At 39.4% G+C, this 72,089-nt stretch overlaps 2 protein-coding genes across 4 annotated transcripts; both read right to left on the bottom strand.

The window, feature by feature from the left end:
* Positions 1-43,804: 43,804 nt before the first annotated feature.
* On the bottom strand, positions 43,805-64,396 carry cyld (cylindromatosis (turban tumor syndrome)). Of its 3 annotated transcripts, XM_068730158.1 has the most exons (17): positions 64,056-64,396; positions 62,697-63,232; positions 60,579-60,890; positions 58,313-58,418; positions 57,401-57,502; positions 56,725-56,841; positions 53,532-53,920; positions 52,343-52,508; positions 52,106-52,247; positions 51,456-51,578; positions 51,023-51,114; positions 50,648-50,714; positions 49,423-49,555; positions 48,236-48,344; positions 47,896-48,014; positions 47,288-47,504; positions 43,805-46,154 (listed from the first exon to the last, which is right to left on the bottom strand). In XM_068730158.1, exons 2-17 carry the CDS (start codon positions 63,186-63,188, stop codon positions 45,970-45,972), a joined length of 2,871 nt encoding a protein of 956 aa, XP_068586259.1. In that variant the 5' UTR covers positions 63,189-63,232; positions 64,056-64,396; the 3' UTR covers positions 43,805-45,969. The 3 variants fall into 3 exon arrangements, with proteins under 3 accessions (XP_068586259.1, XP_068586260.1, XP_068586261.1); XM_068730159.1 differs by lacking the exon at positions 56,725-56,841; XM_068730160.1 differs by lacking the exons at positions 56,725-56,841; positions 57,401-57,502.
* A 1,221-nt stretch (positions 64,397-65,617) lies between these two features.
* nod2 (nucleotide-binding oligomerization domain containing 2) lies at positions 65,618-70,973 on the bottom strand. Its single transcript, XM_068731108.1, has 11 exons — positions 70,900-70,973; positions 70,089-70,766; positions 69,573-69,699; positions 67,320-69,093; positions 67,117-67,200; positions 66,938-67,021; positions 66,729-66,812; positions 66,567-66,650; positions 66,221-66,304; positions 66,006-66,089; positions 65,618-65,785 (listed from the first exon to the last, which is right to left on the bottom strand). Exons 2-11 carry the CDS (start codon positions 70,575-70,577, stop codon positions 65,713-65,715), a joined length of 2,967 nt encoding a protein of 988 aa, XP_068587209.1. The 5' UTR covers positions 70,578-70,766; positions 70,900-70,973; the 3' UTR covers positions 65,618-65,712.
* Positions 70,974-72,089: the final 1,116 nt, after the last annotated feature.

Here is a 72,089-nt window from a genome sequence, read left to right as displayed (position 1 = left end):
CTGTAGCAAAGAGAAAAACACTCATCACACAGGCTGCCGTTAGTAAGCAGGGATGTGAGATAGACCAAACAGGAAGTCCCACAAAAAATTGGGAGTTTTTAATTAGTCAAGGATGGCTTACTCATCAGGGGTTGGATTGTAACGGAACCGTTTTGTTTCATAATGTTTTTTTCCCTTGGAAAGATTACAGACTGTGAGATCATCAAAGAAAATTTGCAACAAAGAAATTTGTCTGATAACATGATCTTTTGATTGGTATAATTGCAGTCCTACATAACCACAGCATTATCCCTGCCATGTGATGAGTCTGATTCCCAAGAAAGCACCTTTCATCTAATATTGTTCTAAAATGTACAAACTGGTGCTGCCAGTGAATACAGCCAGCTTTGTACCTTTATCAGACATTTTAAACTATTTTAACCTCCTCTGTAACTCTCTCCCAGCAAGCTCTTTTTTCATTAGCGTTCATTTCCTCCTTTCTTTTCAAGGTCATGTGTAATGTGGAATCTATAAAATTCTCAATGAAGAAAGTTATTTGAATTCTTAGATTTTAATGGCTGAGCTTAAAAATTCCCATTTGAGACCTGCAGTTTTAAAATGATCCTGCAATGTGTATGTCAGCAGATGGAATTACTGAGGGTAATGACTCTCACGCCATGCCTCTCTGTCTGTCTGTCTCTCTCTCGCACACACACTTACAGTACGCACACACACTTCACGCCACACATTTTCTGGAAAATATATTTATTGCCAATAATCTTCGAACTCTCTGCTTTGGTCTTCTTTGAAAGTGTGTTGTTTGATTCTTTTGAGCAGTTACATAGATTTTGTAGTTTCTCATTCAGTACCTCAAACATGCGGTAAAACGCATTAACTTTTTTCAATGACAGACTTACATTACTGATCAAAATGGTGGATATCATCATGAAAATATATTAAAGTCAAAAGGAAGTACAAGTAAATGCTGCAATTGGTTTATGTCGTGTGATCTTCTGCCAGGTGCTGAGAGTCTTGATCCTTGTGGTTACGCTGGATGAGGAAAACTCTCTCCCTCTCTCCCTCATTGTCCCCTCCTGACAGTGACGGTAATGTGTGAGTAGGTGAGCCGCCCTCAGGGCTCTGTACATCCATGTCCACCTCAATATAAATCAGCACTTGTCATCACAGGCTCATATCACACGCACTGATCCCACGTCCCCTCCACAAACGTGCAGATTCCTTCCTCCTTGTTGTTCGATACCATCCGAGACGCCAGTGGCCAGAGCATTAAACCTGTCCAGTCTCACCGGCAGTGTCTCCCTCTCTGTGTCGCTTTGTTTTTCTCCCTCCTAGACCTGTAGGTGCTCCCGCATGGTGAAGTTAAACAGATGTGACTGCATTAGATTCAGCCCGGACAGCAGCACACCTCTGCTGCCCTGAATGCATTCTATAATTATCCGCCACACCTTGTAACAGGAAGTCAGCTCATGTCAAAAGTGCAAGCGAAAGCTAGGGTCACTGTCAGGAAAATGAGCCTGATAGTGAAAAGAGCCAAAGCAGCTGCAGAGGAGTGAAATAAGATTTAAATAGTGCTGCTGGAAACATGCAGTCTGACTGCAACAGTGGCTTCATTCCAGCCACCGAATGATGCATTTTTACTGTAAATATATGTCTGGATTTCACTAGATCACATCATTGTAAGTGATTGTGATTTGTAGCTTTGCTATCATACACTGTTAATAGTTTCTAATCGCACTGATCAATCTATTTATTACCCGCATCGGAAACATGACATCACGGCAGAATGTGAAGATTTCGTAGGACGGAAATGTAACAGCCATGCTAGGGTCTCCAAGAGGCTGTACTTACGCGCAGCAATGCTAAATGAGCGAAATGCAAACATCATGCTCAGAATGATAATACTAACACGTTGATGTGAATCCATGTGTACACCAGCTTAGTTGAGCATGTTTCATGGCTATTCATGCAATAGTTGTTGAGATGTTTCACATCACATAAAAACCACAATGTTAACCTTATGGTGGCTCGAGAGGAGAAGTCAGAGGATCATCATTAGGATTCCTGTTCTGTGGATTATGAATGTTTGTACAAAATTTCATGACAATCCATCCAGTGATTGTTGAGATATTTCAGTCCAAAGAGCGGTGGACAACCATTGCTATCTCTAACTACATCATTACGGTTAAAACAGATTTGATAAAACTCTGTTCATCATGGTGCAATGCACAATGTATGTGAATACAGTTACACTATTGACATAAAGAGATCAGTCAGAGGCCCTGGGACTGTTAAAACCCAACGTCTTCCAGTGAGAAGCATCCATTTCGACATTTACTGCGCTGTATGGATTGAATTGATTTGAATAAAGTTAATTTCAAAATAAAGACCCAATACATTCAATAAATTCTAGTCCGTTATACAGAACATAAGTGCTGCATATATAAATATCATCAAAAATTAGAATTCATTTGTTGCCTCAGAGATTATTTGATGGAGAAGGAGCAGCTGCCTTGGCCTGGAGTCATCCAGCCACTCTGATTGTGGCCACTGATTGATTTTTAAGTTAGGAAGAGGCAATCAGTAAATACCATCCAATCAGGGGCCAAGAACATAGAAAAGATTAGACAATTTGAGGTAATCAATGAAAATATTCTCTGATTTGTAGGCGCTCAATTACAGCCATATATCAGGCATCATAGATCGCAAGTTACTCCGCAATAAAACAAAGGCCAGCGACAGGCAAACTATAAGAGATGAATTAAAGTCCAAGGGAGGAAGTGCCGACTGGCGTGGTAATGAGACAGAATTACAGGCCACAGATTCCGGCCTGCTTCCCTTGCAGAAGCTGTCAACAACTAATGGGCTGCAGCGAGAGCTGCTATCCGTCATCCTGCTTCCTGTCCACATATTTACTCACTTATTTATCGCCTTGATGCAATATCATCATTTTTAATGTTAAACACCCTCCACTCCCAACAAACACAGACTGCTTCTTCAGAGGACAGGATATGGGTAAAGACAGGATGTTGCCCTTGGTTAGTCAACATTAATTTGCATTAGAAAAGGCAATCTCAGACTCTGGAACAGCGTCTTGATGAACAAAGGTGATACTGTATCAAATTGGGTGACTTCTGATTTTGTTTCCAGCAAGATGAGAGGTTTTTTCATCACAAGTGTGTCTGGCATTGAGATATCAGAACTCAAGGACAGGCAGCCTTGTGGTTTGAAGCGTCAGAGACTGACTCCCAACCTGCTCTATGATTGTAAGGTGCACTGGTTAAGTCTCTGTTGCAGAACTGTAGATAGTCAACCCCTCATGTTTCTGTGACCGCTTGTCTTCATGGAGGATGTTCCCATTTAGAACGTTGGAGCTTCTTGCTCTCTTGGCAGGGAGTCGAAGCCCCCATGCTCAGCCTTAATGGACTGACTAGACAGATGATCATGACAGCGACCCATGCAAGTGCTTTTGATTCTATCATCCGCCATGAGGTCGGGCTGCTTTATCAGAGGAATTACCTAAAGTGCCTCTTATTTCATCATCCAGAATGTCAACAAGACGGCATTCTTTTAATTTATACACACCCCAAATAATCACAGCTTCATACATCACACAACTGCCTCTGAAAAATCATTGTTAGGAGCCCAGGCCAGGTGCAGAGTCATTAACCTACGCCGTGGTTTGAGAGCAAGGTCATTATAGAACGCTCCTGCAACGTTTGTGTAAGAGCGGCTTTTGTTACTTGACCCTCTTCTTTATAACGCTATCTACACAGACAGAAGCATGCATCAATAAACTCATTTCCTTCTCCCCTGGGCAGCTACGAAGAGTCAAGGAATGTATTTTTCAACTATAACCCACCTCTGTTCAGTAACCCACCTCTTAATAGTTAACTAAATTATAAAGACTCTTTTCTCAAGATGTATTTCCTGAAGTGCCGCTGCCTTTGATATCTCCATCCTTTATCATGCCAAAGCCATTTCCACACTGTCTTCAAGGGTTCCTTCCTTGAGAGGCAACGGTATGAGACAGGAAATATATCATCTGCAAATAAGTATTTGCTGTAGCACGCTTAGAGTAACACTTTTGGGTTTGCAATAGGTGTGATTATAAGTTTGTATTCATGTAAATGTATACAAAATGTGTCTCTTTTAAAAAAAAAACTTCAAACAACACTTAATTCCTTAAAATTTCTTCAAACACAAATTACATTGTGGCTGCCGTCGTACCGGATTCAAAGATTCAATTCAATTATTTCTATGAAGAACCAGGCGAGACTCTGACATTGACTCTGGCTTTACACAAGTATACATCTGATTGAAGTCTAACAAGCAACATTGCAAGATTTTCTAATGTCCAGCCAGATTGAGAGAGACACATGATATTAACAAAGGGTAATGGTAATAAAATATATATATAATATATATATTTAAAACTGAAAACTTGTGGAATGGTGTTAGCCCACTATAGAGTGCTAGAGGAGTAATATCACCTGAAATGAGTTTGCATTTTTGCACTTCCCGTTACCTCTTTTTTTTTTTAATGGGTTAGATGCCTGAAATATGGTCTGTGGTTAACACAAGCTTAAAAGATTTTAATGTTTTGTTTCACAATATAAAATACGTCAAATACCCCTCTTATGAATTTTTAAGCATTTATGTGTCTTAAAAACGGCAGCTGCTAACAAGTGCCTAAATGAAACTCCAAAACATCATCACTGACTTCTCTGCTTTCACAGCCTCGTTTGTGTATTCTTACACGCATGCAACCATGTTGTAGTTTGTTTATAGCCTAACGTTAGCTTTTTATGTCTAGCGATTACATTCATGCTTCATAAAAGTGATTTTCATTTTTAAAGTTTATCTTGCAGATCAAAACGTGTAAGAATAATAAACTTGTGTCAAAATCCAACGGAAGAATCCCATTGGCCTTTTGTCGAGGGAACCAGTGCGATGCTACCTTGACCTAAAAAAACATGTCATCCCTTCAGCACTCTTTAGCTCCTGTAGTTTATGACTACGACCCTCCCCACACTTTTTCCATGCTCCACCTGATTTTAGCCCCGGCATTTTTTTTTCCTAGTCATAATCCTGATCCTTTCATATGAGTGTATCTGCTGCTTCACTTGAGTGACAAGTTAACGTTATAAGTCAGTTGTGTTTTACAAAGTCAGCAATCAGATTTTGAGTTAGCTTTACCTCACCACAGTGCTGTGTAAGAGCGATATGAGAGAAGACTGTTTAGTTCTGGTCACTTGTGAAATTACATTTAAATCTGAAGTGGAGCATTGCTTCTCATCAAGTTGAATTACTTTGAAATGACATTGAAGAGGAAGAAGTATAAAAGACAGCCGGACCTCACATATAGTGCAGACGGATAGTGCAAAAAACCCTATGACATGTGAATTAATCATGTGGGGGGAGGCATGTGCTGGTACAGTACTGACTCCTCTGACTTTGCTTACCCTTGGAAAGCTTTCGGCGCCCTATGATCCAACATCTGAAGAGCTGATAAAAACCCTTCAGTTGCCTCAAAGCAGCTGCAAGGCTTAACATTGTCAAAAAGGGTTTTTTATTTCCCTACCGTTTCGACCTCCTGTGTATATTTTATTGAGCTGTTCTCATCCCACAGCGGTGCGCGGCAGCCATGAGCTGCCGCAAAATGTATTTTGAAGCTCATTAACACAGGATGTGCATGCTTGGAACATGTAGCATCTTTTTTTCAGAGACACTTGTGAACGAGTGCGAAGGCGATGGCGAGGAGCTCAGAAATCGTTGTTTTTGATATTCAGTGAGCTTTTCATCTTTTTTTCTGCTGCAACACCACATGAGAGGATTAGGGAAGTTAATGAATTATCCTCACAGGGGCCAAGACAGTATGTGCAAGCTGCACTATCCCACGTCTCATAACATGGGGCTGTTTGAATTTATTGAACTGAGGGCTGAATTTTCCCACACTGATCTGACCCAGTTCAAGTTTATACCCAGTCCCTTTGTAATCAAGATGACAATGTGAAAGTCTTTTTAATCTTTGTAAGTCAGAAATATCATTAAACTTAACTGAACGTAAAAGTCGACTGCATAGTGCAATGTCCACAGTGGCCTCACTTAGTCTACAAGTTTCTAGATATCTACAACAGTTTCTGTGATCAAATCAAGGCCTTAAAGTGTGTGTCCTTGTGTGTGTGTGTGTGTGTGTGTGTGTGTGTGTGTGTGTGTGTGTGTGTGTGTGTGTGTGTTAGTGGGGGCTGCGGACGGAGGATCCCCTGGGCAGCTAATGTTAGAGATGGTATGCTCCTGATCTTCTGTTAAGTGAAAACAGTCCGCAAAAGTGAAATATCACTTTAAGATGTCGCCTCTCGCCATTGGCGTCTGTTTGCTCAACCCCCAGAGGCGGCCCAGTATCAAATGCACCAGCACAAATGATAATAACACAGCAAGACCTTTCTATTTTTCCAAATTAGGTTGAGCCTCAGATCAGTGCCCTTGAGGCCGGCACAAAGCCTCTAATTCTTCCCTGAAGATTTTTCCCTTCAGTTTTCTATCATATAAAGCAAATATCAAAAATGTGATTTGACTCCTGGAAAAAATTAAAGCTGAAGGGCGCCAGAAGGAGGAACAGTGCAGCGCGGTGGGTGACAACACACCAGCTCACTCGCCTTTCTTTTACAGGCATCGATTGAGTCTGTTTAGCTCACTGTCAGATGGCTACACTGCGAGGCAAACCCTGGAGAGGCTGTGCCCAGAGTCACTGAGCAGCAGACCAAACTGCCCCAGGGGTTAATTGAAGTCCCTCAAGTGACTCAAGTGCCCTCTCTTTAATGGGTCAACCCATAAAATGTTGGATTTCTGAACAGCAATGGGGAAAAATGTATCCTCTTGTGGGCCTTTTTTTCTCATCGTTCCATGTCCTTGAGAGGAGGACTCGGATGTGGCCAGACTTAAAAACACTTCACTTCTGAACTTGAATAACAAAAGAAACATCTTGAACAGGGTTAGCCTGATAATAATATGGCTGTGTCGTGTTTCCTGTGATTTTTTTTTTGTTACCACAAGTATCTCTGTAATAAGGCCAAGTGGATGGTGCTTACTTAAAGTTTGGAGCAGAAGCTTGTGAGAACGGCTAAAATACCTGGGCAGCCTGGGAAAATAATGGTGAAACTTGAGCTGCACTCCTTTTGGCCCCAAAGAAATATTTGAACCATTTAGTTATATGTTTGTTCACTTTCTATTTGAGACTTAAATGAGTCAGAATGTGATTAGCCTAACTTGGATTGGAACCATTCTAAGGTTGCTAGGCTAGAAAAAACTCCCCTTTTTTTAAAAGTAGCCTACCAGCATCTCTAGAGCTCCCCAATTGTATCTCACTTGTTTTATTCATTCACAAACAGAAATGGAAAAACACCAGTTTGTGGTTTTAGGGATAATTTTGTGCTGTTACTATTTCTTCACAAACAACGGGTGCAGTGACTTCCTGTGTCTTGTCATCCCAGGTTGCCACACAATTACCAATATTGACTTCATGCAGCTCCTTCTTTTGTTTGTTCTATTTCCAGTTTGTGTGCTATTGTGCTGGCTGTAGTAAAATAAAGAAGCTGCAGTCCTGATGGGTTCACACATTTTTGCTTTTCTCAAATAAACCTTCCCATTGTTGAGGAGGTAGCCTTACAACACCACATAGGCTATAACACAGATATCAGATTTTAAAAAAAGATGATCTTTGCCTCAAAGTTACAGCTTTCACTAGCTTAACTAAGTTAGCTTTGTGTTGCAGCAGTAGCTTGATGTTTTTATGATGAAGTATTTCAGCACTGATGTTTAACTTATCATTACTCTGATGCAGGTTATCACGTTTCTAACATTATTTGTATTTGTCACAAACGAATACTGAACAAGCTGATTTTGAATTCTGCCTTGAAGTTCAATTTCTATAGATGAATGTCAATATAACTTATCATCCAAATATGTAATGTATATCTATTAAATAATTGTCATTTAATAACAATATAACTTTTAATAATCTACTTTTTTAGCCCATGTCAACACCAAGTGTTTGATCATATTACTGTCTGATGTTATTATAGCCTTCTGTTATATAAATACACATTACAAAGACATCAATGCACACTGACCAGTCACAACGACTATTACAGTACAACTTTAACATGACCGGCTGATCCCAGAGCTATGCGCAGAACCAATTTTGATGGCACTGCTACGTACTGTAAATAGCAGTGGATGTTTGTAAGACTGCTGTAGAAGAAAGTTTTGCAATTTCTTCCAGCTCTGGCAGTGCTTCATGCTGTACATTATGTTGTAAAACTGTAACTTCCGACAACCAGCTGTTTTTTCCCCTGCTTTGAGTTTTATTTTTATTTTTTATGGCAACCTAAGCTAATCACCTCTTCACTCTATATCTATGGTGAACACACAGACATGAAAGTGGTATCAGTCTTCTCATCTAACACTCAGAACGAAAGGGAAACATTTCTTTAAGATCTACAATCAAGGTGCTCAAGAGCGAGGAACTGATCCCTCAGCAGTTCCAGTGGAGCTCTTTGGAGAGAAAACTAGAAGATTATGTTTCTCCACAGCTACAAGACATAAAAGTACGCACATATATATTAAATGTGAAGAAAGTGTTACTGGAACACATCACGTATGCTTAGTTACAATGAATAAATAAGGTTAAAAACATACAAAAGGAAAAAATGTGAGGTAGACACTGTTCAATAATGAAGCCTAGCTTTGCAGTGTCGACACATTTTATAGAGCTCCACCATCTATCACTTTCAATCAACGGTGATTCCCCTTGCTACATTGAATCAGAGGTATCTGCAAATGAAATCTTTAAACATCTTAAATCTTTAAAAACTAATTTACTTAATGTCTTACCATTCCAGATTAAAAGCTCTGTCTGCAATTATATTAGGCCACTGATTACCAAGTTCCATGATTTACTCTGCAACTCTGTGGTGAGCGTGTGCGTCTGTTTGTATTTATGTGTATTTCTTATGTGCCTATTCATGCAAGTTATGCATTAAAGTTAAAGTGTGTGTGTGTGTGTGTGTGTGTGTGTGTGTGTGTGTGTGTGTGTGTGTGTGTGTGTGTGTGTGTGTGTGTGTGTGTGTGTGTTTGGTGGGGTGTTAGTGAAAAACAAGATGGTCAGAGATGATTTCATTGGCCTGCGTTCAGAATGCCTTCCTTGCATCCCTGTCATTTGTTGGAAGATAATGTTGCCATCGATTCGTAAAAATGCTTGAAAATGAAATGAGAGTCTCTCTTCCCACTTAATCAAGAGAGCATATTGATCAGGTTTCTAATGAAGGATCATTTAGATAGGGTGGAGAAGAATAGGTCGGCGTATCATATCATGTCAAGGAGTAATAGGATGTCTTTATCTGAAGATTCCCGGATATCAGTAAAAGCAAGCCTTCTACATCTTCACAATGGAAACCTGCTTCGCTGTCTCATTATCTAATGTTCTCTGCTTAAAGGGATATTCCAAATATAATACACAATGGGGATATTATCTGCATCATGCCCTTGATATTTCCCATCTTTTCTGATAAATTGCAGCAACGTTCCTTTGTTTTTCTGTGTTAAGGTTTCATTAGATCTCGATCAATAGCAGTGCTTTTTGTTTTACGTTTCTAAATGATCATGTTAAAACACTCTAAATCAGTATGATTGACAGTAAAAGTGACCTTTCTATTTTTCCTGATTATCTCCACATGCTCAAAAACATTGCTCACAGCCAGGATATATCTTGACGCGTTGATGGGATTTGCATATTTTAAAGACAGAAAGTCAATTCAACCAAAGTTATGGGCTCGTAGGCCTGGACTGAAGACTTCCTGCCAGTGTGGTTAGCATCTGGTTAGCAAGTGGATTTTTTAGCATTTTTTGATATCTTGGACAAACTGAGTAAATTTACATGTTCAGTGTTTTTTTTTATCATAAGACAGTTTTTTGAGCAAGTGCCGCAAAACGACAAAGCCTTGTAGCGGCAGTAGTATGACAAGAGAAAAAGGGGATTTCATGTGACATTAAAGAACATTAGGATGAGGTAGGGAAGGACGAATGGATGAACAAAACTTCTGACTCTAACATCATTTCAAACATCAATAGAGGCATCACATCAGAAAACACTTATATGTTGTAATAGAGGGTATGGCCAAGGAGGGCATGAAGTAAAGAGACCATTACGCTGAAGGAAGTGAGTGACGTCCGTCTAACAAAAGAGGGTTATGGACTCACCTCTTTTTCTGTTTGTTTCTAAGGGCCTCTCACATGTCCTTGTATCCCCACAGTTAGCACTCTCACGCAAAGTTTAAATCCGTAATGCACTTCCCATAAAGGCAGAAAGAGTCATTCACACCTAATGGCGGTGTGTTAAAGCGCAGCCTCCAGGGGTTCATATACTACACAGAGTGCATTGACCACTGTGACTGCATCCAGAAGGGCACAGTGTTGTGATCAAAAGACAGTGGTGGGGCTAGTGGGGATGGGAGACCAGTATCAGCTCTCATTATGGCTGCGAGACATCCATTTGAGCATTTTTAATATGTGTATCCTATTAGGCAGTTTAAGTGCTTTTTGATAATTGTGCTTTGTACTTTTACAGCACTTCAGTCTATTCCCAGTTCAATTTACTCTTTTATCGGACGTTTGAAATATTGATCTCTGACAGATAAAAGCAAACACCATAATCTCACTCGGGTGAGCTGGTGAGTGAGTGAGAGCGCAGTGCAAAGGGAATACACCGGGGACAGGTCGCCCCTCCAACCCCTCTCTCTGTTTTATTACCTTTATTCGTCAACAGAATTTGCTTACTGCTCTGGGATGTTTATGTAAAGCACCTGCACACTGATGGGTGGTTGATATGACCATTTCTCCCAGTAACTCCCCCAGCCCACCCGTCTCCTCCCCTTTCATCAACCCCCCCATGACATTTTGCAAAATGCAGCGCAGGGGCTCCCGAGGTGCTTCTGATGATTGCCGCTGCTTAAACTGCTGTCAGTGCTGTCAGGATAACAGTGATTTATCTCCATAGCACTTTATGGAAGTTAGTGTTTTCTGTTAACCTGAGCGCTGAAATGCTGCTTGGTGCTGGCTTGCAGTCACATTAACCTGAATCAATCATGTCTTGATTTTTCCATAAAAGAAAAACCCTCTGTAAATAACACTCGAGCGATTGGCGCATTGAATACACTAAGCCCAATAGCAGCCCTGCTGAGCTTTGTTTGATGCGCGGATATCATTGTTACCTGTTTCCAATATCCTTGTGCCAACGCAGGGATTTGATGCTTTTACTTGTGCGTATAATTTTTCCAAAATGAGGCAGCTCTTAATGCCAGTACTGTCAAGGGACACAAACTGAACCTATAGTGTGAGGTAGAGAACCATAAAAAAAAAAGTTTGAAATCACAATCTTGCTGAGGTGAAACAATAATGCACTTTGATTGTGTATGAAGCAGGTCTGAGCTGAATCTGTTCAGTTTTAGATGGCAGGTCCCTCTTGAGATAATAGAAAGGGCTGTTTTGATGTTTAAAGCATTGCTAATCTCCTAAAGCCTTAGGCTACTCATCCCACTGCATATTTGCAGGCCTGTCAGTTTGAGTGGGGATGCAAGAGGATGGTCCTCCGAGCAAATGAATTTTTTTACTTTTGCCTGTTTTTCGTTTTTAGCTTTGCAGACACTATTTGAGATTTACTGCAAACATTTGACCACCGGCCTGGTGTATTGACTGCGTTTGACAAGCGTAATCCTTTTCTTCTTTCCAGTCACTTCCATTCTGCGATCAATCAGAGCATCAATGCCCTGTAGACTGCTATGAAGTGCAGACGCAGTGTTCGATCATGAGCCAGGCACCTTGTGGACTTTCACTATAATATAGTGATTGATTCATCTTCAAAGATATCTTAAGTGGTTGGCTGGGCACGGTATATAATGCCTTTTGTTGACTGCAGCCTTTCCCTTTACCCAGCTTGCAATCCTTTAAAACAGCAACACAAGCACACACATCAAAACTTAACCCAAGACAAATACATTGCTTTTTGATGTGATCCATTGCCGCTCACCCCTTGAATTTTTCTTGTGGGACAGAACTTTGGTTTGAAAAATGATGAATTCTCAAGTAGTGTACACACAGAAGATGTTCTTTGAATCCCTTTGGATTTTACCATTACTTTCCTCTTGGAAAATTGAAAATTTGAACCTGAATCGCAGTTGAAAATTGTTCCAGATTAATCTGGCAGTAACCCTGTACTTTAAGGGAAAGTTTCAGTGGACCTATACTTTGAACAAACACAGAATAATGCCAAATAATAGACATTGAAGTTTCAGTGCACACCAGGCAAAACCCATAGGTCTGCAATAGCTTTTATGTCCATTTGAGCTAGTGTGTGTTCAGGTTGGTTTACCTATTTCAGCTGTGATACTCTTGATCAACACCGTGACCTGAAGTTTAATGCCACATTCATTTCACCAGAAACCAAAAAGGTGCTATCATTATGTATCTTTTTCACCTATAGTCAGCCGAGTGAGAAATGAGGACGGGGAATATTTTTTCTAGCATCATCTGGAGGGTAAAGGGTCACAAACCTGCTCTTTGTCATCTAATATCAACACGATCAGCACATTAAAAAGCTCAAGGAAATGAACACAGCATTGAGCGCACACAATACAGCTGTAACAGTGAACACTTGTTCTCTTACTGATATGTTCATGTTCGTCTGGAAGAGGTGGGTTGGGGGTGGGGATGTGGGTGGGAGAACAGTTGCATTGCAGAAGTATTAAAGGAAGTGTAGTAATTAAAGCAGAGGCAGTGTCAGTGACCTCTAGATTGCACTATCTTGTCTCCTTTGTGCCTGCCTTTGCAGCCCGCCTCATTGAGTGAAATTGTATCTTTTCACTTTGGCTCTCTTAAAAAATGTGCATGGTATTGGGAGCCAGTGAGGCGTGATGTTTTTTTTTTAATGCCTTTTCTCCACCTCCTCCCTCCAGCCTCCCCCAGCTGCCCTTCTCCTCCATCCCCACTGTCTTACTGGGAGGTATTTCATGAACAGCTGGGTCCCGGGAGAGGAGAGGTTAGTGAAAGAGGCGCGCTGTGTATAATTCAATGATTATCAGGTGTGTGTGTGTGTGTGTGTGTGTGTGTGTGTGTGTGTGTGTGTGTGTGTGTGGCCCTCCCCCTCTATTGGCAGGTGTCAGGTGACGGGCAGGCCATGTCACTGGCTGTCAGCTGGCTTTCTATTGGAGCAGTCACACTGTTCACAACATTACCATAAGCTGATGAAGAACGCTCAAGCCCGTCTCGGCACACACGCTCCGATCTGCAGCTCACAAGGGAGACTCAGACCATGTCACCTCCAAAGCAGATGAATCTGAACACCCATCTTTTTTTAACTCCCCTTTGGGCTGGATGAGTTTACTGGCATCATATTGTAGTATGAAAACCTGAAGTGCTGTCAGACAGCTGCAAATGGATACAATATTTGACCAATTCAGCTGCACTTACACTTGTTCAGCTTTGTTTAGCAATAAGTATTCTTGTTCAAATACCCATTTTTTTTACTTTCATGGTCGACTGAAAAAAGATACAAAAAGCTCAGTCCAAATAAATAACATGTCTTGTTTGGCTCTAAGAAAACATAAAGTAAGTAATCACAGAGAGAATCTGAGACAACAGAACAAACCCTCTGAGAGAACAATTAGTCGATTAATCGATTAGTTGATTGACAGAAAATTAGCATGCATCTATTTTGATGATCAATTAATAGATTTAGTCAATTTTAAAGCAAAAGCTGCCAATTAATTTTTCTTGTTTCCTAATTTCAAACTGGATATCTTTGTGTTTTGGACTGTTCGTTGGATAAAGCAAGATATTTAAACATGCTTGCACGAACATATTTTCAGTAGGGGAGGGGCGTGTGCATGCACGTGTTGACTTTTGTGTAGTAGCATGATTTTCTATTGCTTCTTAATTAAGTCAGAAACGTATGTCAAAATAATATTACAGGATGATCAATATTATCCGTACAATCAAGTATATTTTATACCTGCAACAACCTCAGCAGCTGCTTTGAAAACCGCAATACAGAAAAGAAAAAGAAAATCTTAGCTTAACATGCACAGGCTGATTACCACTTACGTTTGTTTACTGCAGCCCCAACAGCATCCCCCCTCCCCGTACTACTGCATTTACTGTACATCTTTCTCTATTTTCGATTAATCAATGAATCAATAGCAGATTAATCGATAAAGAAAATAATACTAATTTCTAACCCCAGCTGGGACCAAATATAGTATCCAGTCGTTTTTGTAAAAATGCTTCATCCTTTCAACCCGACTCCTCACTGAATGATGACAGTAATGCTTCTATTTGAAAATGTGAAAACAGTGTTTTGTTTGTCTGTTCTGGGCTACGGGAGAAACAAGGGGGCAGGTTCCATGAAAAGGACCTGCTCCGCATATAGATAGAAACGACTCATCTTAAGGTAACAAAAACACAGCCATTCAGTCCGGTGATTTTAAACTAAAGAAAACTACTTATTAATATGATATTCCATTTCTGCTAAAAGATCCCCCTAAATGCTACACATTGTTCCTTCAAACTCTTGTGTGAATGAATCTGTACATAGATACATACAGTAATTAATTAACTGCATTTTTAAATGTATTAAAATTTGCACCTCAGAAAATGCACCATTTCAAATGCATTTCAAATCAAAATGGGTTTAAAACGGAAGTCGAATGTTAAAGATCAAACTGTCTGCAATTCTGTATACTATAAATGTCCTTAATGTGGCTTCATGTGGTTCCATTTCAGATCTCTCCTTACTGACTCTTTGACCCTCAGTTTGACACAAGTTAGCCTCCAAAATTTGCTCACTAAACCCCACATGCTTGATTATCCTGTGTAAACACTGAGCCAATCCGCCTATTACCAAGGCTAGTAATAGGCAGATTAGTTCAGAAGGGGTTCAAAGATGGTCTCGCATTTGTGCTACCTTTAGCTGGCTAATTGCTATTCTTCTCCTCAGTGGGGATCCTGTTTGAGATGGAGGGGACATGTGAACTGCGTTCGATCCCTATCTGCTTTACTGTCAACATGCCCGGCCACGGGGAAGAGAGGAGAGCTGACACCAACACTAGTCAGGGATCTTAAAACACAACTCCTTCTCTTTCATTTTTCCTCTTCTCTTAGAAAGATGTTATCTTAGCAGCTACATTGGTCCGAGAGCTGTTTTTCCATTGCCAACAACAAGGTAATAACACAAACATGCAACATGATATTTTAAAAGAAATATAAATCTACTGACCTTATGCACTGATTTTATCTTTTATGGTTAGTGTTAAAATATACAAAATAGCCTTGCTTAGGAAATCTTATAGTTTAAAGCATCACAAAATGTTACATTTTCTAAATACACTAAAGCAGATGTAGCCCATCAAAGCTTTCTAAAAACATCCACCATGGCCGGCTTTTAACAGCAGCACAATCTCTCTACAAGGATGATTAATGCCTCTAAAAGGACATCAGACACTTTTGAGGCTAAATGGCACACACAAAAAAGAATTTGTTAAAGTTTTAAAGGGGGCATGGCCAGTGGCAGCTCTGATCGATTGCATTAGCTGTGACAAAATACATAAAAAAGGGAATCAATGCTAATAAAGTGAGCTCAGCCTTGCAAGAAAGCCTCTTCCTCCTCCATTCACCTCCAGATCCCTTGTCTTCCTTGTTCAGTCATATGCTAGACATGGTTGACTATCAGTGACACACAGTCCAGGTCAGGGATCACATCTATTAACAATTATTAATGGCCAGGTTCCAGCCAAACAGCAGCAATTGGAAGCAGAAAATTAAAGGGACACAAATATAAAACTAAAGTCAGTCTTCACTGTGAATATAAACTTTCCTTTTCGTATTCTATGATACCTTTAGAATGTGTTTACTACAAAAGTGTACTGCATGATTAGTATTTTTTCACCAACCTGATAATTCTTTACCATTTCTTACTTTAAAAGAGGCAAGGTAACAATATAATTGCACAGTGTTTGAAGTAAAGCATACTGTTAAATGTCATGCAAAGTGATGAACACGTTCCATCTGCTTGTCATGTTGTTTTTCCGACAATAACCACTGGTACTCCACAGTCCACAGTGTGGACATCCACACGGTCTCCCTCTCTTAAGTCTCAAGCACATGTTAAACTATGAGAACGCTTGACTGCATGACTGTGTTCTCAAAAAAATCTTGAAATAGCCAGTTTGCCAGGGAAAGCACACACTATACTGTAAATGCATCAAAATAGTGAAACTGAAATCCCAGAAATGGTAATGATGTTCAATCAAGAAATTAAAGCTTGTTCTGCGTTTGTACTAAATCAATGTGGATACACTTAATAGTATGTTAGTGTAAAAGTAACTGTAAAGTTATGGAAGATAATGACATTATCTGTATGAAGTGTAACATATTTGGTCATTTCATAATTCCTGAAGATATTCAGTTCCATCTTATTTATTTTTTATATTTATTGTCATTGTAGTTTTCACTGAAATATTAAAGTATTACGTAACCTCTTGTTGTTTTGTATCTAGTTTACATATGCATAGTGCAGGCCAACCAGGATCTGCACATAGAGGTCAAGTTACACGAGGTCTGTTTGATTTAATCTACATTCATGGAATAAATGTTCATGGAAATTGAATGAACTCTGCTGTTTTTCGCCGCACTGGAACTTGTGACTCTTGCTTAACCCGAGATCAAATTCATGTTATAAGACACAGACATGCATTAGCATGTGAACCTTAAACCTTGTTATACCTTCAGATTCATTGTGCATAAATATAGATTCATCTTTTCATGTAATCATGATATACTAATGTATAATCACATATGAAAAGCATTCACAATGCAATGTGGAGTTTAGCCGAGTCACTGAAAAATCAAAAACAAAGTTTTAAAAGTGTACTGAAATTGATCCAAAAAGTTCTGGCCTTAAATTATTACCCAATTAAAGTTCTTATTTTTGACTTGTTTTCTGATATACTAATAAATAAAGGAAAGAAAAAATAAAAATAAAACTGCAACTCCACTGTGTAGTATACCTTATGATAACAACAGAATGTATTCCAGCTCAGTCTGGAAGCACCATATTCAAAGAAAAACTGGTTCAGCTTATGAACATAGCTTTATATGTGTGAGTGCGTGAGTTTATGTCTTTACCACACAAAAACATATACATACTGGATGTGTTTGTGTATTCATGTGAGCTCCGTCTGATCACAGTTTGTGATCCGGAGCACAGCGCCCCACAGTGGACAAGCCTGGGACAGTGTTCCTCTCCGCCTGCTCCCCCAGCACTTCCATCCTCCTATAGCTGCATGTTCCTCTGCTCAGAGGTGGACAGCACATTTACATAAAGGTGCAACCCCTTTACGCCTGTGATCATCAACGCTGTTTATCGTTTGATCAGCTATGATTGATGCTCTGTTAATACAAATTTAACTTAGCGTATTTTCCATGCCAAGGGACCCATGAAGAGGTTCAATTACAGAGCAATCTCATTAATTCGAAAGCTTGTTACGGAGAGAGGACAGCAGGCTTTTTTTTCTAAATTCTGGAATGCAGATGTGTAAGGGACATAATTAGTAGATAAGAGTCCTAATTGGATCCTGCTGTGTGGCTGCAGAGGGTGTAGCCCTCGCTATGTTTTACAAGTTCCACGGTGTGGAAGAACACTTTTTTATAACCTGCTCGCACACACGCACCATCCGTCACCCACAATGTGGGAGGGGAGTCCTCGCTCCCTATTATTGTTTGCAAAAGGTCGTCGCTGCAGCCGTTTGATACTTGACCAACTTTGCCATTGGTTTTATATGGGGTGAAGTAGTTGTATGCATTTGCATTTAATGGAAGAATAATTTGCTTTTATCAGACGACTAGGTTTAGAGGTTGGTAAAGTTAAGTTAGATGAGCGAAGTAAAAAGAAAACGCAGTACAGAGTCACAAAGAATGCAGGGTGAAAACATCAAAAAGTCCTGTGCCCCTGCTTCAAGACACTGTTGTAACATTTTTATGACTCAGGTTCTTTTACCCGGCCATCTCTCCTTGGCCATGTAAAATGTCTGAGAGGTGGAGGGATTCCACAGAGGCATATCAACAGGCCGACCACCCCCTGGTCCAGCACAAATAGCCGGCTTCATTGCCCTTGTTAGATGGCCGTGTTATTAAAGCATGCCTGTCTCTTGGCCTCTGCAGAGAAACCTTGGCCAATGCAATGCAATCGCCCTTTTCTTAGGGCAGATATGAGTCTGACGGTACTCATCACGGTGGTCCACCCACTTCTGTAACTCCCACATTCACCTCCCCTCTGCAAGGAGTGTGCGCTGTGCAGCAGACTGACGGCTCAGGCCCAGTAGTGGCACAGCAGGACAGGGAGGCAGGAGCAGGGGGGAGGAGGCGGCAGCTGGGTGTGGAGTGGAGGCGGGGGTGTAACCCCAGCTCTGGGTGGCGGATCTCCCCCAGCTGTGCCCATCTGAGGGGAAAAGCGGCCCAGAGGAAGCTCCATTAGTTCCAGGGACGGCCCGGGCCCTGAGTGGCCGTTGGCAGCAGCAGAGCAGAAACATACTCTCCCTCTCTTCCAGCATCAGCGACCCTCCACACTCAATTACTTCTCTGGGAAAGAGGTCTGTGGACAATGAACACAGCCTCTGGAGCACTGATTTATACTTAACACAAGTTTCTTCTTGTTCTCAGTGAAATAAGGTTTTGGAAAAAAAAGTGCATTGGAATTGTACCTGAGTCTTGCTTATGCTATGGCCAAGGCCCTGAAAGCTATTTACTGCATGTTTCTCTTTGATGTAGGCCGCTGACTGTGAACTGTGTCACGCTTGTACTTTGTTCCAAGTACTGTATCACTGAAAAAGCAATCAGCCACGGAAGTCTTACCACATGTCATTTCTGCACAACAGAGAGTGGATGCTGAACCAAAAGTATCTGATGACTTTGTCCTGTCTTCTGCAGCGCAACACCTGTGTAATGAAGCTGATCCAGTATCAGTATAAATTAAGTGCGAAGCAGAATATTATTTTGTCTAAGCATTTGAACTGCTGGAGAACAAAAGTTCTTCGGCACACTTTTATAGAGAAGGATTGTGTTAACATCAAAGTCAGACATGCTCTCAGGAGCTCCTCCCCACCCTGAGTGCTTCACCAGAGGTTGATTCATTCACATCAGAGTGTTTCTTTAGCCAAAATGAATCAGAAATGTCTGTATTTTGGAACATGAGACATCTCATTTTATCCCCTTTAGAACAATGAGGGAGGAAAAAGAAAAACAGAAAGGGCAAATTGGCAAACGGGGCTTGGTTGACTACTGACCCATATCTCTGTTACAAATGTAGTTTATCTCTCACACCCCCGGTCTTTACAGTGAGGCCACTTCCCCATAAAAATGGACAAGGACACAGATTTGTGTCAGCTCTGTGGCCTGTCTTTGACTCCAAACAGCTTTTATCTCACGTCTATCTGTTCACCCCGGAGATGTTGTTGCAGTATTTTACATGTGACAGTGACATACGAGAACATGTTTTCTTCATGCTAAATATCATATTTTCGCTCCATCTCTTAAAGCCTGATGTTGATGATTTATTCTTGTTTTCTTCCAAGGAGAAACACTAGAAGTCTGTATGTGTGCAGCAGGACATGATGAATTATTTCAGTACTTTACATGCATCCAACATTATGTCCGTATGATAAACATCTTGGTTTGCAAGGGTCAGGATTTCTAACCCCTATCCTTGTGTTCCTTTGAAGGTAGAACATTTAAGCCATCTTCCCCATCTTCATGGTTTTATTTGTCTGTTGCTCCTTTTTTTTGTTTTGCAATTGATACCACCTACTTTGGTTTTGTGTCTGTGTCTCCATGCTAACTCAGTTTGTGTGTGTTTGTTTATGTGTCTCGTAAGTCTTGGCCAAGCAATCTTGGCCTGGGTGCCTGCTGTGCTGTCTGTCATTCTTGCTTCCATTGACATTCAGACTGAGCAGCTGTGCGTCTTCATGTTTTTCAATTAGACATCACTTCAACCCCCCTGTTTGGAATTTAAAGGGCTCATTTTCCTTGTTTTCACCCTGACAACATAGGGAATAGAAATCTGCAGTGTGAAGGTTTTTTTTCTGAAAAAATATAGATATACATACATACTTTTTTCTTGTGACCTTGTACTTTACTCAGAGCCTGTCATGTTTGTTTGCCTCTGTGTGTGTAGGGAAGACACAGAGGAAAAGAGATTGAGATACACATGAATTAAGCAGCGACTGAAGGGCTCTGTGTTAGTTGAAATCAAAAGCACGTGGATTTTTATTTGAAAGGAAAAAAATGCCTTCTGTTTGAACATTGTGTTGAAGAAAGTGGCAGCATATAATCATAGAAGATCAAACTCATCTCAACAGGTGTTCTCTCTACGCGCTGGGAAAAAGGTCGAGCACCCAGAAGTGGGACTAAATAACCCAAAAGGCTTGCATTTTTCCAATCACAACAGAGGTGTCATTTACGTCCCCGTCACCAGGCGTGACCTGGACCCAGACTGAGCCCTGAGGAGACACGCTATTGATCCGCACATCCAAGAAAGCCAGCTGCCATTAAAGCCATGACAGTGGAACTGTACGGCATCGATCGGTAGCACCGGGACCCCACCATATTATTTATAGAGGAGAGCTCCATCCACTACTCTCTTATGTCTGATAATTGATGGCAAGTGGGGCCTTGCTTCCTACCCTGACCCCGACAAACTGAAAGTCAGATGGATTACATCTAACACAATTATGATTGATATTATCAGATTACGCCATGCACGACAAGGCATGCTGGGTGAGCCGAGCTGAGGTAGTCACTCTTTCGGGCTGTCTCACTTAATTCCTCCTGTGGGAAAAATGGTGTGTCTGTGGTGAAGAGGTGAAGGTGCATGTGGTTGTGTACAATAGTGTGGAGATAAGTAATGAGTTGGTGCACGTGTTAGAGGTCCCAATGAGCAAACTAAAGCTCAGCTTTTTAAACTTCAGGATGGAGGTCCTAGAATATTCAATATCCTCATATCCATGAAGCTATGTAATTCGCAAGATTCATGTTACTACTGCTAGTTTCCACCTGGTTTGAAGGCTGCAAGGCAATAATTCCGACATGGCTGCAGAAGGTGTGAATAGATCCTCGCAGTTGACTCTGCTTGACTCGAGTAAATTAATAGGATTGCTGAAATCTAAGTTGGTGCATTCCCTTATTGATTTATTTCCACCACATATACAAGTATATGAACTTCCCAAGTGTAATGATTGGATTTAGCAGTTAACATTTTCTTTCACCACAATGCATTAACATTGTTTTATAGTTTTTGTTTTATATTGAAGTCAAAACCTTTTTCATCTGTAATATAATTTTAGAAATACTAGTTTCTCAGCTTCAAAATAATACATATATTAAGGATTCTGCTTTAATAATATTGATTTTACCTGGAATCAGAGGCAGATCCTGAAGTTGACACTTAACTTTATATGTTTTACCTACAGTTAACGTGTGAGCGAGCTTGTCCATGCTCATTCGACTGACTGTGAAACCTCTATTGTAGGAAAGGCAGGCTCCAAATTCCACATTCAGAGAGCTACAGCAGGGCCCAGCACAGACCCCTCCTGTCCCATCAATGACCAGCATACTGCTCTCAATCCATTTCTTTATATGTTATTATTATGTGGTTTACTTGCATTTTTCCTCTAATTCAATTACTCCGGATGACTATAATGCAATTAAGACGTGGTTTATTATTCAATTAAAGGACATATCTCTCTCCCACAAACATGTAATGCTTGCCTTTAAAGCCCCTCTTTATGGTTCAGAAGTTTCTGGGTTCTGTGAAGATCGTCGTGATCGGGAATTGAATTAACGTGACAGAAAGGGTTGCTCACTATGAGACTTTAATTGTAACGACAAGCTAGTTAAAATTAATTTTCCACTCTGATTGGATTTAATATTATCATCATTGCTTCACAGATATGTCCGTTCTTCATTCATTTTGGAGAGAGAAAAAAAACATAAATCTCACAAATTGGTTCCTGTCTCTTCTTGTTAAAATGATTTAGATGTATGGCTCGGCCGGAGCACAAGGTCTCAACCGCTTTCCTGTCCTTACCAACATCAGCTTCATAAATATACCAACAACAGTGTTTCATTCTCCAACAGTCACAGCAATTGCATCAAATTAAATTAAATGTGCATCTGTCTCCTGATGATTTTTATGTCCAATTCATTAGCAAAACTAACATTCTCATTAGATACTGAGAGTGGATGTGTTGCACAGTGGAGCACTTGACTAAATGCCTGCTGAGTGTTTTAGTAGAAAATATGTTTGATATTGTAATCAGCACTTGGCCTCCCACTTATGGACTTATGGTTGTGTGTCCTTTTGTAATTATACATCTGTAATTCCAGCTAGTTTAGATGTAAGGGTTAAGGGGAACTGTGTTTACATCACGGTGAATGTTAAGAGTAGGCATGTGGTAGTGATGGTTCATGTTATGTAATGTGCTAAATGTATATCCTCACATGCTATTGTATAGATAATCAAATGTGAGATGTTTTGTGCATGAATGTTTGCAGAGTATGTGTGAATTGCTTCTATGAGGCAGCAGAATACTTAGAGTTCCCTCTATCAGTGTGGAGAAGTGGAAGAGGTGAGGAGGAGCAGTCTGGCTGGCTGACTCTCCTGCAGGTCTGGCTGGCTGACTCTCCTGCAGGTCTGGCCTGATAGCTGAGCCATGTGTGTTTTAACACCTGGAGTCCTGGCTAGGCCCTCTCCATACACCACACTATAATGACTGGTTGAGGAGCTCAACAGAGGCAATTCACCTGATGAAAAAGAGAGGGAGGAAAAACAACTTCAGATATTGAGTGTCAGCCAAACACAAAAAATGGGCCATTCAAAGGCTGGTGTGTATTACACTACGGTTTGTCTCTATCATCTTAATTTAATGGCCTCTCCTCATTTGTGATATTTGATTTCATTTTTCACAGCAGCAAAGAGGGGAGGTCCTATATGTATGGTCAACATATGGCACATATTAGATTACTCATATGTGTTTTGTTTTGGCAGTATCGTCTTTCTCATCCAATGGCTTCATGCAACATATGTTCTCTCCTATTCCTCATATCACACTGGCTATTGAAGTCTATCTGGTATCTGATTCCAGCTATTATAGTATTTAATATCTGCATGAAGGATCACTAAGCTCTGAGTAACTAACAGGTGTGTTGTATTTCTATTAAAACAAAAAAGTTGATTCTGAAGTTGCTAAGAACATGGGGGCTAGCTGCAAACACATTCATGTAACATTTTCATGAGGCTCATTAAACTGGAACCACTGGGGGGTCAGTGCTTTGCTTGAGGGCACTTCAATGGTAGTTGTTGATGGAGAAAATCGTCCTAACAACTCCTCAAACCAGTTGCCTTGATCATTTACAAGAGTCAACAGCCATGCTAGTGGCATGTTAACATGACAACTGCAGATGCATAGTTAGGAGATATTGGCAAGTGTACTGTAGGATTGATTTAAGAGAATTTTCCCGTAATTAGAATTTTTTCTTAGCTACAAACAATATTGTTCAAGACCTGTCATAACAGTCCTGAGCCCCTTTCAAACATTCAACCTGTTACATTAATCTGATGGCAATCCAGCATATTGATCTTATGTCTGAATACATACTCAAATCAATGTAATAAATAGATAAAGAAGAAATTCTTCACATATTCGATCAATCTATATATTTTACCCTTATGGTAATTTAAACATGTCTTTGTACAACCACAGTAATAATCTGATCATCCAGCAAAATACTATAAAGCATGTGAGCTAATAGGCATCAAACATGAGTCCCAATTTAACATCCTGTCATTTGATGCTGGTGCACTGTCGGACCAGGTGCCAAATGTTGCGCATGCACGCAACTCTTTGTCCTGTCATGTCTGAATAAAGCTGTGATGAACTTTTAATTAAAAACCTGTGTCTGAAACATTATGTGCCATCACTTTAACAAATAGATGAAGCGAGCAATGTGATGAAGTCCCATCCAAAAAGGTCTATGACTACATGGTCTGCCCCCCTTCACAAAAGGGAACAAAAACAGGGCTTGATGTAAAAACTATATTGACTTAAATAATTTTGTTGTTAAAATGTACCTTACCAATTTTACAATTAATACCCACTAAATGCATGAACCAACTTCCATATTGTATAGTACTATTTTGTTTGTTTGTTTGTTTATTAAGATCCACATTAGCCTTTGAATCACAGCAGCTATTGTTACCTATATACTAATCAGAATATACTAATATAATACATCATAATGACACAATATAAATAACACAAACACAAAGGAAATAGACCGACAGACAGCACTATGATCTCAAAAATAATATCAGAGACATCATATCATTTTAAAATGTTGTTCCATGATTTTTATGACATTTTTGACGTACTGTGTTATGACAGTTTTACAACTTTTTTTACATGCTGACTTTTATACTAGAATTTTTTGATGTTTTAACTATTCTGTTTTTTGTAACAAACTGCTCATAACTGTTTCATGCCATTTTCATGGCATACAGTACTATGACTTTTTTTGACATTATAATGATATGATACACAATTACATTTTATGACCTACTTTACTTTCACTTTTTAATGTCTTTTTGTGACAGCCTATACTTTGACATTTTCGGACATTTCAAAGAAATGCAATTCTGACTTTTTTGACATACTATACTATTTCATAGTATAGTATTTCTTAAAAAGTCATAGTATAGTTAGTCATAAAATGTCAGAAAAAGTCATAGTATAGCGTGTCTTAAAAGTTTTTAAAGGTCAGACTATAGTACATCATGAAAAGTCATACAAAAACATGTATAGTGTGCCTTGAAAGTAATTTAAAAGGTCATAGGATAGTACGTTATAAAAAGTCATAAAAAAAAGTTGTTACATTTCATAATATAGTGTGTCATGAAAGACATTAAAAAGATCATGGTATAGTATGTCATGAAACTCGTAAAAAAGTTATGATATAGAATGTTTTTATGTCATAATAAAATATGTCATAATAAGTCAAAAAATGTCATAGTATAGTATATCATGAAAATATTTGTAAAAGTCATGGTATAGTGCAGGGGTCACTAATAGGCGGATAGATAATTGAGAATTATTACATTTTGACGGAGCGCTTTTATTTTAACCGGCGCAGCTTTTCCAGCCTTTACGGCACTTGTTCAGCGGCGTAAATCACATCACGTGATGCAGCTCAGCCAATCAAATATGGGTATTCTGACACGTTTCCTGACTCGAGTGAGATGCACACACACGGGGAGACGAGGAAAGAGAACGAGGAGTAGGATAATTATTACGTGAGTCAGAGAAGTTATTTCACATCATGTTCTCCAAAGAGAGAGAGAAGTGGTTAGAGAGACCAGAGAGACCAGAGTCTTTAACCAACAGTGAACAGACTCTTTCATAGGTTCATTCTTCCCACGGACAGTTTAAAACCAGTGTGTCTCATATGTTCAGAGACCGTGGCGATTATTAAAAGCGGTAATGTGAAGCGCCACTACGAGACAAAGCACAACTCTTTTGAGCAAACGTACCAACTCACATCTGAAATGAAGACACAGAAAATAAACCTAAGAGCCCAATATGATCAGAATCCTAACACATGAATTAATTGACCAACTATGATGTTAACAGAGATAATAGTGCTGAAACAAATAGTTTAATAACCACAGATAAAGTTCATGCACACTAATTTCTCTTGTTAGAAGATGAGAAAAATATAATATCGTGGCTATTTTGATTGACATCACTTCACACCTGAATGAACTGAATTTAAAGCTGCAGGGCAATTCAGTTAAATTTATTTTTCACCATTTCCTCTTAAATCTTATCTGAAGTTTTATTTGAAGTCTCTCTGAGAGAAACGTTGAGATGGTCTGCTATCAACCTGAGGTGAAATGATTTTGTAACTATGCACCATTTCCTCTAAAATTCCATCTGAAATCAGACAAATTGTCTCATGAATGTGATTTGAAGTTAGCTCATGCATGCGATTTTGAAAGGCTTTAATTTTGAAATGCTACATCAGAATGTTCTGGTTCTCTCTGAGAGAAACCTTGAGATGGTCTGCTATCAACCTGAGGTGAAATGATTTTGTAACTATGCACCATTTCTATGGAGCTAAATCTCGGTCAAAAGTTTTGATCATTTGAAAAAAAAATTTGAACCTGAAAGTTCAAGTTGTGGTCTTGACCATTGAAAAATACAGCAATGTATTAAAAAAAAATAAGTGCATGAAAAATTGTTTTGGGTTGAATATAATTTTTATTCATTTCTGGAATTTTTTGCATTACATTTGTTTTTTTTGTTTTTCACTTTCATATATGGTTTGATATTTGACTTCTTGTATTTTTCAGTTTCAGATTTAATATTTTCAGATTCAAATTTTATTTTTTCAGTTTCAAATCTTTTTGTCACTTTCAGATCTTTTTTCTGCTACATCAGAATGTCCTGGTTCTCTCTGAGAGAAACGTCGAGATGGTCTGCTATCAACCTGAGGTGAAATAATTTTGTAACTATGCACCATTTCCTCTAAAATCCCATCTGAAATTAGACAAATTGTCTCATGAATGTGATCTGAAGTTAGCTCATGCATGCGATTTTGAAGGGTTTTCAATTTGAAATGCTACATTAGAATGTCCTGGTTCTCTCTGAGAGACACCTTGAGGTGGTCTGCTATCAACCTGAGGTGAAATGATTTTGTAACTATGCACCATTTCTATGGAGCTAAATCTCAGTCAAAAGTTTTGATCATTTGAAAAAAAAATTTGAACCTGAAAGTTCAAGTTGTGGACTTGACCATTGAAAAATTCAGCAATGTATTAAAAAAAAATAAGTGAATGAAAAATTGTTTTGGGTTGAATATAATTTTGATTCATTTCTGGAATTTTTTGGATTACATTTATTTTTTTCATTTTTCACTTTCATATATAGTTTGATATTTGACGTCTTGTATTTTTCAGTTTCAGATTTTATTTTTTCAGATTCAAATTTTTTTTTTTTTGGTTTCAAATCTTTTTTTCATTTTCAGATCTTTTTTCTGCTACATCAGAATGTCCTGGTTCTCTCTGACAGAAACTTTGAGATGGTCTGCTATCAACCTGAGGTGAAATTATTTTGTAACTAAGCACCATTTCCTCTAAAATCCCATCTGAAATTAGACAAATTGTCTCATGAATGTGATTTGAAGTTAGCTCATGCATGCGATTTTGAAGAGCTTTAATTTTGAAATGCTACATCACAATGTCCTGGTTATCTCTGAGAAAAACCTTGAGATGGTCTGCTATACACCTGAGGTGAAATGATATTGTAACTATGCACCTTTTGTGATTTGAAGTTAGCTCATGCATGCGAAAAAGTAATAGTATAGTATGTCAAAAAAAAAGTAAATAAAAAAGTCGTAGTAGAACGTCAAAAAAAGTAAAAAAAGTCATAGTATGGTATTTTGAAAAAGTAAAAAAAAAAGTCCTAATATAGTATTTTGAAAAAAAGTTTAAAAAGTAACTATGCACCATTTGTGATTTGAAGTTAGCTCATGCATGCGAAAAAGTAATAGTATAGTATGTTGAAAAAAAGTCAAAAAAGTCATAGTAGAATGTCAAAAAAAGTAAAAAAAAGTCATAGTATAGTATTTTTTTAAAAAAGTAAAAAAAAGTCATAGTATAGTGTGTTGGAAATTTAAAACAAAAGTCATAATATAGTATTTTGAAAAAAAGTTTAAAAAGTAACTATGGACTATTTGTGATTTGAAGTTAGCTCATGCATGCGAAAAAGTAATAGTATAGTATGTCGAAAAAAAGTAAATAAAAAGTCTTAGTAGAATGTCAATAAAAGTAAAAAAAAAGTCATAGTATAGTGTTTTGAAAAAAAGTTAACAAAAAAGTCATAGTATGGTGTGTTGGAAATTTAAAAGTCATAATATAGTATTTGGAAAAAAAAATTCAAAAGTAATTATGCACCATTTGTGATTTGAAGTTAGCTCGTGCATGCGAAAAAGTAATAGTATAGTATGTCAAAAAAAAGTAAATAAAAAAGTCGTAGTAGAATGTCAAAAAAAGTAAAAAAGTCATAGTATAATATTTTAAAAAAAGCTTAAAAAGTCATAGTATAGTGTGTTGAAAATTTTAAAAAGTCCTAATATAGTATTTTGAAAAAAAGTTTAAAAAGTAACTATGCACCATTTGTGATTTGAAGTTAGCTCATGCATGCGAAAAAGTAATAGTATAGTATGTCGAAAAAAAGTTAAAAAAAAGTCATAGTAGAATGTCAAAAAAGTTAAAAAAAGTCATAGTATAGTGTTTTGAAAAAAAGTTAAAAAAAAGTCATAGTATAGTGTGTTGGAAATTTAAAACAAAAGTCATAATATAGTATGTAGAAAAAAAGTTTAAAAAGTAACTATGCACCATTTGTGATTTGAAGTTAGCTCATGCATGCGAAAAAGTAATAGTATAGTATGTCGAAAAAAAGTAAATAAAAAAAGTCGTAGTAGAATGTCAAAAAAGTAAAAAAAAAGTCATAGTATGGTATTTTGAAAAAAAGTAAATAAAAAACTCATAGTATAGTGTGTTGAAAATTTTAAACAAAAGTCATAATATAGTATTTTGAAAAAAAGTTTAAAAAGTAACTATGCACCATTTGTGATTTGAAGTTAGCTTATGCATGCGAAAAAGTAATAGTATAGTATGTCGAAAAAAAGTTAAAAAAAATCATAGTAGAATGTCAAAAAAATAAAAAAGTCATAGTATAGTATTTTGAAAAAAGTTTAAAAAAAGTCATAGTGTAGTGTGTTGAAAGTTTAAAAAGTCATAATATAGTATTTTTAAAAAAAGTTTAAAAAGTAACTATGCACCATTTGTGATTTGAAATTAGCTCATGCATGCGAAAAAGTAATAGTATAGTATGTTGAAAAAAAGTTTTAAAAAAAAAGTCATAGTATAGTATTTTAAAAAAATAAATAAAAAAGTCATAGTATAGTGTGTTGAAAATTTAAAACAAAAGTCATGATATAGTATTTTGAAAAAAAGTTTAAAAAGTAACTGTGCACCATTTGTGATTTGAAGTTAGCTCATGCATGAAATGCGAAAAAGTAATATTATAGTATGTCGAAAAAAAGTAAATAAAAAGTCTTAGTAGAATGTCAATAAAAGTAAAAAAAAGTCATAGTATAGTGTTTTGAAAAAAGTTCGAAAAAAGTCATAGTATGGTGTGTTGGAAATTTAAAAAAGTCATAATATAGTATTTTGAAAAAAAGTTTAAAAAGTAACTATGCACCATTTGTGATTTGAAGTTAGCTCATGCATGCGAAAAAGTAATAGTATAGTATGTTGAAAAAAAGTTTTAAAAAAAAAGTCATAGTGGAATGTAAAAAAAAAGTTAAAAAAGTCATAGTATAGTATTTTAAAAAAATAAATAAAAAAGTCATAGTATAGTGTGTTGAAAATTTAAAACAAAAGTCATAATATAGTATTTTGAAAAAAAGTTTAAAAAGTAACTATGCACCATTTGTGATTTGAAGTTAGCTCATGCATGAAATGCGAAAAAGTAATATTATAGTATGTCGAAAAAAAGTAAATAAAAAGTCTTAGTAGAATGTCAAAAAAAAGTAAAAAAAAAAGTCATAGTATAGTGTTTTGAAAAAAAGTTAAAAAAAAGTCATAGTATGGTGTGTTGGAAATTTAAAAAAGTCATAATATAGTATTTTGAAAAAAAAATTCAAAAGTAACTATGCACCATTTGTGATTTGAAGTTAGCTCATGCATGCGAAAAAGTAATAGTATAGTATGTCGAAAAAAAGTAAATAAAAAAGTCGTAGTAGAATGTCAAAAAAAGTAAAAAAAAGTCATAGTATGGTATTTTAAAAAAAGTTTAAAAAGTCATAGTATATTGTGTTGAAAATTTTAAAAAGTCATAATATAGTATTTGGAAAAAAAAATTTAAAAAGACAAAGGGGATTGAACCATCAACCTTCTGATTGAAAGGCAGCCCTGCTCTCCACTTAACCACGGTCACCCTTGTATAGGGTGTACCCATTGTATAGTATGTTGAAAAAGACATACATATAGTATGAAGTTAGACAAATTGTCTCATGAATGTGATTTGAAGTTAGCTCATTCATGCGATTTTGAAGGGCTTTAATTTTGAAATGCTACATCAGATTGTCCTAGTTCTCTCTGAGTGACACCTTGAGTTGGTCTGCTATACACCTGAGGTGAAATGATTTTGTAACTATGCACCATTTCCTTTAAAATTCCATCTGAAATTAGACAAATTGTCTCATGAATGTGATTATTGCACAATGTGTCATAATCATATGCCATTGAAAAGACAAAATAGTATGGTATAAAACAATTTAAAAAGTCGTAGTATAGTTGGTCATAGAAAGGCTAAATGTCATAGTATAGTGTGTAAAACAAATTGTTGGTACAGTGTGACAAAAGTCATCAAAAAGTAATAGTATAGTGTATCATAAAGTGATAAAAAAGTAATTGTACTGTATGACTTGAAAATTCATAGTGAATATGTCAAAAAAACAGCAATAAAAAAGTAAAAGACAAGTATAGTGTCGTAAAAAAGGTAATTTCATTGAAAAGTGATGTAGTTTGTAGTAAAACTCATAAATATATCAATTTATAGTATGTCATAGAATGAGTCATACAATATCATAGTACAGTATGTCATACAAATTAATGGTATACTGTGTCATAAAATTCCCTAAAAAGTCATCGTAATGTATATCACAAAAAGTTATAGAACAAGATGGACAATACAGTTATAAAATATAGTGTCCTAGAAAATTCATAGTATGTCTTAAAATAGATTTTATATTTTAGTTTGTCATGAAATAGCATAAATATGTCAGAACATAATTTGTCATTAAAGAATCATAGAATACTATGTCAAAAATGGCATAGTATTCATATTAAAAACATTACAAAACCATAGTTTAGTCATGAAAACGTCAGGTAACTAACTGTACAGTATGTCATACAAACTAATTAAAAAGTCATAATTTATTATGTCTTAAAGTTTCATGGAGAGTAATGTGCTATATAATGTGTTTGATCACAGCAGTTCACATCCATGCATTTTGATTATTAGTCGTCTGAATCTTAACCAACCCAACTGACATTTACAAATCAGTGACACCTCTCTCTCTCTCTCTCTCTCTCTCGCTCTCTCTCGCTCTCTCTCTGTCACAGTGCAATGAAGCAACAGCAGAGAGCCAGAGCACTGGAAACACTGGCATAACGCTTTGCTGAAGGGAGAAAAATGACATCATCCTGGACACTACTGGACACCACAAGCTTCCTGTTTTTTTTCCCCCTCACAAAACATAATGGCAGTTTGTCTCTCTAGTGGTGGCCAGTCTTTGTATCTCTCCTCAGGAACAGGAAATCCATGCTGAAGGCGTGCTGTTGCTCTCCAAAAAAAAAAGTGATGACAACAGAGAAAACTCTTTTAACAACAGTACTCTCATAGCTGGTCAGGTTGAACTGCTGTAATGATTTTGAAATGTGTCTACCAGCACACAATGAAGAAATATATGATTCAATTTTAAAGGTTCTACTAGGAACTTTCATTTCGCGTTGAATTTCGAAGTCCCTGTGGACAAATGCTCTGATTTTACTGCAGCAGGGTCTGACAGTCTGCACCGCGGAGGCCTCGTTCTGTTTCTCCCTTGCCTCCCTTCCCTTGCACAGAAGCCCTATACCTCCCTCCAGAGCTCGGACTGCAGGTGGAAGGTGGCAGCGAAGCCCCGCGGCGGGTTGGCCGCTGTCATAGGCCGTCTGAGCTGAAGGAGTTTCTGGTGATCCTACATGATTTTGTCTGATTTCGTGCAAAATCCGACCTGCTGGAACCAATGACAAGCATTAATAACTACATCAAAAAAGCCAATCTTCTTGCTGATTGTCTCGTTTACTTACGTAGGTCATATTGAGGCATCAGTATTAAATTGGGACTGTATCATAACCAGTTAAAGTTCCTCACAGTAACTTTAAATATTGGCAGATTAAAAATTTCAATTCATACTTGTTTTTACAGACATCTTTAGTGAGAAATAACATAACGTTCCTGAGATGAGATTTATTTTCTTTCACCATGTTCGGTGTGGCATCCTGAATGAATCATCAATTGTATCATGTCTCGGTCTTTATCTAAATTGTATTATAAAGTCAAAATGCAGTACGATACATCTTCAGCACAGCTATCACTGCAAGTAATTGAACATATCAGTTCACAGAAGCTAATAAGACCTAGTTTTGGAATGTAGGAATTGTACATTGACAAACGGATTGCATTTATTTCTTCCTACCCTGCTTATTATCAGTAACTTGTAATATAAATATGCAAATCTGCTGCTTGAACTTTACAAACCTTCTTTGAGGCTATTCATCTCCTTTAAAGTGTTCATTTACATGTGGAGAGCCCCCCATGCATCAAGCCGTGTCATTTTGAAAGCAAATATTAATCAATTTTGCATTGTGGATTGCCCTGGAGCAGTGTGTAATACATGCGCTGTCTTCGCCGGGATGGATGTATGCAGATGCTTCTCCGCTCTAACTTCCAATGATAACTGTGGAGAGGTTGAGGCCTCTGTATCACTAGGCGTTTATCATATTAGGTGCACACATGACCTGCCATGCCCCTCTCTGGGGCCTTTTCTTTATATCTTTATTTACTCAGGAGGCAGTTTTTGCTCTTAAGGGAATTTCCTTTATTCCCACCAAAATGTACCCTTTTCCAGCGATTATTGCTGGTATCCTAGAGGACAATTTATTTTTCCTGCTTGCTTTAGAAATTCACAATGAAATACTAATTTTTAAAGTCATAGATGTGACCTTTCTAATGGATGATTACAAAGAATGTACAGAGCCAGCTGGTGTGTTGGCTTACTGGCGGTGGCACATGTATTAACTGACTCTGAATCATCCACATCGTCTATGCAAGACTGGCACTGGCTGTTTAGTTCGTAATACCTACTAAGCCACTCGTGACAATCTTTCATAAACAGGCTAAAGTTTGTCTGAGTCATGTAAACTGTTTGTTTCTGCCGACACGGTCTGTTAATGTTAATACCAGTCAGAACTCATTAACCTCACTCCACTGGGCCACAGCATGGCTATTCACTTTCACAGGATGCTACATCAGTTTCACTTGAGTGTAATGCATTGGAATAATACTATGATTTCTTGTGCTCAGGCTCAAAGCCCATGTAATTTGCTTCTCGGCATCATAATGTTGCACTAATGAGCTCCCAATGTTGTCTCATGTTTTCATATGGTGGGCACTGCTAATATCAACGGCTGGTGATGAGGGAGACTGTCTTTGGCCTTGGCTGTGTATATAAATATATACAATATATATATATATGTGTGAAGAAATTGTCTTTAGGGACTTTATGATTTTTAGATTGGTCAGTCCATCACTTTGGTCCAGATTGAAATATCCATCCATCTCAAATCTTTGAGGTGGATTGGCACAAATCTTTTTTGACAGAAAATCATGGTAATTTATTCAAACGACTTTGTTTATGACTTTTCCTCTAGTGCCACCATTAAGGTTAACTTTTGGTTTTGAGTGAAATGTCTTAACAACTATTGGATAGATTGCCACGTAATTTGGTGCAGACACCCACTCAAGTTTTGATCTAGAGCCAACAACAAATTACAATCCTATGAGCCTCAGTTGTACTTTGTGCTAACTAGCAAATGTTAGCATCATAGACTGTACATAGGTTAGCATGTTAACACGCTTAACTAAGATGGTGAACAGTACACTTGCTATACATCTGTATGTTAGCCTCGTAGTTGTGAGCATGTTAGCATGCTGACATTAGCATTTAAAGCTCCAGAGTGCCAGGGTACAGCCTCACAAAGCTGCTAGCATGGCGCCTCTTGTTATACAACCAAATGTTTTCCTTCCAAGTAGTTTTCTACAGAAATAATATGATCCAAGGGAAAAAGGAAAGCTTGAAAAGTAAATGTGTTGTTTCTACAGTGTGCAACAAAGCAAATAGAAATCATACACACTGTTGCGCAGTGGCCAATTATAGTGCTTTATGATCATGTTTTTTGCCTTTGTGTAAATGCAGCCAGGTCTTACAGAGCAGCCTTGACAAGCCATCATACTGACTAATAACACATGAGACCAGGCTGCTGGATTTTGAGAGACGTGTAACAATCCTTACCAAGCAGTTTGACAGGCTGGAACAACAATCCTGATAAAGCCAAGCTAGCAACTAAGTAAAAACGGAGCATACAGCAAATACAGCAGCCTGCCCCCATTTCCCTAAGGGCTCCCTCCTACTCAATAGCGTCAGACACGACGGACAAATGATGATAAAGTGATCCTGTCATGACTCTGACAGGCACGACAGACAGCAGCAGGGCTGGCCCGTGCAATAACGCCAGTCAACCAGGCTCTTGCTCAAAGCACAGCATTGAGACACCCGTTTCATCTGCAACAATGCAGTCAAAGTAAACATCTACGCTCACAGTCATGCTCCTAATTATTGCCAACAGCTTGTTAATAAATAAAGGCATATTGCTGCTGTCAGATCAGTAGCACATGCTCCTTTTGGTAGATTTCAGATAAACAAACATGCATTTATAGATAGTATAATGGGGTTTGGATGTTTGAACATCAGGGTTATGAATTTAGTTCTTTATATTTAGAAAACTGAAAATCAAGCGCTAGTAAAAACAATGATTTATTTTAGGCTGTTGTCTTTTTGTCCAATACAAATCTTTGTGTTCAGCACCATAAATGAGACATTAACTGCAACATCAACATCGTTTTAAACTAATATGTCGGTTGATAAAATCTCACTTCTTGTGGGACATTTCTTTTATTTTGGAGCTGTATTGAATTGAAATCTATTCAGGTATAATAAAAAGCATGCCTGTTTTCGTCTTACCTGTACATTATTCTTATTTTTAAAATAAATAAATGATCTTGGACACATTTAAAACAAGGGAAGTGAAAACCTGCAGTATCAGGACCAGACATTTTGAGGTCAGCCAAAAGCATTATTGTGGAGAATTAAATTGTATTGTTTATTGTTTTACTAAAGATTAGATATTCCTTGGCTTCAGTAAATGATAAATATACTCACTATGTAACTCTTTTTTATTATTTGTGTAAGACTTTCCCTTTTATTTGTCTTCCACCTCATACATCATACTGTGGTGCTACTGGGAAGCCAACAAGACCAAACCAAAGAGTTTCTGACTATGGAAATATGTTTCAGGTATTGCTCAAAGTGAAATACAAGAAATGAAAATGGTATTTGTTCACTATATGGGTCCAATCACTGCCTTACTTGGTCTGCCGGCATTATTTTAAAGCACCAGAAAGGAACATATTTGATTTGAAGAAGCTCAGGAAACGCAACAAGGCCACTAGGAGAGTGGTAGAGCCAAAAGGTCAAGCATGTAATATCAAAGAGACAGCGCACTTGTCTCCAGTGCACAATAGCCATTTCAGCATTCACCATCCATTTCTCTGTTAATTATAGTCATATTGCTGTATTGAAGTCCAGCGTTCCTTAACATATTCTTTGTTTTGAGTCCCTTTTGTCTCAGGTAATGGAATGTCAGCTTGGTGTGATTCCCGTGTGTTGCAGAGTGTTGATCAAAGTGACCTATGCACCCCTCTGCTCTTGCAAATCAATACACACAGTCAACAGGAGCTGACAGAGGCAGGCACAACATATAATAAATGACAATTCACCATCACAATGGCAAGAGCATATCTGACAACTACAGCTCATGGCAGTAATTTTCATGTGATGCCAAGCTGTTATGTTCAAAGTGGGATTCATTTGCCAGGACTGTCTCACAGAGATGCTGATATTACAAGGCTGACTTGTAAGCACCTCATCCCCCAGTCATACGTTCCTACTGAAGCTGTCCCAGCCAAGTGCTGACAGAGGCAATGGCATTACAGTTGTATCTTTTTTATTGTTGTTGTCTGTCAAAGGGAGCTTATATTGAAAGCAATTTTCCTCTTAAGGGAACAAATTGTTCGCAGAAAATTGTAACTGCCATCGCTTGGAGATGATTGGCTGCATCTTTTGGTGTTGGCAGCCAAGAATGGAAGGATTTCATATGCGAGAGGGGAGAGGAAGAAAAAATAAAAATAAAGGAGCATCGCATTTCAAAAGATGTGTTGTGAAAAATGAGTGTGAAATTTCACACGCTCCGGAAGATGAAAATGGCTGCTGTTTTGCCAGGTGGAGGGGAAATAGAAATCTGTTATGTGACGTGCAAAGAGGTAGAGGCATTGTGTTGTGGGGTTGGGAGATGCAGGTTTTATTATCTATCAGAAAAACTGAGACTGGCCATTTCCCTTCATGTTTTGCAGCTTTGTAAGGATCAAGAGGATTTGTTTCTGCTGGCAGCTTGCCCGTCACCTGAAACAGAAAAAAACAACTAAAGAAAAGGGACTTCAGTGTTGTGGCCTAGTCGACCACCACTGATGCCAAATGTCAAATGTCTGCTACTTGAGTTCAAAAACAATTAGTGAAATGTCACATGCATAGCTCCGACTTAGCTTTCTTTCAGCAATCTTGCTCTGATTTTTTCCCAACTGTTGCAGAATGTTCTTACTTGTCACATAGTCTGATATATTTACTGTATGATGGCTTATTTAGTTACCATTTTTACCATAGCTACATCATTCTGTTGACTTCTGTATGAATACGTGCCTTGTATTACCATACACATAGGTTTGAACATATTGTCCTTTATGAAATGCCACTGGGATGTCACGGAGCAGGTCTATTATTTACCTTTTTTAATTTATACTAAACTGTTGTTAAATTGCAAAACAAACAAAAAAGCAAAACTGTAAGTTGCCCATTCATTGGCAGAGTTCAGTCTGTCTCCTAGTTGTTTCTGCGCCCTCTCTGTCTATTCTCCAGTAAGCAGCCCCCTCCTCCACCACTAACCAACAAGTCCTTGCAGCTGCTGCTAATTGCCCAGATCCTGACATTTCTCTTACTATGGACATAATGAATTATGAAAGTGTCAGACCAAGCCCTTCCTCTACACACACACTCACACACACACACGTACACACACGTGCACACTATCCCACACCTCCCAATAAACCTATTTGTTTTGGGGCTGGCTTGCCCCATCCATTAGTCGTTATTGTTTTCTCTAAACATGACATTGATTCAATTTACCACCAATCAATTTCAAATGGTTCTGACATTCAGATATGACCTTAAAGCCAGGCAGACCAAGAACTATGATTAGAATTAAACTTTTGTTAATGAGGTGATTTCTCTTCACACGGGGGCATGTGACACGATTCCAACAGGACTGGTCAGTAAAAATTAGATCAATTATTGTGAACGAAAACGCTTTAACTCGATTACCCTATGCACCCACCAGTTTGTGTAATTAATAACCACCTCTCAGCTGCGGAGAGCAGTTTATTAATAACAGTCTATATCTGTGCTCATTAATGAAATGGCAGGGGCTAGGCCATCCGTTCTGCAGGTAATGTCATAATCAATGGTGCCCAACACATGTTAATTACCACAGTTATTAATTGTTACAGTTGGATTTGAATGCTACATGCTGTCAGCTCCTTTGTCCTGCTATGTATAGCAATCAGGGGATTGAAAATGGCAAATCTAATTAGCCATTCAGCGAGCAGGCTGGGAATCCAAATGAGACGGTATCAGCCCTGACAGCTGGCAACCGAGGCGCCGTTCACACTGGGCCGTGAACAAAACCAGCATTATCCACTGCCCCGGGAACAACAGGAAAAGGCATGTATCGCAAACTAATAAATACATTCACAGCAGCGGCCTGCCATATCACACAATGGTCTAATGAAATGCCTGCTTGATGCCTTTGTTTGGGTACAAGGAGTGTTTATGCATCTATCTGTACAGGGTGCACATCGCCCATCCAGCAGATAACAGTCATCTTTGAGAGAGAGAAATATTCAGTGATGTAATGACATGGTCATGTGGGAAAAGGTCAAATGTTTTCTTTCTATTTTTATTATCTCATTTCCTGAATAATTACCAGATATGTATTAAAATTGTATCCATTGGATTTAATGACAAAAGGCATACATTAAAGTTTATGACATAATACAATATAATGTTAATGAATAATGGCCCCAGGCTGACAAACTAAAGCCTAATGTGTGCGTTTTTCTAAAACCCTTGTTCCATCTGCTTTTTTAACATAAAGTGTTAATGTATCCTGTTTTAGGATACCTCTTAAAGTAAATTAAAAAAAACACAAAACTTTAAGAATAATAAGTTCCTCTCAGACTAATCATTTAATTGGCCTTTGATCCTCAAATGATTATTTATTTCAGATAACTGCAAGTCCCTTTGAACATAGCTGTCCAACCTGACCATTGTTGCTTAGTTTGTGGGAGGAAATTGTAAGGGAGATAATAAAAGGTCATTGAACAGGACATACTTTACTTAGCCAAACATAGTAATTTTGTAGTCATTACAGTGAACAATGTTTAATGTCTGTGGCCAGTCTCTATGTGCTGTAATGATTTCATCTGGAATTGGTATTTCTCTGCATAATTTTACTTAAACTATAGAGGAAATTACAGTATGTACAATAAGTACTGGATGTTACTTCAGAGGTCATGGGTCTTACAAGATTACAGACACCAGAGTGGCTGACAGTCTCACTGGTAGATGGTCACAGATCCACTTCCCACTGCTCCCTGTGCGCTGTGTAGCCTGCAGAGAGCATTCGTTTAAATCTGCAATCACTTTTGGTGCATTGGGGGTACCGGAAACAAGTTGTCAACACAACATTGACATATCATTTTTTTAGTTGAAATAAGCAAACTTGTAAGCAAACACTTACTTATTTACACATCCAGCTATGGAGCATCATTATGATTTATTTTGAGTCAATCTGTGTCCACATGACAAATCACTCTCTTTTAGCTCCGTTTTTGGTCTCTACCAACTATATCTGGATCTTCAGCCGCTAAACGCTCCACTATGTTCACCAGCTAGTCTCTAACTGTGTCTGTTGGCTATTTTGTACAGTGGGTTTTTAGAGCTCCCTGCTGCGGCCAAAATTACACTATCATGACATTATGAGAGCGGTGAGAATGAACCAAAGGAGTAAAGTTGTGGGCCAGACAGCATTGATTATAAAGGATGAGTAGTAGGCTACATAAGCTATCTTCACCTCATTAAGCTAACCTGATGATCACTATCATTCACATGTGGCCAGCTAGTATGTCGTCCACTGCAATAGCTAAATTCTATGATTTTTCCTGAAGAGCAGACAGTAATGAAATCGAATCCTAAATGCACTTGTGGACACTGTCAGTCACACCTGCTCTGTGTGATTTTCAATGCTGAATCACAAAATAAGTGATCATAAGGTAGAAACAATAAAAGACAGTTCCTAATTCTGCTGTTTGGAAACACATCAACCATGTTTAATTCAATTTTGGAATTCACTGTTGACACAACATTGCAAACTCAGCAATTTGAAGTTCATCCACTTTAGAGTCATCTTTGAAAAACTGAGTTGTTGTTGGTGGAAAATGTCTCAGTAGATGGAAGGCCAATGTGCGCACACACACACACACACACACACACACACACACACACACACACACACACACACAACCATCCATATTGAAAGCAGACAGCAGCTTGTGGCTCCATCCAGAGAGCACCTGTAAATAATGCAGTGTTAAAGGTGACAGCCGGGAGAGAATTAGAGGGCGAACAGGTGGATGGACCCCACCCCCACCACGCACACACACCTTCCATACACCATCCCCACCACGACGCACTGTCATGCCAAGTCTCACTGTCAGCCTCGCCATCCGCAGTCTTAACACCACAGGTGCTGAGCTCCAGCATGGCAGGCCCAGGGGGGCCGCCGGCCTTTCCTCTCGCCATACTCAAAGCAGTGATGGGCAATAAAAACACTTCACACCTTAAGTGAAAGATACGACTTTAAATATTTTACACACATTCTGCATATGCAATTTATCCACACCTGGCTCTTAGGAGCAACAACATCTGGTAGCTGTTGCTTTAGAGGCAATTAATTCTTCATCCAAGCGGCCAGGGTCCTTTCTGAAAATGTGGGAGAAGGACTTATGTTACTTGGACTAGTACAAATGTAAAGATTACAATGCCGTTTAGTAGCACCGATACCCACTGGTGAAGCAAAGATTAAGGGTAATACAAAGGAAAGGACTGTCATACTGGGTTGAATATATGAATGCCAATGGAATACAAAAACAGGAAAAAAAAATATTGTAAATTATTATTAGTCATTATTCACATAATGATATATTTTTTTAATAATGTTTTAGATCTCCTAAAACCTGTGCATGCCTGCACTCACTGATTTGAAAAAATATGAGACAACAATGACGAGCGATTTAAAAAAAAAATAATCTGGTTTTGTGTCCTGACAAGATTCAAGCTAGAGGCACTTACGTCCCTAAACTGATGAATTGTATAGATGGATAGGCTAAATGTCTGGCTGAGTGTAATTTTGGAGGGGCATGTCTCCACGGAAAGAAAACTGATCAAGGTAACGATGAAAAACAACTGTCTGGTGAAGCCTGAAGAAAAAGTAAACCAAATATTTTAAGATAGCTTACAGTGACTGAGTAACTGCTGAGTTAATACTTTTGGCTATAAACATTTAGGTTGATTACACTACTTTGACTTCATCAGAAAGTGACCTTTGAAGACAGTAAATAAAACTGGTTATCATGATGGAGTTAAAACAACACCTAAGTGGTATATTGAGTTAGGACTGATTGGCTTAAAACCGTTGATGCTCCACTCTTTTTCATCTTTAGTGCCGGAAATCACTGCTTTCCTGTTGTCTTAATGGCCTTAGACATTTACCTTCCTTCTGCACTGATAGGATTCCTTTGTTTATTGCCGTCTTTTCCCATGGGAATGAACATAGATTTGGAGTTCAGTGCTTAGTGAGAACTGTCCTGCATTCTCATGTACTATAACAACAGGGGGACACAATTATTACCCTATGGGACGGTGTTATGACCATACTGCAACCAAGGCCTGTGTCCATGGCATGGATGTGAGAACCAGAGCAATGAAATCTTGACAAGGTTATAAAAGAACAAAAACAGTCCTCCGACAGTGGGAAAGAACAGGGAAGTCAGACAGAGAAGTATCTATGTTTTGAGAGAATTTTAAAGTTTAAGGTCAAGGGGGTAAAAAGGACATGTTGTGTTTGATGGAAATGATTGAAAGTCTCCACAGAACAGGTTAAGTCATAATGTACTTCCTGTCTTCTATTTGTTTGGGTTTGCCTACTGTTTGGGTGAATGGAAAACAGAAACCCGCAGTGCAGGTGAGGTTAAACTACTGTAATCCTGTTTCCTGTTAGTTTGTTTGGTGGGTGGGGTTAAGGTGTTAGATGGACACTGGTTGTGCTGGCTGTTTATCATAAACACAGCCTAGCCCAGAGAGGTCCATCTGCTTTGATTTTATTTAGTGATTCCCCCCAGGGGCCCTGAGCTGGAGCGAGAATAACAATACTTGAGCCCATCTGTTCCTGTAGAACCAGCCCCGGCTAAATTACCACACGCTACGAGCGGCTGGCATATGCTGTGGCATAAAGCTACAAGAGGGCATTGTGTGCCAGCTGTTCTGTTGACAAATACTTATCTGGCACTTCTGAAGTCAGCTTGCTAAGCTGGTTTCAAGTTTGACTAAAAAATAAACGAGGTAAGGTGTGGAATAGGGTTCCTGTGGGGGAGATGCATGTATAATACATGCCGATTTATCTCGGGGTATCGTTTTGTCAGAGACTGTCTGGGGAATTGGGTCACTGAATATTGACTTAATCTGAACATATAGGCCAGATAGAAGACTAAAGCCAACCAAGTGATCAAAACAGACTATACTTACTGTAATCTTTCTCATCTTCCTGTCAGCATAAGAAGCTGTGATCATATTGTTGTTGTATGTTTACAAGTCAGCGATGATCACTGTGTCAGAAGCCTAAATTGGGCTTGATCATGGTAATCCTATCAGTAAAGAATCGGATCATTGAAGGAGTGGATAACACGCACCTTAAACATTGAAAAATACACCCAGAGGCCAGGTTTTACAAGGATTTACTGCTTAAGCCTCCAGAATCTCCCAGAAAAAAACTATACAATAATATTAATAATAGCAATAAGCAAGGGACCTCTTGAAAATATACAGACACTGCTTCAGCATGCTGCTCTGCCAATCTCAGACTCAGTAGAAAACGCCCGTGAGGCCAGATATATCCTTCACTCCATGTGTGTCGTCAGTTTTTTGCTGAAAATTACAACACCTTGTTTTTATTTTCCTTAATAGTGTAATAATGTGAGATGTTCACCTCAACCAGCAAGAGACACAAAACAGAGTCTTGCTGTAAGACATGACACTTGACAGGCCTGTGCTGTACTAACCATATAAAGCTATACCAACATCTATTATAGTGTTGATAAATTCATGGGCACATAACAGAACATTTTACATCAGAGAAAGTCTCAGTGGTCATGTTTCTCTATGCATTGCTGCTTCTCACAGTTTTTGAGGTAAGTTGAAAGCATCTTGTTTTAACAACGTAGCAGAAATCCAGAAAAAAATGCATTCTGCATATCTACTTTCTGGAGGCAGTTATCTTGCAAAAAATATCTAAAAAATATCCAGTTGGAAATGCTACTATGGGAGGTCTTTTTATTGTTTCAGTAGCTACCATTGTCAGTAATTCCGCCGCAAGCCAACCCCTTGCATGAACAGTCATAACAGACAAAAACAATTACAAGAAAACAAAGTTCAAAGTTCATTTAAAAGCCTTATTTATGAGTTGCTAGATGTGTGGGTAGGTCTACAATCTTTAAAAAAGTAACTTAATAAAAGACTGTGGCGCCTCTGACCACACTTAACAGTCAGTCAATGTTACAGGTGCAAGATTCGGGATTGGGAGCTATTTGGTTGCCTCTAAACAGCTCTCAAAATGGCGATGGCGGGCAAGCGGCTCACAGCTTATGGTGCTAACGGTGCAAACAATTGCGACAGTGCTGACAGAGCTAACAGCGTTTACCTGAAACGGAACCGGAGGGGGCGGGCGCACGCTTCTGACGACGACGAGGTTGGTCTGGACGGCATTATCAGCTGTAACCACCGTCAGACAGCAGTGCCGGGCGGCTGCCTAGAGTTAACCTGTGGCGCACACTCATATGCATGAACATGCATTAAAAGCAAGCCGGCCCGGCTACGACAACAAAGCAAGGAGAGGCTTGAACAACAACACAGAGAGGGGGAGAGATTGTCTGCTCAGGTAGACACTATATGTTTGCTGCTATATTAATGTTCAGAATATTATATACAGCTCCTTTAAAAGGTAAAGCAATACATTGCATGTTGACACTGAAAGAGCCAGTTTCGAAGTTACTTTCTACTCTCACTGGTGTCTCAGAAGTGAAATACACTTCTCAATTTCCCTCTACAATGTTTATTTTTTTTTTCTTCTTGTGAATATATGTTTGTGACAAAGAGACTGCAATCCGAAAACTCACCAATCCCCTTCCACCTCCAACCCAAAACATCTGCAAGAGACAGCCCTCAATCCCTGATGCTATCATGACATCACTGAGAACAATGCCGTTTACCCTTAAAAATGGGCTTTATTTTGTTAACATTTACAGGAACATCACTGACATTAATTTTCCACCCGTTACGTATGTCTATACTGTACAGATGCAAAAAAAAAAATAAAATTCAAAAATCCCATCCTACGTTCTGAGACTTCTCTCATAGAGAACAAGGCTCCAGTCAGTGACATGCTTCAGCAGTGCAGAAAAAAGTTCACACAGGAAGGTCTCCTGTCAGGATCCCTGGGACAGTGGAAACGACCACAGAGCAAAATGGAAGTTGTCAGCTGGAACCTAATTTATTAAAAAAAACACCCTTTCACACTTATTCTCGCAACTAAATCCATGATTAAGTTGCGATTTAGGAATATATATATATATATATATATATATATATAATGCTGATGCCAACATGTGCAGTTTCTTACTTTAATTCAATTGTTTGTGATGTAGAAAAACAAACTACTTCATGTCTCAATCCACGGTATGCTTTAGGTACTCTTTTGGAAATTGGAATACAACGGAATTTTTAAATATTTAATTTAAATGGTTTTCTTTAAATACGTATATATGGTGCCCCAAGGTTTCCAGCCTCGTGCCTCATTCATCATCACCCACCCTTTGTTAACTCTACACTGTTCAACGTGTCACTATTAACATTCAGTAGTTGCTATGAGATGGCGTAAACTGCAATAACTCACTTCATTCTACTGAGAAAGAGGAGGAGTCCCCACACCAGTGTCATCAACCCTGTTTCATTTTCTCAAAAAAGGGACGACATAGGAGTTTGTAATATGATTAGAATACAATAAATACGATTTGATCACAATTGTTGTGTTATCTGGTGCATGGCTGGAAACATTGCATGTCACATCTTCATGGAAGGCAGCGAGAGTCAATATTTGCCATGACGGGCAGAGAAAAGGCTTCATAAACAGAAAATATAATTTAGATTAAGTCCTCAACGGGTCTAAGACGTAAAAAAAACCCACTGCATGTGCAGTTCTTCACATCATACTCTCATACTTTAAAGATAACAGCCAGACTTTTCCAGTATTTCACCTCATTGACCCTGTGAATGCATGGAGTGTTCCACCAACCAGCTTTACAACAGGAGCCATTGTACAAGTCTCCTTCCATGCATTTATCTGGCATCTCCTCTGCATTAGCAATGCAGAGCGCTCTTTACAGCTACAGAGGAGAAGCACATTTGTATTCTGTAACACAAAACTCTGATGTCTCCCAACCAACAAATTAGCACTCACTGTGACTTCCAATGGGAGAAAAAAAAAAAAAAAAAGAAAAAGCAAAACCTAAATGTTTCCTGATAGGTCCACTTGGGGATGGAGCAAAAGTGCAGCATTGGTTGAGCAAGTATGCAGTAAAACGTGAGACTTTTACAATGGCTACATCTGTTTCTGCAAAACATGTACTGTAAAGACATTTACACAGCGTGATGGGGAAATATGCACACCGGTTCACAGAGAGCAGAATACTCTGGTCAGAAGGGTGACGTCTATACCGTTGATGTTACTACCTGGAGAAATCTATCCTACCAAGAGATTTTACACAAGTTTTTTTAGAACAGTACACACAGGTTGGATGAGGATTTGCACACTGCATTGCTTCCTTAAATGTAGCATTATGGAACGCTCCCGTCTTTTACAGTGATTAAGAATAGCAGGACTCCTCTTTTCTTAAGGTAAATGAGGTGGCCAAGGTCCTCCCACTAGCTCATCTTGTTTTTGTTGCACATGTTTTGTCAGCCGCGGCGATGCGAGCAAGCCCTCACGTCCATCTTCTCCCACTTCCTCCCTGAACAGGGAGTGAATCTTCATAAGGCCTACCTTTTGCTTCATCATCCACCACCAATGCTCAGCTGTGAGCCACAGGGAAGCTACATGGGCCTACATGAAGAACACAACACTTCAACTAATGCACAGTGCAAATAGGCTTCTCCCCCTCTCTTCCCTCTCTCCAACCTCCGGAGATGGGCAGGCATTGAGGAGAGGTGGGGTGGAGAGGGTTAACTCTGGACAGCACCCCTGCTGGCAGGCAGCCTTTCTTCTTTCAGTTTGTTTTTCATTTTTGGTCTTTCTGGGAATCTCCTGCCCTTGGGAAGGGGGAGGTGGTGTAGCTGAGGGGCAAGGGTGGAGGGGCAGGGTAGAGGATTCTACTTGTACAGGCTCATGGTCGAGCTCTGGTACATGCACATGTACGCATCACACAGCAGGCGTCGGGCCTGGCCCTGGATGCTCTTGGGATCCAGGGAGTGCAGCTCCTCTGGTGTCATTTTCAGGTAGGCCTCCACCTCCGGACAGGGAGACACCTGGGGGATGTTGAAACCGTTCTGCCCTCCTGCAAAGTCATTGGAAACAATGTGATCATTTGTAACAGCGAGGCCTTAGTCGCATCATATTCACAACTTATTCTTTGTGTTTGGAATACTAAATTATTAGGAGCTAATGCATCCGGCCACTGTCACAAACAGTGACCCAGAAGTTGCAAATGGCAGATAAGAATGTAAAATACTTTTAAAAATACTTCTATTGAATTTGAAAAACATTTTACTGATCAAACAATTAATCTTAAAAACTAATGTAGAAAATAATTTAGAAGGAACATACTGTATTCTTTAGTAGCAGCCCTAAAAGAAATTTTACCCAAGTCAGATTGGAGATAAATTTATAGCAGTATTTGTTACTACCAGTTAAAAAAAGGAAAAGAAAAAAATTGACCTTCAAAATCCGGCTGATGGTCTATAAAGCACTAAACGGTTTGGGCTTCTCAGTACGTTTCTTGCTCACTGACTATAACCCGATCAGGTCTCTCAGGTCTTCTAGCTGTACCCAGAATTAGATCCAGGTTGTGAGTGTGCCTCCAGTTACTGTGGTTTTGCTCTCTGGAACAAGCTGCCCGGTGACTTGAGGTCCATCACAACTGCGTCCATATTCAAAAGCAAACTAAAAACGTTCCTATTCTCCCAGGCTTATGGCTAATTACTATGCGTGTGTGTGTTTAGGGGCTTTTATTTGATTGGGTTGATGTTTTGTTTCTTATTGCTCTGTGGTCGGGTGTATACGACTGTATTCTTATATTTATTTAGTTTATGCTACTAATGTTCTTAAGTTTATGCCTATATTTTCATATTTTGTCTTTAAATTTAATGCGCTTTGAGTTTATATGTAATGAAATGTGATATGTAAATAAAATTCCCATTGCTATTATTAAAGGCGCTGTGGCAATCTTGTCTGACATGAAGAATAAATAGTGGCACTGTATCTCAAAGTCTTACAGTACAATACGACATGACAAACCACAACTTTGGTTCAAAATTCAAACTAACAATTTAAAGTAATTGCATGAGTGCATGAATGTTTTTTTGCATAGTGATTAATTAGTTTAGTGTTTCTGAGGCCCTATTAATACCATCTTCTTTCACCAGTGTTTGGATCTCATTTCAAGCACCAGTCTGATGCCATGACACCTACCATCACGGTCAGCCATACTGTCGAAGAAGAGCCAGGCGGAATCTGCGCTGCCGTACTTTACGAAGGCCACATAGTGACTGGTTTCGATGCACAGCACGGCGAACAGCTCCATCCTCTGGCGGGGGAAACTGCCCTGCCGCCCCGTACCGTCTTGCAGCTCCTTGGGGACAGACAGTTTGCCGTGCCGATGGGCTTTCCTCCTCGGGTGGAGGTGAACCTAAATCAGTATAAGCAGGTACACGCCGTCACAAAGACTGTTTGTTACTGTGGCCTATTAAAGTTTGAACATTTTCAACATTATTAAATATCACAGGAAATAAAAGCTTTGAAGTACATTTGTGGACTCATACTGCCAGATGAGCAATTTACATATAAATCAAACAATATTTTAGTATATGCACTGAGCAATGTGTATATGAACAAGTGAAATGGCGGTACCATGTGTTACAATCTACTGAAGAAGCCACTCTTCTGCAAAGTAACTTGAGACTGCACTGAGACAGATTGATTCCTTTGGATTTGGCGCCACCAAATGGATGATCCTGAACCACACTTTGCAACTTAGTTTTTGTTGAATCTGTGTTGCAATAATGCCCTCTGTTGTTTACCTGTGTATTGCACTTTTCACAGAACTGTTTAATCTTGCCCGCCGTGATATCCCCGTCCTCATAACAGTCTCGACACTCGTAGAGGGCCAGGCCTCCGCAGATACGACATTCCCTTGGAGCTGGATAATAAAAACACATATATTTATTCTGCCTGACACACGACACAAAAGTTCTTTAGCCAGTTTGGAAACAAAGAAAAAGGTTCCTTCATCTTAGTTGAGTAGCAGTGACAACTCAGCGGGATTTCATTACCAAATGCCACACAGCTCTGAAACACCATCGATCGGCAAGAACACATCACACAAGCACACTGGAAAAAAAATGACTGGCTACAACTCACTGTCTTCAAGAAGGTCTGTGATGTCTAACTCTAGTGAGGGGAAGATCTTGTTGAACATTTTGAAGTCCTTGCCAAAGCGGGGCATCTGGATGATAAGGCAGGAGGGAGCCTGGCGGTCAGGAAAAACAGAGAAAGAGAAAACGTATGTGGTCATCAGTGCACACAGGAACTGAAATCAGAACTAATGTGTGGAGGAGTCCACACAATGTACTTGATATGTAACATATTACAGACCTTAGCAATTATGTCTGTAGAAGTGAACACAGACAATCTTGTGTTTGTTTTGTTTTTCCAAAGTTAACATTTTTTTCTAGGGTAATAAATAGGTAAGAAAATGAGGATTAAAAAAAAAAAAAAATCTTAAACGTAAGTACCTCCAGATCAAGGACATGTGACTACTCTATGTGGGATGTATGTTCTACATTTCTTGTTTGAATTAGTTGTCTGATCAGCAGTGGAAGCTGCTTTTGATCGAGGAAGTGCATTGTTAGGATTGCCGTTAGCTTAGGACACACAGTCCTGTAATGTCGCCCCTCATTTGTGGAGCTGTGGGGTCGGTACCGCTGGCTGACTGGACATGGAAATAGACAAGCTCTGTGAAACCTTCTCACCTCTCCAGCACTGGCTCTGAATTGTAAATTAATGGAACTATATATGAATGTAATGTTATGTTTATTAATGCAATTCATTTCAGTGAACCATGAAGATTAGCTGATTGCCTTGACCTCAGCTAATGGGATCCTTTAAATAAACAAAAACTGTAGATCACTGCATGGGCCATGACCACCTTACATTTCAACTCTTTCTTTTTTTACCTAAAAAGTATTTTGTTCTCCTCATCAACATTGAAACAACCAAAAGACTTAAGGTCTCGTTTAATCAACTTTAATTTAGGAACAATAACAAATATAGTACCATGATACAAACTACACTTGTGTATTAACACAGGGGGGAGCCATTGCTCTGTCAAAACACAGGACACGCTAAAAGTACCTCTGGAGTATTTTCAGATGATTCGTTTTCCACAACTTGTTGCAGTACAAAATTACATAATGATAATCAAATAAATTAATATTTTTTATACCTGATGTTTTCATAAATAAATTGTACATGTACACCAATCTTTCTACTTAACTCAAGCTAATCTGTTAAAAAAAGAAAAGAAGTTGAAGCAAAATGAAATTCACCTCTGCAAACTTTAGGTCACTGTTGATGAAAGACCACTCCAGGAGCTGCTGGATGGTGGGAACTCCCACCTTGTCCTTCTTGTCCATGAAGATCTGGTAGAAGTAACAGTCCTGGACCTTCTGTCCTGCTGACCTGGAAAACAAGTCTTATTCAATCTTCCTTTCAATAACAGGACAACTGTAATCTGTGCAGATATTAAAAGAACTTCCTGTAGTACCCAGGAGAGATATTTATCTCACCGATACAAAATATCAAGGTTTTCTGATTCTATTCTTAAAGCTTTAACACTTGAGGCCGACCTGTTAGTAATTCTAACTATTTCATACCAAAGAGCATCTTACGTAGTAGATATGGATTAAACCTGTAAGGTTTAAATCTAATCTAAATCTATACTGTTTTTCATTAAGTATATTTTTAAATAACTTGAAGAATTTTCTAAGATTGCATAAAATTCTTCTATGAAATGTGTATAAATAATCTAAATAAATGACTTATTTTACTACAACAATAGATCATTTTTATTTTTCCATTGAAAGCAGTTAAATGTTGACATCAAACTGCCTGATGATCAAAAGTTCAACTTGACATTTAACTGCTTGACATTTAATAAACACATTTTCTGCATCCTGTGCCTGACAAACTGCAGAATGCATTTCTAATCCAGGTACATGTTTCAGATTAGTCTCGTTATATGACGTGGCTTTACCATGCTGTGAGTCGCTCACTACTTGGCTTTGATATAGAAGGCATTGCTATGGAAATACTACTGCGTAACACTGTCGTACAGTAGACCGAATGCTGTTCATCTGAATTGCAAAGACCATAAAACATGACTATAAAGGGAGTTTTCATATCGTGACCAAAAAAAACCCTCCTACAGCTAAACCACTTTGCCCACACTGTCTGCCATTCAATCTCCAGCATAAGCGCTGCAGCAGAAGTGAAACAATATGTGACTGTGTAAATCTGCATACTGCAGGCTTAAACAAGGCCTGGTTTAGTTCTGTGGTTTAGCAGCAGTGATGTGTTTGGAGCTGTATTTGCAGAGTGTCAGAGCGGCATGTGCATGTCATACACATGGTTTGTGTGTGAAAAGAAACATGCATCACAAAAAATGTTTTGCTTGGTAAGTCAACATTGTGCAGCTGTCTCTTTGTGCCTTTACGCACTAGAAGAATCCAAAGAGGGCTTGCATTTCTTTCCCAAAAGGCAACAGACCATTACCTCAGCTTCAGTAACGGATCCACCCTCAGTATGTGATGGAAAAGGATATTAAGGAACTCCTCAGGATCTGCAATACAAGATGTGCTTAAATGAGATGTGAGGCAACGTTCCTGAGAAGTCGATGACATGAATGTGCATGCTATCTGAAAGTAGTTGATTACTTGTGTTTCTTATATTATAGCTTCTTAAAAGCTGGTTTTATCCTCAAAAAGTCTTTAATCAGTATAGCCGCTTATTCAATAATAGTCACATCATCAAAATATAGATTCTTAACACCAATACAAAGCAGTTGAAACAATCGTCATGTTACAGTCAAACTCATGACAATGACGACGGTGAGAAGTTGTTGAAGGTTATCTGTCCCATTGTCCCTACCTTTTTCTTCAGATGTAAACCCAGAGGCAGCTTCCACTTTCTCCAGGATCCTCCTTAGCTTCATCACTTTGGTAGCACAGACGTACCCATGTCTGCAGGACAAAGCACCAACAAGTTACAAGCTAGCAAAACGGGAAACATTTGGTTGAGTGACATTAGATCTGCTAGGGAAATTTTGCATCAGATGTTACATTCAGGGTTTGACGATAAAGTAAATAATGCAACTTATAATAGTCCAGTTTTTATTTATTTATTTATCTGAACTTCAATCATGTGCAAGCTCATGTTTAAAGGTCTGGGAGAAAACTTAAGCATTCTTGTCTTGATCATCTTTAACTCAAAAACATAATCCATAACACAGGTGATGAGAACACCGAGTCAAAACCTACAATGTGAGTCATGAGTACGTATGCAATGAATCACTCTGACTTACATGCGCAGAGGGTTGACTATCTCTGTGCGTAACAGCTCTTGGGTCTCTCTGTAATACTCCACATCTGTCTTGGAGCGTGGTCTCAGCAGAACCGTGTCCAGTACAGAGCTGAAGGAGAACAGACTGCAGGGCAGGATATACAACACAGAATGAATGAATCGTCGATATTCATGTTTCTTTTATCATATCTATATAAGATAAATGAGGATTTACCATGGTCTTATATGATCCCATAAAATCTAACTTTACTTGGAAGTGTTTTTTTATCATTTCATTCGTCAAATTTTAAAAAGGTAAAATTTTAAACTCCAAACTGGTCGAAGCATCTTCAAAGCATGGGATCTCCTGTAGTTCGGGGAGGAAGTTTGGGTTGACTGCTTTGTTCAATAGCCCTTTGGCAGTTTGGCAAAAACAACAGACGAGCCACTATCCACCGACCTGCTCACAGCAGGAATACACACCTCCTGTTAGAGCCGGTGGGCAAAGTCAAAACAGTTTACTAATAAGCTTCTGCTTCTGGGCAAACAGCACTGCTGGCAGAGGAAGCACTATATAGTCAATCAATATGAGTGAAGTCCAGAGACGTTAATATAACATGGCGTGAACTGTGGCTGATAAAGTATTTACTGTTAGACTAAAAGAGTACTGACCAGAAGAGGGTTGAGTCCAGGTAGCAGGAGTTGTAGTGGCCCTGGATGCCTTTCTTTTTCCCTACCATGACATCCAGACCATCATTCTCTGTGCGTGGAGGCGTGTTCTCATGTACTACCTCACTTAGGTACCCTCCAAATGCTGCATAAACACACACAGTAAAAAAGTGTAAAGCTTTTTGGAGATGATAGTTCATTTGGTGCATCGTCTTAATCATGCCAGTTCTACTGACTCACCGATGGAGTTGCACCGCTCTATGGGGTTGGCGGAGTGATGGAGGGACGGGAAGCGGGAGTCGGGCCGGCAGCACTTGAGCTTAACGAACAGGGCCTTTTTGGGGGGGCAGGTGAAGTAGCGCGTACCTTTGAAGGTGCCGTCAGTGCAACCGGGGCACTCTTCCTCCTGGAGGAGAAGATCAAGAACACGTCATCCAATCAAAAAAAACAATAGATTTTAAATGTATTCAGTCCTTTTCTGAATGCTTTAGGTCGTACTTAGGACTGCCTGATGTGATAGTTTTTGTAATTGACTTTGTTTACCAATTTTTTTTAATAGTGATTGGCTGCTTAGTGACAAATATGCTGCATTTTACTTAGACCTTCTACTACCAGTGGCCCATGTGCATATAAACTATCAACAGAAAAATATAAATATAGAATTGTGTTCAAATGATTAGTTCAACATGTTGGAAAATAAGTTTATTTGCGGTTTGGCTGTGACTGTCCTGAGTCTTATCGTCACCATGAGGCCACCATGCAGCCAGCAGAGTATAGAGGAAGTCACTGTGCATGGTTAGTTACACCCCCGTAAAATCTATTTTTATGTCATTTTTACGCTTCGTTTTTTTGGTATGGATATTTAGTGCGCTTTAAAGGTTCTAGTAGGTGGATTTAGTTACTTTAAAATACAGCCAGGCCAGCTGTTTGCAGTCTTTATGCTAAGCTACCCAGCTGCTGGCTGTGGCCTTATATTTAACTCACAGATATGAGAGCATTCAAGATATTTTCAGCTAACTCTCTGCAAGAAAGCAAATGAGCATATTTCCTAAAAAAATTTAAAAAAATGTTTAACTAAATGTTCTATAACTGAATCAAGCAACTTGACCTGAACAGTTATGACATCAACATGGCCCAAAATAAGTCCATATAAGTAAAAAAAAAAGTCCTCATCAACCAGGGATATGCAATACATGTGTGGATGATCAAAACAAGCTCAAGTTAATAAATGTTTGGCAGATATTTTTGTGGTCATCAGTGGGGTTACAACATTCCGTTAATATTCAAGGCGTAAACTTTGCATGGGAATGAACGGAAATGTATGGGGAATTCATGGGAAACAACAGGGATAAAATGGAAATATAGGGTTTATCTGTTCAGGCTGGAAACTAGATCAAACTTCCAAGTTTACGTTGCTATGTTGCCTTACCAGCTCCAGCCCAGCCAAAGGTTCCAGCAGGCCAGGAGGAAGGCCCACCCAGCGAATGACACCACACAGAGGGGGGTTCTCCTTCACCTCCACCAGAGAGCCCACCTCCAGACCTGGCGGTCCTCTGGGAGGCGTCGAAGGACGCGGTGAGGGAGGGGCAGCAGGCGACGGGGGCTCGGGCTGCTCTCCCATCACCGACTGGACAGAAAGGGAGAGAGGCCCATGGCTCATGCTGTCAATGGGCCCAGTCTTCCTGTTCAGGCTGAAGGGCAGAGAGTGGAACTTGTTGTCACTGGCCAGTGAGGCAGAGGGCGGGGCTCTGGAGGGCGGGGAGGACTGGTTGAAGTCAGGGGGCGTGTCAGTAAGTGACTTGGCGGGGTCCTCCCCAACTGCAGGAGAGAAACCAGAAAACTTATTGTACGTTTAACAGTAAAAACACTCCATATAATGAAGGCTGTCTTCACTATTGTAGAGATGTTGGTGTTTAAAGAGTAACTTAACATCTAGCTGAAAATCCCTTTTTTTTTTTTTTTTTTTTTTTATAAACAGACAACAGGAGAACTTGAATCACTGAAGGTCTGCAAAAACAAGATTTTCAAGGAAGAAAGCAACCTGCACACTGGCAACTGGAGGTATTTGGCTCCACAGAAATCACAGTTTTCATAAATTTCAACGGTAAAGATCTTTGATATTTTGTACCTAAACTATCTAAGTGTCTTGGGACATTTTCACACCTTGGTCAACTAGTGTTTTTGTCAATATGATGATATATATCCCTTTCCAATGAATGGCAGGGATGGGAGAAATTCTTATGTTTAAAAACTGTTGATTTAATTCCTGAGGGAACAAGCCACAGTCCAGACTCAGGTGTGAAAAAGCCCTTTGTTGAGACACGGCGTCTGGTGTGCAGACTCCTCTTCCCATCCGATGGTGCTCTGCAACGTGCTTCACTTTGCTTCAAACTCAGATTCTTCCGTTTAAATCCATGCATTTGTGAAGGGGAGTGTCACTTTATCTAAGAATTCACAAAAGAAGAATTCCTTGCATACCTACCATGACAGTCGAGTCGGACTCTTTGCTAAAGCTGAAAACTGGAGTATTTTGGGAGTCCTTGAAGCAAACATGATGCAAGAACACAAGTTCTGACTGAACGGTCATGACAGACGACATGGATACTTGATAAAGTGGCATATTCCCTTTAAGCTTATACATCCACATCTGAACTATTCCACCACAGAGAGAACCAGAGATAGTCTGATCGTTTTGTGATAGAAATGGAAGCAACATCATCACAAAGACAAAATATCCCAAAACATGGAAAGTGACCCTGAGGATATGATGATACATTCACAGGATGAGTAAGCAGTTGTGAAAATGGCACGTCAGCCATTTATGACTGACCGCCACTAATTTCTGCGTTAGTATTGAAATACTTTTACAGACACTCCAGTAATCTGTTTGCCTGGAGAGGAGGCAACACCACAGCTTTTTTACTGTCCTCATTTTGATGAGTATTCTCAATTTCGGAGCTTGCACATGCTAGTAGATCTGAGGTACATCACCTCGTATGCATCTGGTTTCGTTTCTTACTTTTTGCTTGATTTGTGATGTCTCCTGGTTTTGAGTTATGCATTTATTCATGATCAGAACATGAATCGTATGCAGAACGGGACCAGAAACAGAATATTGAGTTAATATCCAGTGAAAATCTGCCTCCACCATCTTGACTACAGGTGACGTTTTAGAAAACGTATCAAATTCTTCACAACTGACACGCAATGGTGATGACACGAGCAATGTGATTCGAACTTGTGTCCCGTGAATGAAAATACCAAAACAATGAGACATTGTGCGGACTGAATCAGTGAATGAGTCCTGACACTAGAAATAAAGGCTTTTACTAATGCTTTGGCTGGCAAATAGCATGACACAGAAATGTTAATCTTAAAAAAGGCAATCTGCAGCCAAAGACAACAGCCAGTTAAGGAGTTACTTGCAGCACTGAGCATTATTAAAAGCCTCGGGGTGACACCAATTACTCCATGCAGGTGGAATATCACATTAAAATGGTAATGAAGGACACGAATAGTGGAGAGGTTTTCATAGCAAGCTACTGCAACAAACTACGCATTGTTGTTTTTCTACAAACCATGTTTGGGGCATTTTATTTTATCCCAGAATTTAATAATTACAGTACATAACCTACATATACATACAGTGATTATATTTTGTGAGGAACTCAATTTATCCCACCTGTTAAAAAAAGTTAAAACAAAAAAGATCTAATAACATTTAACATCCTTTTCCTGATTTATTAAATTATACATTAAATGTCCTACTTTGCATATGTTGTAAGCTTAATGTCCACTACATTTACAGTCGATGTTTAATGTGCCCAGTTACACTATGAAATATCAAAAAATCTTTAAGAGGAGAAAATAAAAAAAGATTACTAACCCCCACTATTCTGCTGTGTACATCTAAAATGTACCTCTTCTGTAAGCTACTGGAAAATGATTTCTGTTCACAGATCAGATCAGTTGTGTTGGTGGTATTTCTTATAACGACTACTACTGTTTTAACACTACATCTACGTGAAATTATATTAGGAAGCAGTCAACTACTGGACAAATAATATGCTGTGGATATCTCAAAATACTGAGACACTACTGTATGGAAATATAGAGGTACTGTGCCTTATCATTTTTACCTTATACTAGATTAGAAACACAATACAAGTATTAAAGCTACAGTGCTTAAAATTCACAAAAAGTAACTTTTCCTTATATTTGCTCAAACTGTCACTATATCCTGACTGTAGTGACTATATCCTGACTGACTATACCCAAAACTCACTTGATCATCAAAAAAAATGATTATGTGTCTCACATTTTTAGCAGGTGGGAGAAATAAGTTTGCATAAATTACTTTACCAATTGCTAAAACATTCTACAATCTATTGTATGTTACTTTTGAAGGACTACTATTTATTGCAACCCACAGTACCAGAATATTTATGTGTTTTAGTACAGGGGTGGCCCAGCAGGAATGGAAACCCTGAACCTGCCAATGTTAGTAAACCAAAAGTATATAGATTAAGGTGTGCCTTAGGGAAACGGATTAGTCTGTAGCTTGTTGTAAACAGGAGCTTGCCGGTAAGATGGTTGACATCCCATGAGTCCCCATGTTTTACCTTCATCAATGTACCATGTGCTTTTGGATTTGGACTGGGCGGGGGGATCAACAGAGCTGCCATTTAAAGTATAGTAAAATTCAGACTTGCTTCTACTGCCACACTGATGACCTAATCCTGTAAATAACACAAGTACATGAAGAAAACACACAGATAAGCACACGTGTGTGTGTGTGTGTGTGTGAGAGCAGACCGAGTAAATAAGGTAAATTAATCCGCAACTGCAGTCCGTTGTCTGCTTAAAAGAAACATAACGAGACAATAAAAGCGATCGTCGTAGTAACACATTCCATTCACATCAAATCGAAGCCGCGTCAACAGGAGTTTCTTATATTTTGTGAAAAATGGAGTTAAGCATGTCCCCTGTTATTATTATCTTTTTAAAGAGATTTTCCACCAAAAGTGTTTTTTCTGTTGCTATTCTTAGCTTTGCATACCTAAATATTTTAAGTTTGACCAAAACTTAAGAAAAGACTTCTGTACCAGGAAACAGCCTCAGAGGGATAATTAGAACTGGCAAATGAAAATTTGTGAAACCAGCATATAAAAAAAGTACTGTGATCGCTTTTAACATTTGTAGAATCTCAACCAACAATTTTGATGGAACGCTCCTTTAAGAATGATACCAAGCGGGTGGTACATCAGTTACGTTAGTATCATAGCAGCAGTGCAGTACCTTTGCTCTTTGGTTTGCTTTGGCCAGAGGACGACTTGTCACTGTTGGTGCCTCTGGGGGCAAAACTGTGCTTTTGCAGCCTTTGGTCCTGCATGGAATATTCTGTACAGCCCAAAAATACATCCACATTAGAGGCACAACACCCCCCTCAGCCTAGGTTAAACTGCCATGCACCAGATGTCATCCACAGCCCACTTGCAATGTATGCATGTAGTGTATATTTATCCCTTAACGGTTTTCAATTAGTCACCGCAGTTTGATAAATACAAGTCATTCAAACAACCACCAAGACGCATAAAGACTATATTATCTTCTGTCTAAAGTATTAGACATTTAGCCAATGACAACAGATGTGTTGCTTATGGAAGGTTCCAGAAGATGTTGAACTTAACACACTGATGTAACTTTGACCATAAGTTTTCTTTTTTTTCTCTCTTTCTCACTGGACTGTCTAGTTTCTGAAGAATGAAAATAAGGAACAAATGACTAAATTATATTTAGGGTATATTTGAAAGTAGCTCTACTTAGCATATACTTCCTGTTTCATGTCTAAACGGTGCAAAAAGAAAGGCTTTCGAAGGGAAATGACAAATATGCAAAATAAAGAATCTTCAAGATTTTCCAGATGCAAGTCTGAATAGTCAGAGAGAGGCGGCCGTAGCACACATAAACAAATCAATATGCCAATGTGGGGAACAAAGAGCCCGAGTATCTCACTTGACTTTCAAAAACAAGTGAGACATCAACACAAAAGGCTCTCTGTTCCCGCTGCAAGCAAAACACAAACTCAGAACGCTCAGAGGGAGCTCAGAGCTGGTCCAAGGCAGGCACAGCTGAATGTTTTCAGAAACTGTTGAGGGTTTCATGACACACACATGGTCCAAAAACAGGGACGAAGACTAGGTGACTCACCTGGCATTACGTCACAGATGGGGACGAGTCGAGTGTGCTCCAAACTGGCGAAATTACACAGCAACTTCCCATCGAACACACCGTCCCAGTCCCCGATGGGATTGTCCTGAAAGAGTTGGAGACATGAGAAGCTTATAACTCTGCCAGGCGTTCTTCATCTCTGCAAAACTGACCAGGTGCCACACGTGCTTCTTCGCCTACTATCTTCTTGGAGGTCTTTTGTCTTATCGCTCTAAAAAAAAAAAAAATGATGCTCAAGCTTGATCCTCTGTATTGTTATGATCCAATCTCATCTTCTCCACCAAAACAACAGATCTTGAACAGATGCTCTGCTTTCTCTGCAAAGCACAGCCACACTGTTCTGCTTCTTCACTTTGGATTGCAGGACTCTGCTCCAGCGGGATAATCTACGGTAAGCGTGAGGCCAGTGCCACTAGCTAGAGAAGGCAGGGCGAGGCTGGACGCAGAGTGAGGCAGAGCAGTGGGCTCTCCTCAGCTGCCTGCTGGCCCCTTGCCATGCTGTTGGGTCATACAGCACTAAGTCTTTACCTCACTCCCCGCGTGACTGCCTTGCCTTTGTGTGGGTGGCTCAGATGCACTGAGTGGGCCGCTGCTGCTGCTGCTGCTGCTGTTGTTGGTGCTGCTGCTGCTGCTAACGATCAGCAGTCAAATGCCTCAGTTATGTGTTTCAATCTCTCTATGACTACAATACCTCTCCCGCCTGACAACAGTAGTCATAGATACCAGCTACTGTGATCCCAGGCAACAAGACATGTTCCCTCAACATACAGGGAAACAGTCATAAGACAAACAAAAACACAAACACATGCAGGTCACGACAGAAGTCATTCATCCTCATAATTTCAGCCTGAAGCTGAAATGTCTGCACCTCTACTGAGTCGAGGACAGTTCAAATAAATAAAGTTCAAATAAACAAACTGCAACAAAGATGGCGGAGCATCCGGTCGGGATTAAAACATCATCTCACTTCGTTATAAACAGCTACCTAAATGTAACACTGAGCAGGTAAGAACATTTTGACACTAAACACGAGCATTGAATTAGGGATGTTTGAAAATACCACAATATTATGTTTTGTGAAACTGTATCGATTATCAAACACTGTATTACATCTTTAATGAATAGTTTATGTGCAAAGAATAACTCAGTTAATAGGAAGGTTTTACATTACGGGAGTACGTTTCCGTTCCGGTGTGACAGCTCTGGTTTGAACACACTGTGTTTCCATTGTCAGTCAGTGAATTGTTACCTAAAGCAATAACACTGAATGGTGGAGCATAGAATACGTCTACGTTAAGAAATCTGAATTTTAACACACGTGAAAGAGATTTGTGTCGACAATAGAGTTTCCAGGTGAATGCAAACTGCTAAATTTCGTCTTTTTAGACTGGATTCACTTTCTGTTGTCATTGCACAGAGTACAGGTACTGACACAATGAAATGCAGTAATTCATCTTTGGCTAGTTATTTAATCATGCTCGATAAGCATGTTAACCAGTATTCATCCCCAAGGTGCTGCACTGATAAAATAGTTATTTTATAAACTTAAACGATCAAAGTGGCGACTAGTTGTCTTCTTAAATTTGCTGCCACACAGCCAACAGACCCTCACCAGCTGCCATTGTTTAGCATTTTTAAAGCTAAAATCTCCGCTTTAGTCTGGACGGTGGCTGAAATTGAGAGAAATAGATACGACCATGCACACGACATGAGAAATTAAGTTAAGTCTAACTTTAATGTGTAAAATTATGATTTGCTTACAGGTGAGCCTGGACCAGCAGTGAACCGTATATGAAAGAGAAGTTGGACATTTTCACTTCCTTACTTTTCATCAAGCTCATCAAAAAAAAATTGCCATTTTACGAGGGTTCATAAGACGGACTGTTTCTTGGTCGGTACAAGTTGCTGGGCAATCAGCAGACACTGCACAAAGTTACTGATTCCTACAAATAGAAATGGTCTGAATCCTTGTTTATGTACTAAGATGAGTTAGCCGGCTGGTTCATATTTAGCGTACAAACATGAGAGTTCAGCAGGAAAGCGAAAACATGTGTATTTCCCAAAATGTTGAAGTTTTTCTATGAGTGAAACAAGTCATTGTCAGAGAAAATTGGTTTAGAACTTAAAAAAATATTTTCCTTCATTTGACAGTAGCAGGAATATTAGATTGTGTGCATTTGCCTATTATTTTTTTCAGTTAACTTGCTGATTATTTTTAGACATACAGTTAAAGAGCGTTACTTACCATGTCAACTCCAACATAGTAGCCCAGGCTCTCATTGCCCGGCAGCAGGTCACAGAAAATGATGGTGCCTCTCTCTGGCCCGTCCCTGGTCTGCACCAGGACCCTGGAGTTGATCTCCAGCGGAGGGAAGTCCTGGTCCTCTTCCACCAGATTGACGTGGTCCACCTCCAGCTCGCCGAAGTCTTCGACATCCTCATCCTCCCAGAGTTCGAGCTTGTCCAGGGCCACAAACACGCCGCACTCATCCTCACAGCGGAAAAGTTGTCGGCCCTGGTAGGAGCCCTCCGTGAAGCCCTGGCCCCGGCCCTCCTCCTGGGAGACAGGAAGTAAAGGAAGGAGGATGAGACGAAGTGTACAGAGCGAGACAGAACAGGAGCAAGAGGGATGAGAAAATCATAAAAAAAGTAGGGCAGGTAGAGAGGCTGCTTGCTCAGCATTTTTCAGGGAAGGGAAGTCAACATCATAGAGCTGTGAGCGCATAAGATCGATTACTGCAGCAGGAATACGAGTTGACTTACTGCAAAGATGAATGCATTCAGAAAGTTCTAGCACAGATGCGCTCACAAAGCATACTGTAACATATTGTGCCTCTTTTCTCACATGCCTATTAGATATGAATTTGAGTCATCTCTAATTTGTAGGGGCATAAGATCAGAATTGTATCTGAAGCATGTGTGCAAACTGAGGCCTGAGCTACGGTCTGAAGGTTTGAGCTCCATCAGCCCACTCACAAAGACGCCAGCTGGAAGAATAAAAACAACATTGTGCTGCAATAAGTAACCCTTTGTATGGTGTAACGCTGCTGTACATACGGTACAGAATGAACAGCGTGACATCGAATAGTCAGATTTAGTGTTGAGATTAAAGGAATAGTTAACACAAAGGTTCGCCCTTGTGTCAGTAAAAATACTGCTTCTTTGTTTCAGTTTTCTCTAAAATAACACAAAGCCAGTCTCTCTCTTTAAAGCTTAAGAAAGGGCAGACATTGAGAATAAACTTTGCAGACAATAACCGAAGAATTTTGACATCTGACAGACCAACATGTACATCATTTAATCCTGCACTTTCAGCAAGTCAAAACGAATGTGATGCACAAAGTCCCGAGATGCGACATTGTCATAGCAAATGTCACACAGCTGTGAATAGTTAGCATTTCATTGTGCCTTGTGCGCTGTACAAACAGCTCCAAAATAGCTCGACAATAATCAGCAGAAACTTTGATTTGTTTCAGGGTCCAATTCATCCAAATGTGCTACGGGTTGTACTTACAACTTTTGGGACACCAAGTTGACAAGGCACACATGAAAGTGCAGACACTTACATCTGTGAGCACAATCTAGATGAATAAACCCGGTTGTACTCTTTGCATTTGTCCTCCCATGTATGTTGATACTAAAGTCTATTGAGCTTAAAATAGCACTCACACTCCAGCAAATGAATGGTGTTGCTCACAAAAACCACATAGTTCTGTACATCTTATTTATTAAGAACAGGAGTACAAACACTTCATTGTATTGCTATTGCTATGAGCACTTTATTAATAAAGGCCCTGGGTGGTGGAAATGGTTGTACATCTCTTCTTAATACATAAAGACAGTGTGTGTGTGTGTGTGTGTGTGTGTGTGTGTGTGTGTGTGTGTTTTAATTTGCTGTACTGTGGTGCTGATGTGGCTTTAAGCATTAGAAAGAAAATCAGCTGGTTTCAAGATGCTATCAACAGCCAGCGCCTGGGTGTTTATTTCGTATTGGATAAGACTGAAAGTAATCTACACAAGCCACACAGATGCAATCGGTGCTAACTGGTTTGAAACGTGATTAAAAACAAGGATTACATGTTTGTTTTTGACAGCTGATTTGAAATGATTAGTTCTCTACCTTTAAAAGGGGTTTCCTATAAAAACATATTCACAGTTGCAGTGGTGTTTGGTTGCAATTCTGCTTTTGGTTCCATATCTGTACATATTGTTTTCAAGCTGCAGTTCAAGCGCACGTTCAAACTGACTTTCTTCTCTGTTGTTTTTAATGAGCTCTCCTGCACCGATCACAGAGGAAACACAGAATAACCACGACACCCTCTTTAAAAAAGAAGAAAGAAACAAAAGACAAACAATTTCTCACCAGCAGCTCCACTCCAAACCAGATCCCAGAGAGGGCTCTGTCAGGGAGCAGCGAGCCCTTGAAGCGAACCACTCCGGGCAGAGGTTCATCCCCTGAGCGCAGCTGGACGCGCACCTTCGACCCACAGTCAATATCACGGACGCGCTCCAGCCGCGACTTGTTGCAGAGGAGGGCATACCGCTCCTCACAGTTGGTGATGGGGAACAGCAGCTCGGCCAGCTTCTCATCCAGCTCCAGGACGTCCCGCTCGTCCAGGCTCAGCACCACATTGGTCTGGTCCAGGATGCGGAGACTTTTTTTGCCCTTGCATGGGGGCAGTGTTCTCCCCAGGCTGTTGCGCTCCTGGCAGGCCTGACCAAGACTGCCGCGGGGGATCCTCAGGGTCTTCTGGGGAGGCTTCTCCACCGTACACTCCTTTATGACCATGTAGAAGCGCCAGTCCTCCCTGAAGCCCCCACTGGGCTTCTCCTGGCTCCACAGGGCAGAGCTCATGGCTGCATGCTAGGCAGGAGGTCCAACATCAAGGCAAGCTTGACCTGTAGGAAGAATAACAAATGACCAGGGAAGATGTTGAAATAACAAAACGCTAATATTTTCAGAATAATGATGAATGGGGACCTCAGTAAAGATGTATGATGATAGAGGAAATCTGGAAGGTAAGTTTACGTCTTAAGCAGCTGATTACTGCTCTTTAATTAAAAGATATGTGGATTTATTTACCTAATGATGTGTACTCTCTCTGTCTGCTGCCCAGTACCCCTGTTTTTCTAGCAGGTCCTTGTGTGACATTACTCATATTCACTGATTTTAATATGCTAAAAAAATAAACAGTGAGCAGACAGTTGACTTATTCAAAACACACACAGGGCAAGACTCAGATACCAGACAACTGGGTTTCCCCTGATGACACCTCAGAAATGATGATCAACCGCTCGACACAGTCAAGAGCACACTTCGTCCGACATTTGTTTAAAGCATGACAGTAATGTTGTTTTCAATAAATTGTGTAATGTCAGAGTACCAACATGATCACATTTAAGTAATATCGTTTATGGCTAATGCTGTACAGTGCTAAGAAGCAGGTAGAAAAGTGAAAGTGATCTCAACCCTGGCGCTGACCCGATGTGACGACCACAAAGATGATTACAATTGTGTTTATTCCAGTGTCGGCCTCACGGACACCCATGTGATGACTCGTTTTCGTTAACATTTTCACTGACAACCAGAGCAGCAGTGTGTCATCGCCATGCAAAAGCTGTCAGTCACAGGCCCTTTAAGAGAGGGAAGTAGCTAACGTACCGCCAGCTAAAAAGCCCCAAATAGTAATTCACGTTCAATACTATCGACGTGGACACTTACCCTTTGATACGCGTCAGTTTCAGTTAGAGAACACAGGTGACTGTCATTTCAGATGTCCATCTCATTTAGATAGAGGCCTCTGGAAACAAGCTAGATTCCTCCCGTAATAACCTCTGATTAGCTCAATGGCTAGCTAATGCTAGCGTCCAAACCAGCTCAGTATCACGCTAAAGTTAGCCTAGCGAGCTGAGCGATATCGAGCGGGCTGGCAGAGGACTGCCAACCTCGACAGTACGCTATCAGCATTTAGATAAATCTGCTCTCCATGGGAAATACGTGAAATAATACAGTGTATCACTACTGCTATGAGATATATTATTTACAGGAGACGACCTCACGAAACTTAGTGTATGACATCATGCACTCCCTGACAGGCATTGGTCAGCCGTTTCGTTTACGAGCGTTGATTGGCTGTTCATTATATTTTGTAATCAGGCACCGCTCCGTGGGGTTTTCCCATGAATGGCAGAACACATAGTTAGGTTGAGGTGTAGCTCTCAGGGCAGATGATGCTATCTCTTGCCAGGCAGTGGTGGAAGAAGTATTTATTGTGGAATATTTACTTAAATAAACGAAGCAATACTAAATGAATTAAGAAATAACTTTTGATAGGTAAGAACTTGAAATGTATTTAAAACTAGAAAAGTATTATCAGCAACATGTATTTATAATCAAAGTAAATGTGCTCAATATGCAGAATTGATCTCTTTCAGAATATTGTACATTATATAATGCATGTATATTATATTATTGGATTTTGGTTAATAAAGCATTCATTTGTATGAAGCATGCCAATGTTGCAGCTAAGAGCTATTTGCCACTGCTGGGAGGTTATATGTCATATCTGTGTCATATTTTCTAAGATGATCCTATGTTTTGGATGAACATATTAGTCTGAAACTAGTAACTAAAGCTGTAAATATATATATATATATATATATATATATATATATATATATATACATATATATATATACATATATATATATATATATATATATATACATATATATATATATACATATACATATATATACATATATATATATATATATACATATACATATAAATATATATATATACATATACATATATATATATATATATATATATATATATATATACATATACATATAAATATATACATATAAATATATGTATATATAGTGCAATAAAACATAACATATTTGCCTCTAATATGTAGTGATGTAGAAGTATAAAATAGCATAAAAATAATATAAATAAGTGCAAATACTTCTCAAAACTGTACGTAAGTATTGACAATATCTGTAGTTACTTTCCACCACTGACTACAGGAAACTTATTTTCAGTAGACACAAACTGCTTGTTTTTAGACAAAAAAAATTGAAAAAATAGTATTATTATTAATACTATTATTAGCAGTAATAGTAGTAGTAGTAACAGTGGTGGTAGTGGTTTTATGTGATCGTATCACAACCTACACCTACAAAAGAAACACAAAAGAAAGGTGGATATATTTTGTGTATTTGGATAAACCCTGAAAAGTGTCATTTTATTCCTGTAAGCAGAAAACCATGATACATTTAAGCAAAAACATTTTTATTTAAATAGTTCAGATAATAAATAGAAAAGTTCTTCAAGCAATACACAGTCCTTGGCCAACTTTATACCCAAATCAGAAGGTCAGTCTTGATTCCCGTTGTGTCAGCTCCTCCACCTCCTCCAAACTGAGGTCATTGTTTATCAACCTGTAGTTTAATAGGAAGGGACAAAATCAACCAATGACACTGTCAGTTTAAAAATGGAAATGGAACTTAAAACCAAAACAAAAATTCTAGTAGAGCCAAAATAAGATGCAGTGTTTCTTGGAAAAGAGAAGTGCGGCCCTAACGTGACCCAAATCCAGGATGTAGACAACCACCAAGCAAGCACATGTACTAAACACAAAAGAGTGGGAACGTTACTCACCATACTGATTTCATGCGAGTATTGTGTTCTAGGGCTTGAATCAGACATTCCACCCCTGTTCTGGTTATGCAGTTCTCTGTTAACCTTTTACAGGAAGTAAGAGGGTGGAGCAATTAAAGCACTACTGTACAGTAAGTGCTCAAATATCTGCCACTCGGTGGACACAAATGTTGTGTTCATTGTCAGTACCAGTATAACTTGTTGCCAACACTTACCAAAGCTCTTCCAGTGACGTGCTGTTCTTGATAATGTTGGCGAGGGCACATGCTCCCACACTCCCCACACCATTGCCTACCAGACTGCATTACATAGAATTTAGATTATATTCAGTTAAAGTATTTTTCAGCTGCAGGAAGACATATTGCTTTCAACTAAAAGGTTCAAATATGTAAATGTGGCTATTTCCTCACAACGGATATATGCATTTAAATACACAATTGTGGTCATTATGCAGCTACACAGTAGTCGGACATATCTGAATATGTTCACATACAATGTAATATATATTTTCAACACTGTCTTAAATATACCTAAAGATCCAATGTTCAAAGCAAATATTACCTAAGCCACAATAGAGATGTGCTGTTTTCTAGAGCACTGGCAAGGGCCTCTGCTCCTGCGTCTCCAATCTTGTTGCCCCAAAGCCTGAGAAAAAAATGAAAGATTAGTAAATAGAAATGCACCACCAATAAAACTTATGGCATTATGCAGGAAGAATTTTACCCTAAATACTGTAGTGAATGGTTGTATTTCAGTCCCTCTGCCAGCTGCTTTGCTCCTTCTTCTGTTATATTATTGTTGCCAAGCCTGAGAGGAAATAGAGAGGTTAATTTGCTATTCATTACAAGCTACACAGACTTTGTGGGTATCATCATAGTTCCATTTTAGTGTCACATCTGATGAGTGCTGCTGAAAATACTGTATGTGCTGACCTAAGAGAAAGGAAATCCTGCTTGGTCTTCAGAAGATGAGAAAAGTGCTGTGTGCAAGCATCAGTTAGCTTGTTGTTGAAAAGCCTAGAGACAACCAAACTGATTATGAAAGATAATTGATCAAACGTAGTTTGGGACATCTGATAGCGTTATTAGTCATTTTGACAACACTGACTTACGCAATTTTCCGGAAGCTGTCACACTGGATACCTTTAGCAAGCAGTTTGCGAATTCCCTCATCTGTGATGTTATTATTTCTGAGGCTGATAATGGAAAAATATAGGACACTTGAGCATAACATGTATTTTTGCCTTATAGTTGTGGAAGCTTTATCCACCATAATGAAGAGATGGAAGGAAGAATTTAATCTTGTCATACTCACTACAGGGAATTGCAAATGGGCATGCAGGGAAGAAGCTGCTCCACTCCAACATCGCCTACAGAGTTGTTGTCAAGCTGGAGGCCAACAGGATTCCTTAAATGCTGGAGCACATAGGCTAGAGCAGTGCACTCTACAGGACCGATGTTACAGTAGGTCAGTTTCAGGTGGTCCACCTCCAGCTTACTCATGGCGTCTTTAGCAATCCTGCTCTCCTGCATCTCATAGATGCATTTGATAAGCCAGACGAAGCCTGGCATTGCATGCATGCTCTTTTTCTCCCCCTCTACAGGTTGAGGGATAGACTTAAAGTGTTTCTGCATGCCTTTGGACAGGCATCTCACCACCTGTTTGATCCTCATCTCCGTCACTGCACTGGGGCAGCAGTGGAGCCACAGGCTACGATGGCGCTGGGACAATAGTCCAGACACAAAGGTGGCTGTGATTTGCAGATTTGGTGTTTTAGCAGCTGTAGCTTCCCCCATTAAAGCCTGCTCTTGTTGGTCAGTGGAAGGCAAGCAGACCCCGAAGCATGTGCTGCTCCTCAGACCTGTCATGTTCTGCGGCTCAAAGAGCTTAGGGATAGTTGAACGGTCAGTGTTATTTGACAAAACAATGTACAGAGCAGCAAAGAAGCATTGCATAATCACATGAAGAAATTCAAAGCGTTTACTGTGGGTGGAGGACAAATCTTTGCTTTGTATGAGAAAGCCCATGCAGATATCTGTATCAGTTACGCCACATGTCTCAAGGCCTGTACCTGAGAAGATGTAACAGCTTGTTCCTATTCCCTCAAAGGCAAGCTGCCCGAGATGCAAGACTGTGTTTAGGTGCTCGTGAAGCCAACCTGACCCCATGGTGCTCTGGGAGCTTTGGTGCTGGAAAAAGTGCTGTAAGATCATAAGGAAAACGTCTGTGATTGTTTGTGGGCTGCCTTCTCCACAACCTAGCAGCTCCTTGTGGCACTGTGAGACAATCCAGCAGAGGACTGGACTATGGCACAGTCCAAGTAAAGCGGTGTTTGTCCGTAGGGAGTCCAAAACCTTAGCAGCCACAGTGGGGTCACGGTGATGCTTCCGCACAAAACAGTCAATCCCACTTGGGGTAAAGCCTTGCAGGAGGACCTCTTTGCGGAGGTTTTTCTTCAACACAGGGCCCACTGCCTCTGGGCGACTAGTCACCACTTTCCGCACACCCTTCATTAGGGAACCCTGGATCAAGTTGAACAACAGTATGTGAACAGGTGCACGCTGAGTGGGGCAGCAGAGCCTGTGCTCATCTGAAAAGCCCTGCTTGAGCTCATCCAGGCCATCGAAAGTGAAGAGGATGAGCTGTGGGTGGTCCAGGATGAACTGGAAAATCTCCTCCTGCTCCCTGTCCGGCCAGCAGCAGTGCTGAAACAGCAATTCCTGGACAGACAGTTCCTGCTGCTCTGAATTCAATCTGCGACAGCTGAATGGAAACAGAAGGAGGAAGTTCTGAAGGGCTGTCCCCCGAGCCCAAAGCAAGTGCAGCCTCTGGAGTAAGGTGCTCTTCCCACCGCCCGCATCCCCAGACACCAGCACTGTGTCGGCTTCCTCGTTCACTGTACCCGCTGAACCAACTATGTCCTCCAGGCCCAAAGGTCCATGGACATCATCGCAGTTATGAGCTAGTTCCAGCTGGCCCTCAGTGTAGATGTCATCCAGAGACATGTGGCTGGTCCCTCCATAAGTACTGAGAAAGCAGGACTGAGCAGACACAGAACTGCTGAGCTTCTTCTGATACTTTAAGACCTCTGTGACAAAAAGCATACTGTATGTTACACATGTGATGAACTGCAGTAAATACATAGCACTGCAAAATGATACATACTACTGTATGTGTACCAATATATTCTGTAACTCTGAACTGTGGTGTGCTGACAGCTGGCCATTTCACATTTTTGAAATAGACTTTTTATCAGCTACGTTCTATATTTGGAGCTCCACCATTTCCATATTTTGAAAAGAAATGCGTATATTTGAATATTTATATTAAGCTTGCACATGGAATCTCCTATTATATATATATATATATATATATATATATATATATATATATATATATATATATATATATATATATATATATATATATATATATATGGTTATGTTATGAAGTGTGTAGCATGGTTCAAGGAAGAACCTGTTAAATGTTTGAGCTGATGTCGGCGTTCAAGTTGGGCCTGCATACTGCAGCCTGATAGTTTTCTGCATGATTCAAATGAAGACATACCTCTGGGAGGAGTCCAATTGTCCTGGTTGAGCAGAGATCCAGATTCCTGTTTTTCCTGAATGTGCTGCAGTACAACCTTCGCCGCTGATTCACCTTTTGATCTGACATGGTCAAGCAAACGCCTTGCCTGATTGACACACCAGTGGCAACAGATTCATTATTAAAGGAATAGTTCAACATTTTAGGAAATACCAGTATTTGCTTTCTTGCCAAGAGTTTGGTTAAAAAATTAACACTACGTTCATATCTGAATGCTAAGTATGAAGCTAGCCCCAGCAGCCTGTCCAAAGATTGAAGGATCCACCTACCAGCTCCTCTTAAGTTCCCTAATTACTATCTCATAATTATGACTTACTATCTCAAGTCATACTATCTTACTATCTCATGAGATAGTATCTCATTATAATGACTTACAGGATCTGTATTTTTTCCTCACAGTGGCGGAAATGGGCTTCCATAGAAAATGCCAGGAATTTGGTTTAAAAGTGTGAATAAAACGTGAGCCAATCACAGTACCTGCTGAGAGGGCGTGTGTATAGGCAGCCGCACATCGTCGCAGTCCGCGGAGGTAAAGTGTCCTGATATTACGAGAGCTTTTAGTGCCTCCTCAATGCAGCCTTGTAGCTTGCTGACCAGGCTTGGTCTTTGAGTCAGAAGACTCTGAGTACATGTGCTCTGGTATTCTTCTTTCTCTTCCTCTAGATTTGAACAGCATGCTGAAAAGGAGAAGCCAGCTCGCTGTCCTTCAGGCAGCACTTGTTGGAGAGCGGCATAGAAGAGCGCACAGGTGTCCACACCCTTTATATAAACCAGGTCGAGCAACTGTCTGGCGTTGGTATACAGTGCCCGGCCCGGTACCTGTATGTTCTGGTAGTCCTCGAATATGAGCTCCCCCTGGGACAGCAGAATGTCCAGAACCCGCTCCAGATGTTCAGCTGACCCGCTGCTGCACAACGCATGCAGGATCTCTGTGCGTTGTCTCAGCACGAGCTCCTGGACAGACATGCTTGTTGCATGTCAGCGTCCATACTCAGGGATATCCAACGTGTACTTATGCCGTTTCCAGTTTCACAAGCTGGCACAGCGAACACCCACATTTCATCATGCTATTGGTCATCACCAGTTTCACTCAGATAGCCTACTGTAGGATCAGTATCCTTACTAACAGAGGCTGCTGGTGTTGACTCATACACACTGAAAGAAAAAAATGTGTTACAAAAAATGTGTTACACAATCAAAATGTTTACAAAAACACAAGACTGATCTAATTAAGGGCCCTAAACCTTGAAAGCAAGCAACATAACGCAATTGTAAAAGTATCACTCACGGTAGAGTTTCCACAACAGAGAGCTTTCTTCCTTCCATCTGTCAATTGGACTAAAACGCTGCGCTACTTCAGACTTGCCTCTTCCTCTCTTTCTCATGCCACAGCTGAAAACGAAACTTGATCTGCAACCAAGTCCCTCCTGTAAAATGGAAGCTAAATCTTTCTAGCAAATGAGATGCAACTTCCACAAAATTTTAATACAATGCAACAGTTAATTTACTTCTCTGTTTGTTTGTTCTCTGCAAAACAGAACAAAAATAATGCTTCACAGGTTGAATATAGTTTGCCACATGCCAATAGCGACTGTTCACTGGGGTGTGATGACATTTCCATATCCTCTGGCCAGTGGTTTTCAGGGTGAAAGTGCACTGCATTGAGAAGGACCATAAAGAGGAATTACAGTTTTCATAAAAAGCAGAAGCTCAGGCACTATTATTAAATAGAAACGGTTCATTTGAAGTGGAAAACTGCAGGCTAGTTCCCAATTGTTGCAATTTGCTCATGCAACCACTTGGTGGAACTATTGCATAAATAAAACAACCTGATTTGTTCAAGAGGCTGGGACTTTTTAATCTATTTAACATTTTGTCATTTTTAAATCTCAGAAGCTGACTTCTTCCCATCATCCTCTCCGTACCTCTCAATGTGCTGATGTTCATTTTCATTGATTTAATTGGAAATCCTTTGTTGATTAGAAGCTGGTATGAGGGGGTCTTAATGGTTTGTTGGCAATACATATACACAGTATGATAATCTTTGTATGGTAACCATTCTGCAGTGTTTATAATAGTAATACTATTGTAGGGACAGGGAACCTGCAGCCTAGCCAGTGTGCTGTGTATCTGATGTAAACTTCAAAAAGTGCATATAAGACACTACCCTGGAAACAGTTCATATTCTGATTGTCTCTTACTCCCCTTGCATTCTTTGATGTTGAGATAAAATAAGTGCAAGAATGACTTTTTGGACGGTCAGATGATTTGTCGTTACTGTTATTGTAGCCCCCTCCTGAGCACCATGATTAATTTATTGTGCATCTTCAGTGAGTCGTAGGGGAAAATCCTCAAACACACGACGGCAGGAGTAACGAAAGACAGACTAGAATAAAACTTTCTAAAGTGAGTTTCTTTTTTCCATTTTCTTCTTCCTCTTGTCTAAGAAAGAGGCAACTCCACCAAGGGGAGTGTAAT

This window comes from Cebidichthys violaceus, unplaced genomic scaffold (assembly GCF_023349555.1).
Source record: "Cebidichthys violaceus isolate CVI_PGR_0920_01 unplaced genomic scaffold, fCebVio1.0.p SCAF_5, whole genome shotgun sequence".
Taxonomy (NCBI): Eukaryota; Metazoa; Chordata; class Actinopteri; order Perciformes; family Stichaeidae; genus Cebidichthys; species Cebidichthys violaceus.
This window is presented reverse-complemented; position numbering and strand designations above follow the sequence as displayed.

Bases quoted from the DNA above. Each gene is read 5' to 3' on its own strand.
- cyld (XM_068730158.1), bottom strand. From the start codon at position 63,188: ATGAGCTCTGCCCTGTGGAGCCAGGAGAAGCCCAGTGGGGGCTTCAGG. The intron at 52,248-52,342 runs GTGAGTCAGTAG...GTGTTTATGCAG, and splicing joins AGAGCGGTGCAACTCCATCG to CATTTGGAGGGTACCTAAGT. The intron at 51,579-52,105 runs GTCAGTACTCTT...CCTGCCCTGCAG, and splicing joins CTGGACTCAACCCTCTTCTG to TCTGTTCTCCTTCAGCTCTG.
- nod2 (XM_068731108.1), bottom strand. From the start codon at position 70,577: ATGTCTGTCCAGGAGCTCGTGCTGAGACAACGCACAGAGATCCTGCAT. The intron at 69,700-70,088 runs GTACTGTGATTG...TGTGTCAATCAG, and splicing joins TACACACGCCCTCTCAGCAG to GCAAGGCGTTTGCTTGACCA. The intron at 67,022-67,116 runs GTAAGTCAGTGT...GGTTGTCTCTAG, and splicing joins GACAGCTTCCGGAAAATTGC to GCTTTTCAACAACAAGCTAA.